The following is a 64,051-nucleotide window of genomic DNA, read 5'->3' as shown; positions in this document are numbered from 1 at the left end:
ACCCGTACTCCCAGAGCCCTGTAGTCACTCTTGATCCGCTCAGTGTCACACCTTGCAGTATCATTTGTGCCCACATGGATGAGTAGCATGGGGTAGTAGTCAGAGGGCTGGATAATCCTCAACAATGCCTCCGTAACGTCTCGGATACGGGCTCCCGGCAGGCAGCATACCTCCCGAGATGAAATGTCAGGGCGACAGATGGGCGCCTCTGTCCCCCTCAGCAGAGAGTCTCCGACCACCACTACCCTACATTTCCTATTCGCAGTGGTGGCAGCAGACCTCCCAGCCTTAGGGGTACGAGGCTTCTCCTCCTTTACTGTAGGGGGTGATGCCTTCTTTCCTGTATCAAGAAGAGCATAACGGTTACCTATTACCACAGCGGGAGGGTTCAGAGCAGGGGTGGAGCACTGCCTGCTGCCAGAAGTAACCAGCTGCCAGTGTCCACCCTGAGCCATCTCCTCCTCCACCAGTGGTGTATCAGCAGTCCTGTGTACTGGGACAGCTACCTCAGCTGTCTCCACATGGACACTGTCCAGGAATTGCTCGTGGATTCGGATGCTTCTCAACCTAGCCACCTCCTCCTGTAGCTCTCCCACTTGCTGCCTGAGAGATTCCACCAGCAGGCACCTTTCACATTGGATGGTCCCCCCAGCCTGGATATCAGTAAGTGGAAATTGCAAGTTACAGTCTCTGCAAAACCACACCAGGATCTGGGTAGAAGCATCCATGCTTAGGCGCTCTGTCTGGCTACAGGCGTAGGTGGAGGAGACAGAAGCAGTGCTGGCACAGGTGTTGCGGGTCTTCCTAACCATCGTAAGCCTCCCTCTGTCAAACTCCCGTCTGCAGCCCCCTGTCTGCCGAAAGGGTTGTTTAAGCAAGAAGTTTTAGGTTTTAAGGGGAATAAAGGGAAAACAGATAGAACCGGCAAGGGACCCGCGCCCCTTCCCACTCCCCTTGCGAAACTCCCTTGCGAAACTCCCTGTTAGCAGCCCCTGTTCGCAAAAGCTCCCTGGTCGCTTGTGCGCTGCTTTATAAAGCCCTGGCCTGTATGAATGCCCTGCCCACTGATTAAGGCTCAGCCAATTACCAGAGTAGGGTTACCATACGTCCGGATTTTCCCGGACATGTCCGGCTTTTTGGGCTCCAAATCCCCGTCCGGGGGGAAATCCCAAAAAGCCGGACATGTCCGGGAAAATTGGGACATGCAGGGCCGGCGGTGCCGAGCCGGGGCCGGGGGCCGGCGGTGCCGAGCCGGGGACCGGGCCGGCGGTGCGGTGCCGGGCCGGCGGCCGGGCCGGCGGTGCCGAGCTGGGGGCCGGGCCGGGGACCAGGCCGGCGGTGCCGAGCTGGGGGCCGGGCCGGGGACCGGGCCGGCGACCGGGCCGGCGGTGCGGTGCCGAGCCGGGGGCCGGGCCGGCGGTGCTGAGCTGGGGGCCGGGGGCCGGGCCGGGGACCGGCAGTGCTGGGCGGGCCGGGGGTGCTCAGCCGGGGGCCCGGGGGCTGGCAGTGCTGGGCGGGCCGGGGGTGCTCGGCCGGGGGCTGGCCCGGGGCCGGCACCCCAGAGCCCAAGCCGACCCAGGCTGGAGACGCCGGGGGGGCCAGACTGGGCCGCGCCTCCTCCCCCCACACCCCTCTTACCTGCTTCAGGCTTCCCGCGAATCAAATGTTCGCGGGAAGCAGGGGAGGGGGCGGAGTTGGGGCGGGGACTTTGGGGAAGGGGCGGAGTTGGGGCGTGGGCGTGGGCGGGGCTGGGGGCGGGGCCCCGTGGAGTGTCCTCCTTTTGGAGGCTCAAAATATGGTAACCCTAGTTCTGGCCCACTCAAGGTAGCATTTGCTCAAAGGTCAGGCCGGTTGCTTGGTAGGGGGTTAATTGTAACCGTGCTTTGTGAGCATGCTGGGGGTGTACGGAGTGGGGTTTGGGAGTGTTGGGGCGCTGGGGGGACATGTGCCCCATTACAGGTATACACGGCACCTGGACTCCACCCTCGCTTCACAATGCTCAGAAGGCAGGTTGCTTATCCGGTGCCCAGTGGAGCTTGCTCCCCGTCATGCCCCAGAGAACCTGGCTATAAAAGCCAGCAAATTTCCAGGCCTGGTGTGATTTAGGCTGCAGCTAGAGACAGGTTTATGATGCATGCTGCTGCTGCTGCCGCCAGGGCTGAGCTGATGCTCTCAAAGGGCTTCGCCGGAGTCATAAATGGAGAGAAGCCAGGAGGGAACCCTGCCCCCACAGGATCCCAAACGGCTGTATTGGTTTAACTTGGCTGCATTTCCTGCCAGCAAAAGGGGCCAGGCTGGCACCCCTCGGCACTTCAGCCACAGACGAGTTAAGACCCGAGCATGCAGCAGGTTAGGACCAGAATTAGGGACAGAGCTCCTGGCTCCCAGGCCCCTGCTCCAACCACTAGGTAATACTTCTCTAGGGAGTATCTGGGAGGGAACTACATAGAGTAAATCCCCAAATGGCAGAGGCACAGAGAACAGTCCCAGGCTCCTTCCATCCTTGCGGGACAAAAGGCAGCGCATGCAGTGGGCGAAGCAGGGGACTAGGAGTTCCTGGGTTCAGTTTCCATTTCTGCCGCTGACTTTGGGTGTGACTCCAGGCGGGTCGCTCGATCCCTGTGTCCCTCCTTTAACTCCTCTGGAGAAGGGGAGAAAAACCCGAGGGAAGGGCGGGTTTCGTTCTCTGTAACAACTCATGAGCGCTTTCCCTCTGCAGATCTCCACGCAGGGCAGCACCGTTATTTCCAGGGAGCAAATGAGGGAAACGAGATGGTGGGGAAGGGACTTGAGTTTTTCAAGGCCCGAGAGCCTGGGATGGAAGGGCTACGGGAGGCTGATGATGGTGATTGACAGTGAAGTGTGGGGTGAAATATACAGACTGCCAGCATGTCCACCTCGGGCACGCGACTAAAATTAAGGCAGCAGAGGATCATCTTTAGCAGCCATTGGCCTCCTTGTCAGCTGATTACGGCAGGTCTAGGCAGCAGGCGGATGCTGAACGGCCAGGAGATTTTATCCACGGGGCGAAGGGGTTGGTTCGTCGTCGAAAGACATCGTCGCAGATATACATGGCTTCCTTTACCAAAGATATCTAAAGAGTTCATTTGGCCTGTGTAACAGGGCAGCTTGCCCCGTTAAGGGCTGCAGGCCTGTGGCCAGCTGGCCCTGTTCACTAATAAGACCTAGCTGAGGAGAGACAGGTGCTTAGTTCACTCTAAGGAGGGGCAGGGAGGTGGGGTCTGCAGAGAGATGTTGTAGCAAAGGACAGTTGCTTGCAGGAGCCGCTGGAGAGAGGCCCTAGGCGCTGTAGCTGGGTAGAAAGCCCCAGCTGGGGCAGTTTTGTTTTCCTGGGGTGAGTTTGTGGTTGTTGGGATAATAAATGGAGCCCAGAGGGAAGGGACTAAGGATGGGGGCATCAGACCTTGTCCTCAGCGTTGCTTATGCTTTACGCAGTTACCCCTGGGTGCAGGAGCGCGTGTGAAATTGCTGCAGGACAGGCCAGCACGCGGTAATTGAAAGCTGACTCCTATCAATCCCTCCCCCTCCCCACAGCCCTCATCAGGCAGGTGCCCTGGCAGGCAGAGACTCGGGTTGGGCCCAGGTGTATTCCAGGGAGGGGAGGAGTGCCTTGTTGGGGAGCCCGGCCCCGGGGAGCCCCACTCTGAGGATCAGGCGCCAGCTAATGTCCCCTGCAGTGTGAGTGTCCCAGGAGCAGCGCGGCCTCCCGGCCGTCGGGGCCCAGCCTGTCATCACTGTGGATGGTCTCCAGCCACGCAGTAACCTCAGGTGTGATGTGATCTTTAGCCCAATGGCTGGGACTCTCCGGCTGTCACTGTCTGTAGCAGCTGACGTGTCTTAGGCCTTTGCCTCATCCCCTAGCCAGGCCACGCTGCTTCCCCCGGATTGAATCTTCGCCGCCTTGTTCTCAGCTTGGCCCCATGAAAGCAAACCCAGCACGCTCCGTGGGTGGGATGACAGAGGGACATGAGCTGTGTGTCCTGTGACACCCTTTCCCCCAGCCTCCCCCGCTATCTCCGATCCACCTCCACATACACGGCAGGCGCAGGATGGGCAGCCGCTGGGGAGCAAACCCCCAGCACCATCCCCCCAGGCTGTCGAGCAGAGGGGTGACTGGATCTGTTAAATGGCTGGAGAGCATTTGGATTGGTTTGCCTTGCAAAATTGCCCGGCGAGCATCATTTCCCAGCCCTCCCCGCTTCCCGGGGCTCTGGGTCCTGCTGCGGCAGAGGAACAAGTGGAGACGTTTGTGCAAGACCCTGCTTTTGTTTTGCTTTTCCTGTCTCTGTTACTAGGGAGCCGAGAGCAGTCCTGGGCCAAACAGGGGGCAGGTAGGTGCTAGACAAACCCCACACACCCAGCCCTGACCTCCAGCTCCCCTGCTATCCCAGCCAGCAGACCCCCAAACACAGCTCTGCCACTGCCCCTCAATCCTGACCTGCAGCCCCCAGACTTGGCAACGCCTTGGGGCCAAAAAGCAGCAGAGTTTGAATTTGCGCAAACTTGGACAAATGTGCATGAAATACTCCCTGGCATGGGGGTGGGGACACTTCCAGCCTCTCCCTAAATGCAAATGAATGAATTCTGTGCCCAGCCGTGACGCTTCACATGGGTACCCGGGGTTGGGAGGCACCTTGCTACAACCTGCCCTTTGCATGTGGGAGCCTTGTCTCTGCCCACCGGGGGTCAGCTCCTCACCTCCACTGGCACCCCAGGCCCTACCCTGTAGGCCTCTGCAGGTCCTGCTGTCACTGAAGGGTTAGCAATTGGCACACGCCAAGAGGACACTGGGAGGTTGGAGTGTGCTGATCGCTCACTGAGTGTTCCCAGGTTCGCTGCACCCAAAGCAGCTGTACACCACACCCCCCACAGCTCCCCAGTCCCACCTCCGATCGCTGCCCTGCTTTGCACACACTGGGTGTGTCCAGAGGGACACACGCAGCAGTTTATTTGATGCAGATCGTGTAGCACGTACAGGACGCTCCCTGTTATCCGAATAGCAGGCGGGACACGGATTTTATTTGGATAATCTAGCGGGCAGGAGCCACTCAGCAGCCGGGTGACCTCTCTTGCAGCTAGGGCTTGTCTTTCTCCTCCTCCTCTCAGTCCTGGCTGGGGGTCTCTGCGCTGCTCCGCTCGCTCCCTCCCATGACAGCAGGGCAACAGAGGAGCTCTATTGTCTGAACTGCTGTGTTAGCCAGCCTGTCTTGTCGCCCAGCATGGGAGACGTGCTGTGGGGGGCGTGTATTGGAAACCAACGGTTACATACAACGTAAAATCAGAGCGCGCATTCTAGAACCTAGACTCGATACTTTCATGTCGTACAGAGCAATGCTCACCCCAAAATCCTTCCAACCTTTTACAGCCTGTGATCCTTGTTTCATGAGACAAGTCATGCTGGCAGCTTGCCTCCTAAGTAAAGAAGTCCCCAGTGTCTCTTTTGCAGCCCAGGCTATCTCAAAACAGTCCTTTGATCTTTATTCGTAACCCAGACCCCCTGGTGCTAATTGCTCCTCCTGGTAGGTTTCAGAGTAGTTGCCGTGTTAGCCAGTATCAGCAAAAACAACGAGGAGTCCTTGGGGCACCTTAGAGACTAACACATTTATTTGGGCATAAGCTTTCGTGGGCTAGAACCCACTTCATCGGCTGCATGGAGTGGAAAATAGAGGAGCAGGTATAAATACATGAAAGGATGGGGGTTGCTTTGCCAAGTGTGAGGTCAGTCTAACGAGATAAATCAATTAACAGCAGGATACCAAGGGAGGGAAAATAACTTTTGAAGTGGTAAGAGAGTGGCCCATTACAGACAGTTGACAAGAAGGTGTGAGTAACAGTAGGGAGAAATTAGTATTGGGGAAATTAAGTTTAGGTTTTGTAATGACCCAACCACTCCCAGTCTTTATTCAGGCCTAATCTGATGGTGTCCAGTTTGCAAATTAATTCCAGTTCTGCAGCTTCACGTTGGAGTCTGTTTTTGAAGTTTTTTTGTTGAAGAATTGCCACTTTTAGGTCTGTTATTGAGTGACTAGAGAGATTGAAGTGTTCTATTGGTTTTTGAATGTTATGAATTCCTGATGTCAGAGTTGTGTCCATTTATTCTTTTGCATAGAGACTGTCCAGTTTGGCCAATGTACATGGCAGAGGGGCATTGCTGGCACATGATGGCATAGATCACATTGGTAGATGTGCAGGTGAACGAGCCCCAGATGGTGTGGCTGATGTGGTTAGATCCCTATGATGGTGTCCCGCGAATAGATATGTGGACAGAGTTGGCACCGGGGTTTGCAGCAGGGTTTGGTTCCTGGGTTAGTGTTTTTGTTGTGTGGTGTGTGGTTGCTGGTGAGTATTTGGTTCAGGTTGGGGGGGCTGTCTATAGGCGAGGACTGGTAGATTTTGCAGTCTCTTGTCAATTTTGTAATCTAGATTAGTTGCATACTGAGCCACAAGCTAGACTCCTGTTGTGAAGGGACTGTACACAATACAGACAAGGACCAGACGGGGAGATACGTGTCTGTAACCCCTTCCCGAAAGGAACCTGTCTGAGATATGTCTCCTCCTGATTACCTGCCACAGCTCCCGAGGCTTTAAGAACATAATTTTAAGTATAGAGACATAATTCCTTAAATATTATCCATGCATACATTTCAAAATGATTGTGATGACCAGCGGGCTACTGGCTGTTGCTGGAGACTGTCTTCTGGAGTACTAACGTGAATAGAACTGACCCAGGAGAGCCTTGTAAAACCCCCTGCACCTGCTGTGCCAGTTGGCATCAAGAGGTCACTGGGTCACAGCAGCCCCACAGCACTTACTAATGTGCTCCCACATTTCCCCACATCAGCTCTGTGCCTCCCCATCAGTCTTGTGCGCCTCTAGCTGCCCAATCTTCCCCAGCTCCCCCTCACTGCTGAGCCCCTCCCCCAGCCCCACATTTGCCCCTCTGCTCCTTATGCAGAGGTTCTTCATCCCCCCCCCTCAAGCTTCCCCTGCCCCAAGCGCCGCCCCCGCAGCTCCCATTGGCCGGGAACCACAGCCAATGGGAGCTGCAGGGGCGGTGCCTGCAGACAGGGCAACATGCAGAGCCACTTGGTTGTGCCTCCGCATAGGAGTCGGAGGAGGGCATGCCACCGCTTCTGGGAGCTGCTTGAGGTAAGTGCCGCCTGGAGCCTGCACCCCTGACCCACTCCCCGGCCCCAACCCCCTGCTCCAGCCCTGATCCTCCTCCTGCCCTCAAAACCCCTCAGTGCCAGCACGGAGCAACTTCCTAAACCCCAAACCCGTCATTCCCAGCCCCACCCCAGAGTCCTCACCCCCCCCCCCCGCACCCCAACCCCCTGCCCCAGCCCAGAGCCCCCTCCCACACCCTGAACCTCTCATTTCTGGCCCCATCCTGGAACTTGCACCCCCAGCTGGAGCCCTCACCCCCTCCCACACCCCAGCCCCCTGCCCCAGCCTGGTGAAAATGAGCGAGTGAGTGAGGGTGGGGAGAGCAAGCAACAGAGGGAGGGGGGATGGAGTGAGCAGGGGCGGGGCCTTGGAGGGGGTGGGGCAGGAGGTGGGGCAAGGTTGTTCGGTTTTGTGCGAGTAGAAAGTTGGCAACCCTAGGGTGGGAGGGAGATGGGGAGAAGCGGAGGCAGGAACCCATCCCCGTTCACAGGAGAGCATAGGGGGAGCCTTCCCCAAGGGGTGGGGCAGTAGGGAAGGCAGCCAATCGGAGGCTGATTTCCCTTTAGACTGATGGGCTGTGCCCCAGATCTGTAAGAGGCTCTGAAACTGTGGGAGTGTTGGCAGGTCTGATGGCAACCGCACCCCGTGTTATTGCAGCCCTGGGTGTCCCCCCCAGCTCTGCCAGTGCCCCCAGCCCCCCTGGCTAGTCCATCCCTGGGCCTCTCCTGTGTAAATATGGCCGGTGCCATGGCATTGTACCAGCTGATGAGGTGGTTACCGTTAATTGGTGCATATGCAGGGACTGTGCCTCAGCTCTGTGCTTCTCCTTAATGCCCACCCACAGACCCTTCGAGATCATTATCCTGATGACCATCTTTGCCAACTGCGTGGCGTTGGCCGTCTACCTGCCCATGCCGAACGATGATACCAACGCTTCCAACTCCAGCCTGGTAAGAGACAGCCTCGTCCTCGTGTTGTACAAACCCGCCCGGCGCCGCCTCGCTCACGGCAAAGCCCCCGAGGCAAACCTTTTTCTTTCACTTGTGTTCCAAACTAACCTTTTAAAAATAGCCTGGGCATCAAGTCGAGGCAGCATGAAGGGGCTGAGCCCCTCGCCCACGAATGTTAGCGCCTGCCTGGCACTGAAATTTCACCCTCCAAGCCACCAGCACGTGAGCTGCATGATCTCCAGTTATGTAGTCGTGAAATTTGCACCTGAGCCTCTGAGTCCATAAGCAGGAAGGGAAGCTGGGACCCACAACACCAAGATACAGGCCTCTGCTCCCTGTTGCGTTGGGATGGGAGTGGCTGGCCCCACAAGTAAGAAGCTGTTTAGGGGGCTGAAATAATTAGGGGGCTGGGGCACATGACTTACGAGGAGAGGCTGAGGGAACTGGGCTTATTTAGTCTGCAGAAGAGAAGAGTGAGGGGGGATTTGATAGCAGCCTTCAACTACCTGAAGAGGGGTTCCAAAGAGGATGGAGCTCGGCTGTTCTTGGTGGTGGCAGATGACAAAACAAGGAACAATGGTCTCACGTTGCAGTGGGGGAGGTCTAGGTTGGATATTAGGAAACACTGTTTCACTAGGAGGGTGGTGAAGCACTGGAACGGGTTACCTAGGGAGGTGGTGGAATCTCCATCCTTGGAGATTTTTAAGGCCAGGCTTGACAAAGCCCTGGCTGGGATGATTTAGTTGGGGTTGGTCCTGCTTTGAGCAGCGGGTTGGACTAGATGACCTCCTGAGATCTCTTCCAACCCAAATCTTCTATGATTCTATGTTAATAAAACATCTCTGTTGACTGTTAACAGCACTAAACCACTCCGTTATCCCCTTTGACCCGAGCAGCTACTCAAATTCTGGGGCCCTGCGGGTTGTCCAGTTGAGAACAGAAATTGACGATGGAATCTGAGATTATCTTCAATCGATGCAGTCTTGTGTGTTTGTCCCTTCCTTGTAAAGTCCTGCGTCCCTGAACACAGGAGGCACCAAAGTGGCCTCACTCATAGCACCCATTCAGCCAGCGCCCCACAAGCCCTCTCTAGGCTTTTTCCAGGGGGTTGGGGTGCAGGGGGTGGTGAGGGCTCTGGGGTGGGGCTGGGAATGAGGGGTTTGGGGTTTGCCGGCTCTTTGCTCAGCATCCCTCTCTTTCTTGTCTCTCATTCTGCTCCTCTCTGTCTCTTCCCCCGCCCCCCGACAAACAGCTCCCAGTACAACCCTCTGCCCCCGTGGTGCTAATTTATGGGAGGGGGGGGCTACCCCTTAGGTGGGGGCTTGTGAGTAATTCATTTTAAATGAAGGCTGGTGGTGAAGCTTGTAACCAGTCTGTGTGGGCCAGAGGCTCATGTCAAGTTCCTGATCACGACTCCTATTCTAGCAACCATCTTGTAAGGCTTTCATCTGAACCATTTCCCATATTCGCTTTAGCTCTAGAGCCTTTTCTAGGGGAAAACCCTGCTTGACGGTCTTTTAGATCAGTGGTTCCGCAACTTTTTCCATCCTGCCCCCCCTTACCCATACTGGAACCTGTCCACATCCCGCCCCTGAGAACTGGAGCTGAGGCCGGGGCCGGAGCTGGGGCTGCAGCCGGGAGCAGAGCCATGGCTGGGGCCCGACCTTCAGCTGGGGCTGGGATTGGAGCCAAAGTGGAGCTGGGGGCAGAGCGGGGCGGGGTGGCATTCCCCCCCCCTGCGCTCTGCCCCCCCAAAATGTTCCTCTGTGCCCCCCTCAGTTTGGCCACTTAAGAACTGCATAGTTGTCCCTCTGTTTCACACCGTGAGCGCTTAGAATTTCATAGTGACGGCGGGCTCCTAATTCAGCTCATCTTGCTTCAGAAAGCCCAGGCCCCTACTTTCAGAGCAAAATGAAAATCTCCATTAGCTGTAAGCAGAGTAGGGGCTTGGGCACACAGTTGAGCAGTTGTGATTGCATCCAGTAGAGGGCAGTGGTCTCTCTCTCTCTCACACACACACACACACACACTTGCTGCACCTGCTGTGTGGATACAAAAGAGCGAAATCCCCGGAGATCTCAATCCAGCCGCTAGAGTCCCATGAACCTTGAAACAAGAAAAGAAATCCACACGCTCCTCTGCCTGCTCAGACCTCCCCGGAGATGATAGAGTGTCAGAGCCAGGGGCATGTGCAGGGGCTGCTATTGTTGCTTTTAAAGTGAATAAATAACTGGTAGCTGACAGTCCTGCAGCCTACCTCGGGGATCTGAGCGGGCAGCTAAGTTATGGCTGGGGGTCCCGTGTAGGTCCCAGAGTTAAGGCCCCGCTGACAGGGTTACAGAGGCCAGCCCTGACGGAGAAAAGCGGCAAGGTTTATGACTGGGAGCTAAGGAGTCCATAAAGGGAAAGGCTCCTTATCGGAAGTGGCACCTCCACTCGCTCAGCTCCCAGGGAGAGTTATTGCTGCTTTGCAGCCTGTCTCAGGAGCCCTGGGATTCATCAAGCAAGGCCCCGTCACTTGTTTATGGGAGGAGAGGAGCAGTGGATGAGGGGGCCAGAGCTCTGGGGAAAGCTGAGTGTACAAGCCAGGAACTGGTCCTCAGCTCTTTCCTATGTGTTCCCCTGTACGCATTCCTCGCCGAGATACCCCGTGATCTGCGTAGGGAGCCGTTCGAACAGGCAGCCTTCCAGCCGGGGTCTCCTAGCATCGAGAGGCTGTCTGGGTTGGAAATACTCCCCCTGGGTTCCTGCCTCCTGGGCACCGTTGGAAAAACGTCCGCCACGTGCTCTGGACCTAATGCCTGGTGCGTCCGTTCCTGCACTGGGAGCAGGGGATCAAAACCCGCTGTGTTCTCAGGCGCCACCCCGGCCCGCAGTGGAACTTAGAGCAATCTCAGGGCTCTGTGGACTTGCATTCTGCTTCTAGTGCCTCCCTATGGGCCCAGGGAAGCAGAGAATAGCTGTAGTGCAGTGCTTGCGGGTCACTCCCCGACATGCTCCACATCCCCCCCATGCCGGGCCCTGGGGAGCTGGGAGCAGAGCCTGTATAGTGAGCCAGCTCTGCCCTGGCTGGCGAGGGAGTCCCCGTTCCCATCACTCACGGCCCCTTGGCAATGCCAGACCAGGAGCTGCAGTCCGTGCCCCGGAGAGCTGACAGTTTAAGCTGTTAGGTTTGTTCACAGGCATCCTGGCAAAAGAGAGTGTTGCGGAGGGACATGAAGGAGAAGAGGGAGCTTTGCGGGTGTTTACAGGGAGCTCCGCCCCAGTGGGAGAGGAAAGCACAAAGGGGCTTGTTAGAAAACGTAACAGGAGGGCGATGGAGGCTGCCGTCATGTAGGGTGACCAGATGTCCCGATTTTATAGGGACAGTCCTGATTTTTGGGGTCTTTTCTTATATATGTAAGCGGGGGAATGGTCCCGCTATTGTGGGGAACTTTCCTGGCTTCTGCACTACCCCGGTGAAGTGGGCTAGCGAAAGGATCTGAGTCCTCGCTCCCACTTCCTTTACCCAGAGGCCTCCCTGCCCTTGAGGACTCCCCTTCCACTCTCCTGTCTGGCAGAGTCCTCGTAAACCCCGACAAGGCTGGGCCCAGGATTCCTGGGGGGCTCGATCCCCAACCCTGCTGTGGTCACCCAGGCCAGGGTGTCCCCACTCCGGGGTACTCTCTCTGCTCTGGGCACCTCCCTGACCCACTGATCATTTCATACAATTTAAAGCAAATACAAGTTGTTTAATTAACAATTAATTTTAAAAAAGAATAAGGAAAAATGGGAAAGGTTAAAGGAAACACATCACCCTGCTCTGTGGCAGGGAACATCACAAACAGTGTCTCTGGAACGTCAGGGCAGGTCACAGTCTGTTCCTTGTAGGTCCCAGGTCTCCTTCTCAGGCCCGGGCTGTGCTGCAGGGATGCTGCGGGTCAGACATTTGCTCTGGCAGTGGCCACACGCTCTCAGGCTCTAGGTGGCAGGACCCTTTTTCCCAGCGTTGCCCCCGCCCTGACAGGGTTACGATCCCCCTTCAGGGGAGGGATAGCTCAGTGGTTTGAGCATTGGCCTGCTAAAGACAGAGTTGTGAGTTCAATCCTTGAGGGGGCCATTTAGGGATCTGGGGCAAAAATCTGTTTGGGGATTGGTTCTGCTTTGAGCAGGGGGTTGGACTAGATGACCTCCTGAGGTCCCTTCCAACCCTCATATTCTATGACCCAGAACCCATTGCAAGTCTGGCCTGCAGAGCCTCTTGGCTGAGGTGTCTCCCTGCACTGGGCCTGCTGCCCAGGGTCCTGCTCACCGCACCCAGCTCCATGCTGCTCTGCCTTCAGCTCCCTGGGTGGCCTCTCTGGCTCTGGTTGCTACAGGTCTGCTCTGCAGGCTGCTTCTGTGACTCTGCTCCCAGCTCTGACCTGCTTTCTGGCCCCTCTGGCTTTTGGGCTGCAGCTCTGCTTCCAGCAGCTCAGCTTGGGCCCCTGCTTTCTCCTTCGCTCGGCCCCACTCTGTCTGACTCAGGCAATTCCAGTTCACACGGAGGACGGGACCCCTCCTGGCCTCCTGACTCTCTGATTAGCCTGCCCGCCCTGTCAATCAGGCTGATCTGGAGCATTGGCCTCTCCCCATTGTTCCTGGGGACTGTCAGTCTCAGGCTCCTGATTTGCCATCGACCCTTCCCCTTTTAGTGCTGGGAGCTAGCCAACCAAAACACCCCCACTGAGTGTTAGTGGGGCAACAGTCCCCTTACATATAGGCTCCTATTACCCCCCACCCCTGTCCCGATTTTTCACATTTGCTGTCTGGTCACCCTACCGTCATGGTCCAGTCGGAGGCAGGAGTCGCCGTCTGGAATCTTGGGAGTGGGTGAGAGGGAGGGTGGGGAGAGGCCCTGGGGCCGTTGCCAATGAAGACAGTTAGCTTACCTACGATGCAGTAGAGACGAGGGAGGCAAAGAGAGGGGCAAGATGGCCCAAATGACGAGCTAGGACAGGGGTGGGCAAACTTTTTGGCCCGAGGGTCACATCGGGGTTGCGAAACTTTATGGAGGGCCGGGTAGGGAAGGCTGTGCCTCCCCAAACAGCCTGGCCCCTGCCCCATCCGCCCCCTCCCACTTCCTGCCCCCTGACTGCCGTCCTCAGAACCCCCGACCCATCCAAGCCCCCCTGCTCCTTGTCCCCTAACTGCCCCCTTCCAGGACCCCCCGTCCTAACCACCCCCCCGGTACCCCACCCCCTATCCAATCCCCCTGCTCCCTGTCCCCTGACTGCCCCGACTGCTATCCAACTTCCCCCTCCCCCCAGCCCCCTTACCACACCGCTCAGAGCGGCAGGAGCTTGCAGCTATGCCACCGCGCTGCCCAGCTGGAGCAGCGGGCCAGAGCGCTGGCGGCGCAGCACGCTGAGGCTGCGGGAGAGGGGGGACAGCGGGGGAGGGGCCGGAGGCTAGCCTCCCGGGCCAGGAGCTTGGGGCCGGGCAGGACGGTCCCGCAGGCCGATGTGGCCTATGGGCTGTAGTTTGCCCACCTCTGGGCTAGGAGGTGATCTCTGCAGCAGCACTCTGCATGGACGTGAGCAGGGCTGGAGGGCATAGCTGGGAAACGCAGTGGCCCATCTTCTCAACCACTCTGTCCGCTGTGGGCCACTGGCCCCCTACAGCTGGGCTGAGGGGCCCTCTCTTTATCCTGATTCTGTAAAGTCCCTGCAGGTCTCCCCTCCAGGGCCTGCCTTAGCTTTGCATGTGAGACCCCTCCCAGCTCTGGGTGCTGAGGCTCCAGGAAAAGATGCCAGGGCCTGGTTCTCCTCTCGCTCCCCATTCACACCGGCGTAATCCGATTGGTGTCACACCTGATTGACAGTGGGCTGAGTAAGGAGCACAGGACCATGCTGTCCACAGACGCTCCTATCCTATCCCAGCTCTGCCACTGCGCTGCTGGATGCCCTTGGGCAACCTGGGGGTTGCAATGCCATTCACTGACATGGCCTGCCGCCCCCCTGTGCTGACAGATGGCGTTGTGACCTGGCACACAGGGCGTCTGTTGCTGTGCCGTGGAACACAGGGGAGTCCACCAAGAACTTGACCCCTGGCAGCACTGGCTCATACACTGTGTGGGTCAGAAAGTGGGGAGACTTCCCGGCCGAGGGAGACCCAGGGTCGCTGCAGGAGGAGGGGGTGGGATGAGCGGGGACCGGAATTTACACCCCTCCCCAATATCTGAACTGCCGTCACTGCTAGAGGGGCATTTTGAGCTGAGGTGCCTGGCACAGACTGGCAGGTTGGTGTGACTCACACACCCAGGGGGCGTGTTGGCCTGGCAGGAGGGATGCTTACATGTGTACTTGACACATAGGACGAATGGGTATCAGAGGTGTGAGGGTCTATCCTATCTATGCATGTCTGGATCCTGCAGGTCAGCACTCTGGCTGCCAGATTTAACTGGGCCATGGCCCATGTATGAGCAATTCCCTGCATACATCCTACCCTGGAAACCCCAATGCCTGCAGTGTCACCTACCTCCCTGCCTTGTCCCCTGTGTGTTGCCAGCGTGAATACTGTGGCAGAGGGGATAGTAATCCACTGGCAGTAGGAGGGGTGGCCTACTGGACAGCTATGAGACAAACATGTGCCACATGGCTAGCCAGTGTTGGTCTATAAGACAGTACTTCCTTGCTACATGGAGTGTATGGGCTGTGGTACAGACCCAAAGAGACTTGTAAAAAGCAGAGCCGGGGAGGGGACTCTGCTCTGCTTAAAAAGACTATAGAGACAAGGCGGGTGAGGGAATATCTTTTATTGGACCAACATCTGTTGGCGAGAGAGACAAGCTTTGGCGCTACACAGAGCTCTTCTTCGGGTCTGGGAAAGGTGCTCTGTACTAAATACAAGGTGGAACAGATGGTTTAGCATAAGTAGTTAACACATTCACCCACCTAGTCTTGCACATATTCTAAGGGACCATTCAAGGTGAAGTGGCCCGTTACCACCTCTGCAGTCATGGGACAAACAAAGGGGGTTAGTGGGTAACAGATTGTTGTAATAAGCCATAAATCCAGTGTCATAGAATCAAAGACTTTAAGGTCAGAAGGGACCATTATGATCATCTAGTCTGACCTCCTGCACAACGCAGGCCACAGAATCTCACCCACCCACTCCTGTATCAAACCTGTGTCTGAGCCACTGAAGTCCTCAAATCATGGTTTAAAGACTTCAAGATGCAGACAATCTTCCAGCAAGTGACCCATGCCCCACGCTGCAGAGGAAGGCAAAAAAAACCCAGGGCCTCTTATTAAGATGGTGATTTTTGGTGTCTAGCAACGTTATGAATTTAAGCTCCCAGGCCTGGTCTACACTGGGGGGGGGGACTAACAAATTTCCACAAGTACTCCTGTTATTTTTGCGGATACAGACTAACACGGCTGCTACTCTGAAAACTGGGGGGGGGGGTGTCGATGTAAGATATGCAACTTCAGCTACAGGAATACCGTAGCTGAAGTCGACATATCTTATTCCAACTTACCCCCCGTCCTCACGGTGCGGGATCGACGGCCGCGGCTCCCCCGTCGACTCCACTACCGCCGCTCACTCCGGTGGAGTTCCGGAATCGACGGGGAGCGCGTTTGGGGATCGATATATCACGTCTTAACGATCGCTACCCGCTGATACGGCGGGTAGTCTGGACATACCCCCAGGCTCGTCTTTTGAAAGCGTCGTGCAGGTTTCCTTTGAGGTCAACAACTGAGAGGCCAGATACGGAGTGGTCGTTTGGTGAAAAGTGTTCGCCCGCAGGTGATTGGGTGTTTTTGTTTTTTATCATTTTACTGTGCAAGTTCATTCGAGAGTGTAGTGATTGTTTGGTTTCACCCACATAGTTGTTGTTGGGCACTTAGTGCACTGGGTGAGGTACACCACTTGTTGTGATAGGCATGTGTAGGACCCATGGATCTTGAAAGGTGTGTTGTGTGGGGTGTTGGTCATCGCAGCAGTGGAGCTATGTCTGCAGGTTTTACATCTGTTGTTCTGGCAGTTCTGGTGCCACTTTGAGTCGGTGTGTCCTGGTCTGTGGGGAGCTTGCTTCTGAGGATGAGTTTGGAGAGGATGGGGGGTCGTTTGAAGGCCAGAAGAGAGAGTTCAGGAAAGCTCTTTCAGGATGTGGTCCCCATCGAGTATAGGTTGTAACTGTTCGATGATGTCCAATGATATGGGTTCCAGTGTGGGGTCGTTCCTTGATGTGATCTGTTTCTCTGGTGGAGTGCCCTTGTTTGGTGAAGGCAGTTTTAAGTTTGTAGCCCAGACTTCATAGATTTCCACCACACCTTAATCCATTCTATAAGACCATGTTTTCAGTATATATACTTTGGTCCTGCTTTGAGCAGGGGGTTGGACTAGATGACCTCCTGAGGTCCCTTCCAACCCTGATATTCGATGATTCTATGATTCTAACTCCTTACATAATATCAGTACATACATCTCACAATGATATCAATAACCAATGTGACACCGGCTTTCAGTGGAGACCTCTCATGACATTCTTGGGTGAATGAGAAGGTGCATACTGACCTCAGGGTACACCTGTACCCCTCTGTACCTCCTTGTTGGTTGGCATTAACAGGTTCTCGGGTCACAATATGGAATGGGGCTGCTAGCTATAAAGTGATACCTGGCATGTTCGCTGTGTGTGTGGGGGTGAAAAGGGAGCTACGTGGGCTTTGGCCTGATTTCTTGCACTGCACCTAGAGGTGGGAGATTTCAATCCTGGGTCCCATCCTCTATTAGGGTGAATTCGCTCTTTCAGTTCTGGCATTTTCTAATCTACCAGTCAAATGAATACTTAGGAAGATATGTGTGGGCCAAACCTGGCATGCACCCCTATTGATGGCAGCAGGAGATGGGCATCTGTCTTAGAGTCTGGCCCCGAAGAGCATTCAGGGTGTAATTCCAGGTGGGGTCAGGATTTCAGCGGCCCCCAGAGCAAACTGAAAGTGGGGAATCTCCCTGCCCTGTTATTGTGGGGTGTGAATGTAAAAACATCAATATAAATACCCCCCCCCCCATATCTGGCTGGTTCTAAAGTATTTAAATCCTGACCTGGAAGAGGCCCCAGCAACAGGCAGTGATTAGCGTCAGCTGGGGTGATGGACAGGCGGCCGGCACTGCTGTGCCCGGTGCAAAACGCAGCAACTATTCTGGGCCCTGATGGCCGCAGGCAGCTGCGCTGAGTCAGCTGAAGCGCCAGACAGCAAAGCCTCTGGACGAAGGCAGGAGAGGAGGGGGGCAGCATCCTCTCTGCCCAAATGGAGTTTAGAGTTCTCTCCCCTTCCCCTGGTTTGCCAAACCTCAGTTTCCTGCCACGAGTGGCAAGAGGGGCTCACAACACAAAGGGAGCTGGAATTAGGGTGACCAGACAGCAAGTGTGAAAAATCAGGACAGGGGGTGGGGGGTAATAGGTGCCTATATAAGAGAAAGCCACAAATATTGGGACTGTCCCTATAAAATCAGGACACCTGGTCACCCTAGCTCAAACCCATCAAGTACAGCCATGGGCAAAACCAGGGCTCAGTTTGGGTTTCGATGGGAGCGAGGGGCCCCACTGATGGGAAACTGGCTGAAGTGGGGGAAAGGGGCTCTGCTGGGGGGCCTGGCCAGAGTGGAGGTGAGGGGCCCAGATGGGAGAATTGGCCTCAGTGGGGCTGGGGGCAGCTGGGGGGACTGGCCGCAGTGGGGGTGAGGGACCCAGCTGGGGGGACTGGCCAGAGTGGGGGTGTGGGGCTCAGATGTCATATTCAACTGTACTTAATAAAGAGGGACAAGATCACGGTGGAATGGATCAGAGGGGGCCGGGCTCAGGAGGAAGACAGAGGCTACTTCTGGGGGGATTCTGCACCGAAATTTTAAAAATTCTGTGCCAAAATTTTAAAAATTCTGCATATTTTATTTGTCAAAATGACACAATATAATCACTTTAGTTTCAGTTATTTTGGTAATTTTTTTCAAAATACCTGTCAACAAGTATGTCAACAAAATACAGACAACAGCAAAAAAGATTCTCCCAGGAGTAGAGAATTAAAGAAACCCCTATGATGACCCAGTTCCAGTTGAGGGGTGCTGGAAGGAGTTGTGTGGGGCCCCCCCAGAGCCCAGACACCTGCACTCCCATCCCCCCAGAGCCAAGCCACACTGCACCCCCTGGCCCAGACACCAGCACCGCCTCCCCGCAGAGCCCAGCCGCAGGGCACTCCCTGCCCAGAGACCAACACCCCCTCCCCCCAGAGCCCAGTCGCGGGGCAGCCCCCGGCACAGACACCAGCACCCCCAGAGCCTTTACTCCCCCCAGCTTCTTTACTTTCCCACCGGGGGACATGGTGTGGTGCAGCCCTGTCCTTCCTCAGCCTTTGCCAGAGCTGGCTGCGTCTCCAAGGCCCTCTCCGTCCCTGGGAGAATGAGGATCAAAGTGCTCCACTCTGCAGTGTCCAGCGGCCCCTAGTGGCAGTTAGAAATTCTGCAGTGGCAACAGGGAATTCTGCAAAATTTTGCATTGTGTGGCAGCGCAGAATTCCCCCAAGGAGTAAGAGGCTGTGCGTGAGCAGGAGCAGCAGGTGTGGAGGTGACCTGGGAGTTGGCTGTGGAAGGAATGCTAGCTGGGTACAGAGTTATTGGGAGGCTATGGATGCAAATCACATGCAGATCAGCAAGCCACTTAGTGAGAGAGTGGGGGGCTTCTCTCAAAGAGTATTAAACTGGTTTGCTCCGTTTTCCCTCTTAACAACAGGGTATACGTGAATTAGAGATTCTCACCCAATAGCAGTATTGCCAACCTCAAGAGATCAAGAATCATAGAAGATCAGGGTTGGAGGAGACCTCAGGAGGTCATCTAGTCCAACCCCCTGCTCAAAGCAGGACCATGACTCACATCCTCTAAAATCATGTGATTGGCCACACAATCAGTGACATTTTTTAAAAAAATAATAATCAAACTCTGTTTTTCAATCTGTCTTTTGCCTTTCGATCTCTCCTCTGCTTGTGTGTGTGTGTGTGTGTGTGAGAGAGAGAGAGAGAGAGAGAGAGAGAGAGATAATGTCCGGTTGACAAGTCAACCTTTAATGAACACGTGCCTCTCTCTGGCTGCTTGAATGGAAGCTGCAAGTAGACAGACATACTTCAGGAGAATTCAAAAGGAGAAGATGCAGAAGATGTTGTATTTGGGCTAGTCCTCAGTACCAAGAGATTCATTTCAATATAATAATCGTGCTTCTGGTAATGGTATCTCCTTATGAGGATGGAGCCCCTCAAAAGTATCCATTCCAAAATGGAGAGCTACCGTAGAGGGAAGCATCCATGCTGGTTGGAAAAAGGGGAGGATGTATGGGAAGTTCTTGTACACAGGTATAACCCTAAGTACTCAGTGGAGAGCTCTGTCGTGTGACAAAGTTACAATATGATAGAAAAACCTAATTCACACACATTTAGAAATAGACTGAACAAGGCCTATAACATGGAGCCGGCAAATGAGCAATGAACAGCTGAGAAACACAAAGCATTCTCTCTGTGCAGCACGTTTTCCAACGATTTTTGAATAATGAGGTGAGCTGTAAAGATCTTGACATGTAAGAAGATCTTTACAACAACAAGCCCCTTTCAGAGCTTTCCTTAGCTCAGTGCAGTAGTTACAGTCATAATCCCTGAATATGATTTTTTTTAAAAAATAATCAATTCAGTCACATTCAAAGCATTTCGACCGTCTTCTGTTGTTGTATAATTTTGATAACTACATACATATGTACACGATCCAGTAATTACAATGAATAATTTGGTTTTTAATTAATAATTGTCCAAATAACTAAAAATAAATCATTTTTTATTTTAAATAGTCTTCTCTTTCGCAGCCTCCTCATCCCCCCATCAGTTCAGACCCCCCATCAGTCCCCAACCCCTCAATCCAGCCCCCGGAGCCTCACCTCTGCTCCTCCTAGGTTTCCTCACCCCCCTTTCCCAGGCCTGGGGGTTGTAGTGGGGTCCCCTCTCATCTCCCCTTTCCCAGGCTGGGGGGTTAGGGATGGCTCCCTCTGTCCCTTTCCAGGCCAGGTGCTGGAGGGGAAAAGAGCAGAGGTCCTGCCCTGTCCATGTTTTTCACAGGATGGGAGAAGGGAACGGAGCCAGTGCTGGCTCAGCCAGCTTCCAGCAGGACCAAACTTCGCAAGGGGGCTGTAGCTTCTTGCGTCAATGCCAGAAAGGCTCCAGACCCCCCTGAAATCCGGTCACCCACTATAAAATCAGAAGCTGCACTTTGCTGCATGACTGTTGTGGGGGGTCCCAGGGCTGCTGGGTCGTTCCCCCTCACTAGGCATCGCTGGTCTGTTACCCACCTCACTCCTGGTTCCCTCCTGCCCTTTGTCTCTCATAGGAGAAGATAGAGTACGTCTTCCTGATCATCTTTACCATTGAAGCCACACTCAAGATCATCGCCTATGGGTTTCTACTTCACACGGATGCCTACCTCCGAAACGACTGGAACGTGCTGGACTTCGCCATTGTCTCTTTGGGGTAAAGGAGAGCTGGTTTGGTGGGGTGGGCAGAAGGTTTCTTAGAAAATGTCCTGTTTGTTCTTGGGGCGGGTTGTGAGACCACGGTAGGGAGAGCGTGACCAGGCCCGACACCTGGAGTTGGAGCCAAAGCCCACTGAAGCCGGTGGGAGCGTTTCTAGTGACTCCCCTTGGAGGAGGCTCACTTGCCTTTTCCCACACGGCGCCCCTCTGCCTGAGACGACTCCCCTGAGCTCGCCTGCACGCCCTCTCCACTTTTAAGTCCTCCTTCGAGACCTACAGGTTCTGCACACGGGCTGGCTTGAAATCAGAGCTGGGAGAATAACCGATCTTTCGATTCACTGGCCATGCCGAAAAACAGAAAAAAAGCCGCACTGAACCGGTCTGAGATGAGGTTATGGTTTAGCTGTGCTGGCAGGGGCTCTGGTGTGAACTTCCCTGGTCCGGCCTGTACAGGGTGAGATTGACTTTCCTTGCTTGGATTTTTTTTTTTTTACTGTCTCCTTCCCCCCTTTCCCTCCCCCTCCACGTTCCTTCTCTCGCCCCCCTCTTCCCCTTTCCCCTCTCTTCCTTGTCCCACTCCCTTCCTCACCCGCTCTGGCAGGCTGGTCACGGTGGTTGTGGAGCAGATCAACGTGATGCAGGGCATACTGCCATCGGGGAAGGGCGGCTTTAACATGAAAGCCCTGCGAGCCTTCCGCGTGCTGAGACCCCTGCGCCTGGTGTCAGGAGTGCCAAGTGGGTGAAAGCTGCCCGGACGGCAGGCGGCTCGCTGGCGGGAGGCTAGGGTCACAGCAGCTGCAGTAGGCTTCCCCTTCGCAGGGGTCTGTGGCCAGCCCCCAGCTGGGCCTCAGCGGAATTCCAACCGATCAGGAAAGTCTAGATCAGGGGTGGCCAACCTGAGTCTGAGAAGGAGCCAGTATTGACCAATGTACATTGCCAAAGAGCCACAGTAATACGTCAGCAGCCCCCAATCAGCTCCCTCCCCCCCCCCGCTCCCAGAGCCTCCCACCCTCTTGACAGCCCTGCCGATCAGCATCTCCCCCTACCTCCCCGCACCTCCCAATCAGCTGTTTCGTGGCGTGCAGGAGGCTCTGGGGGCAGGGCCGGCTCCAGGGTTTTGGCCGCCCCAAGCAGCCAAACAAACAAACAAAAAAGCCGCGATCGCGATCTGTGGCAGCAATTTGGCGGGAGGTCCTTCGCTCCGAGCCGGAGTGAGGGACCATCCGCCGAATTGCCGCCAAATAGCTGGACGTGCCGGCCCTCTCCGGAGTGGCTGCCCCAAGCACCTGCTTGACAAGCTGGTGCCTGGAGCCGGCCCTGTCTGGGTGGGAGGGGGAAGAGCGAGGGCACACTGGAAAGTTGGCGCCTGTAGCTCCAGCCCCGGAGTCGGTGCCTATACAAGGAGCCACATGTTAACTTCTGAAGAGCCGCATGTGGCTCCGGAGCCACAGGTTGGCCACCCCTGATCTAGATAGTCCCAGTGCTAGTGCCCCTCGCGGAGACAACATAACCCACCAAGACCCAGCATGCGCCAATCCCACCATAGCCTGTTGTGAAAGGAGCTGGTGGGGGTCACCCCAGTGTCTAGGAACCAGATGCCCCCATCCTGAGACCATCTCCCAAGGAGATGGACTGCGGGGACTCAGCCTTCCCCAATCCCTCTGGGGCAGTGTGAGGGGGCCTGGAGCTGCTGCTGCCTGTAATGGGATTGAGAGATTTCAGTCACCAGGGCTTTCCTTCTCACACACACCCCTCCTGGGACATGTAGGGACACATGCTGGGGAGGAAGGATGGCCTAGTGGTTGACACCCGTGAGAGCTGGGCCCAGGTCCCTCCCTCTCTTCCCTGCCATGTGCTGCGGTGGCGAAGCAGTTCAATGTGTCTGTGAGACGCCGTGCTGCCAGTTAGGAGGGGAGGGGGTGTGACATGTTACCCTTCTCTCTCTCTCTCTCTCGGCTGCAGGCCTGCAGGTGGTCCTGAACTCCATCATCAAGGCCATGGTGCCCCTGCTCCACATCGCCCTGCTGGTCCTCTTCATGATCATCATCTACGCCATCGTCGGGCAGGAGCTGTTCAAGGGAAAGTTGCACAAGACCTGCTACTACATCGGGACAGGTCTGGAACGTGGGCGACCCTCCCACCAGCCGGGGGGCCATGCCATAACCCTCCCAGCCACACCATATAGCCATATAACCATATGACGTGGCTGGGAGGTGTATGCCATATCTGGGGGCGTTATATGACTACATGGCATGGCTGGGAGGTGTATGGCATGGTTGGGGGCATTATAAGGCTATATGGCATGACTGAGATGTGTATGGCATATCTGGGGGCGTTATATGGCTGTATGGCATGGCTGGGAAGTGTATGGCATGGTTGGGGACATTATAAGGCTATATGGCATGATGGAGAGGTATATGGCATATCTGGGGGTGTTATATGGCTGTATGGCATGGCTGGGAGATGTATGGCATATCTGGGGGCATTATATGGCTATATGGTGTGGCTGGGAGGGTTATGGCATGGCTGGGGGCGTTATATGGTTATATGGTGTGGCTGGGAGGGTTATGGCATGGCTGGGGGCATTATATGGCTATATGGTATGGCTGGGAGGGTTATGGCATGGCTGGGGGCATTATATGGCTATATGGCATGGCTGGGAGGTGTATGGCATGGCTGGGGGCGTTAAATGGCTATATGGCATGGCTGGGAGGGTTATGGCATGGCTGGGGGCATTATATGGCTATATGGCATGGCTGGGAGGGTTATGGCATGGCTGGGGGCCTTATATGGCTATATGGTGTGGCTAGGAGGTATATTGCACTGCACCAGAGCCCTCCTCTGGGTGGGGCCTGGGGCTAAGGCACAAGCAGCAGCAGGAGTGTAGTTGTCCTCCTCTGCTCAGCCTGACTTCTGTGCTTCGGTTTCACCCTCAGATATCATTGCCAAAGGGGAAATGGAGAAGCCATCCCCGTGCACCAGCACCGGCCACGGGTATCACTGCACCCTCAACGGCACTGAGTGCAGGAGGGGGTGGGCGGGGCCCAACAACGGAACGGTATCACCCATTTTGATAATTTTGGCTTCGCCATGCTGACCGTGTACCAGTGCATGACCATGGAGGGATGGACGGAAGTCCTCTACTGGGTAGGTGCAGGCCTGAGCCCGCTGGCTGCGAGGGAGGAGACGCCGGCACGCTCTTTGAGCAAGAACATGGTACTAAGCGGGTTGGGCTGGCCAGGCTTCCCAAAGGGTGGGAATCTTTCCGGGGCAGCGAGCCCCGCAGACTCTGCAGCTACTGGATGATGCATCCACTGAGCAATGAGCTCCCAGGGAGAAGGTGGCATCCGCCAGTGCAGCAGAGTGTTTGAACCCTGCCCAGCCAAGAGAGTCCCTGTCCAAGTACCACTGAGACTCACAAACGAACCTCACCCTTGCCTTAAAAGACAGGAGCCTGGTGGGAGCGAGTCCTCGGACGGCTCCTCAGCTCTGGAGCTCAGGTATAAGCGACCATAAACTTGCCCTCCAAGCCACGAAGAATGGTAGGGGAGGAAGGATGGTGTGACGGCTCAGGGACAGGCTGGGAATTGCAGAGCTGAGTTCCAGTCCCGCCTCTGCCTCTGGAAAGCGCTTGGTGTGTTACCCTTCTGGGCATCCTTTGTTCCCAGGAGTGTGGGCTGAGGGCAGCTTGAGACACAGGTTGCTGGGCCAGTGTCTGATATTGTATCTGGTGGCTTTTAATAATAACACCACCTAGCTCTTATACAGTGCTTTTCACCATTAGATCTTAAAGCATTTCACTGTCATTAACCCCCCCTGCCCCACCCCCCACCCCCCCGGGAGGCAGGCAGGACAGTGCTATTATCCCCATTGCACAGATGGGGAGCTGAGGCCCAGAGGCTAAGTGACTTGCTCAAGGTCACACGAGGAGTCTGTGGCAGAGTAGGGAGTTGGGTCTTCAAAGCCTTAAACTAGTGCCCTAACCACTGGGTTCCTGGGAGGGAGGCTGGTCAATGAGTATGGACAAGTCTGAAACCTGGGAGACCCAGGTTCTATTCCCTGCTCTGCCACAGACTCCCATTGTGACCGTGGGCAAGTCTCTTAGTCGTTCTGTGTTTCAGTTCCCCATGCGTAAAGACTGTGAGGTGCTCAGCTACTCCAGTAATGGGCTTACCTGAGCCAGGTGGATTTGGTTCTCTCCCTGGATCTTCATCTGCCTCTGTCCTGCTCAGGTGAACGACGCCATCGGGAACGAGTGGCCCTGGATCTATTTCATCAGCCTCATTCTGCTGGGCTCTTTCTTCGTTCTCAACCTGGTGCTGGGCGTGCTCAGCGGGTAAGGCATGTGGGCTGCATGGTGCCGCTCTCCTTTCTCTCTGTCCCAGCAGGGGTCTGCCCCGAGGGAGGGGCCGGGCCCTTATTGAATTTGGGGATATGAACAGAAAGTCTGAAGGGGGTTTTTAACCTTTTTCTTCCCTTTTCTTCTTCCCTTCTTCCTTGGTACCTTGGCTACCAAGGCTATCAAGCCTTGTCTTCCCTTTTCTCTTGGAGAGCTCTTTGGATGACTCAGGAATGTGGAGCAGGGGCGCTCTCAGCCCTTAATTGAAGGGACAGGATGGTGGAATTCTTAACACAGAGAGCTTTTCTCCCCAGCCTTAACAAAACCAGACAATGAACACATTGTAATTATTCAGTTGTATTGTGGTAGCACCTAGCAGCCCCCATCCTGGCCCAGGACCCCATGGTGCTAGGTGCTGTGCAAACACAGAACAAAAAGACAGTCCCTGCCCCAACAGCAGTTTTAAATAGTCCCTGTAAAATTCCCTTCCCTTCTCAGTTAACCAGGTGTCACTTCCTTGGTCCCTGCAGTGTCACAATCTTACTAGTCCTCGAGTCTTCCAGCGTAGCCAAGACATGAATTAAAGCAAACGGGTAAAATACCACTGAAAACAAACCCACCCGTCCTTTCCAGGCCTGCTTTATCCCTCAGAAGGGAGCAAAAAAAGGCCAAGCCCGATGTTTTTCCCCCTTGACAGATGGGAAAGTGGGCACAGCTGGCAATCTCTCTGCACCCTCCAGCTGTGTGAGCTTCCCCTTTAGCTCTGACACTCTGTTATGATTCCTCAAGGCTTTCCAGTATCGGATACTCCTGTGTGCCTCAAAGCAGCAGTGGGGACAGCCATTAGTGCTCCTAATGTTAACCTGCCCTCTTTACAATCTAGCTGTAGTAGTTGGTTCTGTGGTGTCCTGTGGCAAGGAGTTCCACAGGATGATAAAAAATGAGGAATAAGGAAGCATTTCCTGTTATTAGGTCTGTATTCCTCTCCCTCCCCCCCGCAATTTTGTATTATATAACAAAGGTAAAAGGCAGGACTGATCCATTCTCAGTCTTCAGTTGAGTTAAAGGAGTAATTCCACCAGCTGGCAGCAGTAGTAGGCTCTTATCCTCTCTGGGAACTAGCCACTAGAATAGGACGTGGCACACACTTGATGAGTGTGTGCCATGAGCAAGGTCTGGATTGAAGCTGCCCGCAGAGCCCCCTCTCCATTGGCCTCATGCCAACCGTCTGGGTTTGTTCCAGGGAGTTCACCAAGGAGCGTGAGAAGGCCAAGTCATGGGGCACGTTCCAGAAGCTGCGGGAGAAGCAGCAGCTGGAGGAGGATCTGAAGGGCTACATGGACTGGATCACCCATGCCGAAGTCATGGACAGCCACCGGGCCAGGGGAGAAGGTACCATCCTCACCTGGGCAAAGCCAGGCAGGACACGCCCAGGCCTGGCTTCCCTCTCGCTTCTGGAGAATGGTTAAATCCTCCACCGGGGAGGGGGGGGGGGTGTCTGTGGGATGAGCGGGGTGGGAGGCTGGGGGAAGGTGTGCACTTGCTCCTAGTTTACTCATTGAGGGAGGCTGCCCCTCCCTTGACATTATCCAGGTTCAAGGATTAGAAGCTGCTTCAGACCCGCCAGAGATGAAGAGTTTTTGGAGAGGAAAGACAGTCTTATGGCATAGGACAGGCCAAGGTCTTGGGAAGCCTGTAGGCTGTTCCTGGCTCTGCCACTGACTTACTGGGTGACCTCAGGCAAGTCACTTCACCAATCCGTGCCTCCGTTTCCCCATGTGTAGTGGGATGTACTAACACTTGCCCATTTTGGGCTGAAATTAGTCACATATGCTAAGGGCTTTTGAGAACCTGAAGTGGAAGTTGCTATAGAAGAGAGTTATTGGCCCCCTTCCCCATTACCTCCCTGGGATGCTGTTATGTGCTTGGATATAATCCCTTGGCTCTTTGTTTAGTCTGTGGGGCATTTTACACAGCTGTGGAGCTATATGTAATGATCACAATTCTGAACGCCATCGCTGGTCCCCTGCTCTCTATTGCCACCGGTTACACTCCCGTGGTGTCTAGTATCGCTCCATTTCTTCGCACATTACGATGCCAAAAAAACCCTCCTTCCCAAACTTGTTCTCTTGAGCGCGGACATGTCTCTTGAGGAGGTTTGTGTCTCTTAGGGAGTTATTAGATGGGAACCCTTCCTTTGCAGATGTGCTTCTCAGGGTATACCTACACTGCAATCACTTTCATCTAGCCAGCTCGGTCACCAGAGTGGGTGAAGCCGCAATAGCCCCGTGAGTGATTATGCGCCGATTTCACCGCTCCAGTATCGGAGCTAGTGAGATTAAAGTTTGCTCGGGTGCATCTGCACAAGCTGCGATCACACCTCCGATTGCAGTGTGGACATACCCTTAGAGTTCCCCTTCCCTCCCCGGTGGGAATCCATTGCCGACGTCCCCATGTGTCTCTTGAGGGGGTCCCCAGCTCACTGAAGATCTCTCTCTTTCATAGGGATGCTGCCATCAGAGGAAGGGGGTTCAGAGACCGAGAGCCTTTATGAAATTGAGGGCATGAACAAATGGATTCTCTTCTTGTGAGTATACACACACACACACACACAGAGTCTCTCTCTCTCCTGCCTGATCCTGACTCTCCTGCTCTTGGAATCAATCCTGTTGTAAGAGCCCCTATCGGAAGAGCTGGTAGTTTTGTTGGGGGGGGGGGGGATACACCATGTTCAGTGCAGCCCACACAAAGGTGGATTTGGCTATGTCCGGCTCTGGAAAAAGGCTAGTTCAGGTGGTATCCCACCTCTTCTTTTGGGGGGCCATGCGTCAAGCTCCTCTCCACTATCCCTCCTCCTACCCAGCACACCCCAGGGCTCTGGGAACTGCGTGAGTGGTGTCAGGAAATCCAAGGTCATTCCAACTGATGAACAGGTGAGGCCAGCGCACTCTTTAAGGGGCAGTGTCCTCTCCAGAGCATGCACAGGACCGGCCGCCATGCGGAAGGGAAGGCATCTCATGGATCCTGCGCTGGGCGAGCAGCCCGGACACCTGGGTTCTATTCCTTGGGCAAGTGCCTTAGTTTCACCATCTGTAAAATGGGGATAAATGAAGCACACTTCCCCAGGGCTTTGAAACAAGTTGTTCATTAACACACCAGCGTCTCCTTTGTTACCCTGGTGCATCCCCATTTGGCGTCGTGGTGATTGAGTGGGGACTTTGACCCCGTGCTGGTAATAGTTTGGGATGGAGGAAAGGTGGTAGAGAGGGGCAAAGCGGTATCCCTGCCTGCAGAACCCCTCTCCTATGCATTTGCGTGGGTCCATAGGAGCTGGTGGGCAGGGCGCTTTGCAATGACTCTGCCCTCTGGGGCTGGGTGCTGGGGGGGCAGGGAGCCCTGAAGTCCCCCCTCTTGGCCCATCTCTCTAGCCGGCAGTGGAGGTGATGGAACCGCCTGTTCCGCAGGAAGTGCCGCGAGGTGGTGAAGTCCAAGTTTTTCTATTGGCTGGTGATCCTGCTCATCTCGCTGAACACCCTGTCAATCGCCTCCGAGCATCACTGGCAGCCCGAGTGGCTGACCCATGTGCAAGGTGAGCAGGGCGGCCCGGGGCTGGGGAGCCGCTGCCGGTTCAGTGCATCCATGGGCGGGCGTGCGCACACGCCTGCCCACACGTGAACACCCACATAGACACCCACACACACCAACGCACATACGTGCATGCGCCTGCGCACCACACACACACGCAAAAGTGCATGCACACCCCCGTGCCTGTGTGCACATGTAGTTTCCTCCCGGTCTTGTGTTTCCCCTCCTGCGCACAGACCCACCTCTTGCTGGGGTGGGGAAGGGAGCGTTCTGCTGCCTCTGCTCAGGGCTAGGAGCTGGGCAGGTAAGTGTGAGTCAGGCTCCTCTTCCTCCCTGCTGCACTGCCCCAGGATCGTAGGCTGGGGGGGAGGGAGGCAGCAGGGGGTGTAGTGAGAGGGCGGAGGAGGATGTGGTCTCATGAGCAGCTGCTAGTGGCCATCGGGGGATCTGCCGCCTCAGTCCAGAGCGCTGACTGGCTGGGTTCGCTGCTTGCAGACAGCGCCAACCGGGTGCTGCTGGCGCTCTTTGCGGCCGAGATGCTGCTGAAGATGTACGCGCTGGGCCTGCGCCAGTACTTCATGTCCCTCTTCAACCGCTTCGACTGCTTCGTGGTGTGCGTCGGCATCCTGGAGATTATCCTGGTGGAGATCAACGTCATGTCACCCCTGGGCATCTCCGTCCTGCGGTGCATTCGCCTGCTGAGGATCTTCAAGATAACCAGGTGGGGGCACCTCTCCCCAGGGCCTGGGGTCAGGCAGTACAGGCAGGGGGGCTTGCACTGGGAGGCTGGGCAGTCCTTACCCCTTCTGAGGCCTCAGGCATGACTACAACTATGAGCTGCCAGAGGCTGAGGAAGGGGAACTGGTGAGTTCTCTGGCCTCTGTGTGGCCAGGGTCAGGATACCTAGTGTCTGTTTACAACTCTGGGAGGGGAGTGGGGTCTAGTGGTTAGAGCAAGGGCTTAGGAGTCAGGACTCCTGGGTTCTATCCCAGCCACAGGAGGGGGGTGGGGTCTAGTGGTTAGAGCAGGGAGGCTGGGAGTCAGGACTCCTGGGTTCTGTTCCCAGCTCTGGGAGGGGAGTGGGGTCTAGTGGGTCAAAGCAGGGGGCGGGGAGCCAGGACTCCTGGGTTCTCTCCCTGGTCTGGGAGGGGAGGGGGGTCTAGTGGATCAGAGCAGGGGAGGTGGAGGGCTGGGACACAGAACTCTGGGGCTCTAATCTGATACTGACTCACCGCTATCAGCCCCCAGCTGATCAGGCTGTCCTGTGAGTGGTGGGGCAAACCACACTCTGAGGGTATGTCTACACTTACCCGGTAGTTCTGCGGCGAGCGATCGAACTTCTGGGTTCGACTTATCGCGTCTTGTCTGGACGCGATAAGTCGAACCAGGAAGTGCTCGCCGTCGACTGCGGTACTCCAGCTAGACGAGAGGAGTACCGCGGAGTCGACGGGGGAGCCTGCCTGCCGCGTGTGGACCGAGGTAAGTTCGAACTAAGGTACTTCGAACTTCAGCTACGTTATTCACGTAGCTGAAGTTGCGTACCTTAGTTCGAATTAGGGGGTTAGTGTAGACCTGGCCTAAGTAGTTACCTGCGGCCCTGCTGGAAGGAGGGCGTGGAGAGTGCAGGGTCTGAGCCCTCCTGCCACGAGACAAACCAGCAGCTCAGCCTGTCCTTTGGGACCCAGCGAGGCTCCTCCCAGCTACCCGGAGCAGGAGCAGGAACCTGCTCTGCCAGAGGGGTCCCGGAGACACAACAGAGCTGGGAGCTGAGAATGCCACAGGATTCATGAACCTCACTTCCCTAGGTTGGGATATTTGGTGGCAATAATGAAAATGGGGGGAAGCTGGGCATGGGGTTTACCTGGCTCCTCAGATCTATCTAGGTAGGTACTTATCTGCCCTCATCACCATAACATCAGAGCAACGGATTCCTCCTCACGCCCCCTGTGCGGCAGGGCAGCATCCTTATTCCTGTTTCATGCATGGGGAACGGAGGCACGGAGGGGCTAAGTGCCAGGCCCATGGTTGCACAAGACATCTGTGGCGAAGCCAGGAACTGAGTACTAGGATGTGTTTCCTAATGGAGAGCACACTTGAATGGGAATCAGGAGACGTGGCTTCTACTCCCAGCTCTGCCACTGGCCTGCTGGGGGACCTGGGGCAAGTCATAACCCTTCCCAGTGCCTCAGTTTCCCCACTTGTGAGATGGGGACAAGGAATCTGGCCTCCTTTGCAAAGCACTTTGAGATCTACTGATGAAAAACTGCACAGAAGAGCTAGGCAATATTCTTATCATCTCCTGTCTAACACCTGGTCCCAGGACCACACGGGAGACATTTGGCCAAGCGGAGATGAGATGATGGAGTGTCCCCCTCGAACTGAGCAGGGCATTCCCCTCATCACCCTGCCCCCCATTTCTGCTTGTGCGCCCCAGCGGCGCCCCTCGACGTAAGCAGCCTGTGTGCCTCTCCTCACGCTAGGTACTGGACCTCTCTGAGCAACCTGGTGGCATCCCTGCTAAACTCGGTCCGCTCCATCGCCTCCCTGCTCCTCCTCCTCTTCCTCTTCATCATCATCTTCTCCCTGCTGGGGATGCAGCTCTTCGGCGGGAAGTTCGACATTGAAGACATGGAGGTGCAGCGCAGCACCTTCGATAACTTCCCCCAGGCGCTCATCAGTGTCTTCCAGGTACGGGGCATGGGGTGCAGTGGGCATCAATCCCGCTGGTCTAACGCATAGAGGAGGGGCTGAAGTCAGGATACCTGGGTTCTTTTTTGGGCTCTGGGGGACAGTGTGACTTAGTGGTTAGAGCAGGGAACAAGAAGTCAGGACTCCTGGGTTCTGTTCTTTCTGGTCCAGTGGAATGGTTCTACCTGACCTGTTCTTTCACTCACCCCGTCTCCCAGATCCTGACCGGAGAAGACTGGAATTCAATCATGTACAATGGGATCATGGCTTATAAAGGGTCCTCCTTCCCCGGCGTGCTGGTATGCATTTACTTCATCATCCTCTTTGTCTGCGGGAACTGTATCCTCTTTCTAGTCAGTTGGGGAGTAACAGCTGGGCGTTTTCTTGTCTTATCCAGCACAGTCACATCTAGGTTCAAGTACACATCGGGGAAGGGCTATGGGGCTGGGTATGGTATGTTCAGACATCATAGTACCAGGAGTGAGGGAAATGGTGAAACAGGAGTGGGGGTTAAAAGGGATGAAAAAATCAGTTGGGTAGCTCTCTTGGTCTCATGGCTTTGGATCCCACTGCTAACACCAACAGAGATTCACTGGTGACAGCCAAGCGGCAGCTGTCATGGGTACACAGAGGGCTCGTTGCTGAACCTGGGGTTCTCCCCAGCTGCCTGCGTACATTGCTTAGTGTCACCACACAGGCTCTCGCTAAGCCTGGGCCATGGAAGGGACTCATTCCTTACATGCTCATATGCTCCTTACATTCCTTACATGCTCCCTAAGCTCCTTAGCCCCACCCCCTCTCAGATATCCTGCTCAATGTCTTCCTGGCCATCGCTGTGGACAATCTGGCCGAGGCCGAGAGCCTGACGTTGGCCCAGAAAGCCAAAGCCGAGGAGAAGAAGCGGAGGAAAATGTCCAGGTCGGTGCTGCTCTCTGCTGCTTAAAAGTGGGAACCCCCAAGGGCCCAGGGCTTGCAAATCAGTGTGAGCTGCTGGTCTTGGGCATCATCTCAGCAGCATTCATTGCGTCTCTGCCATGGCCTCACTCCTCACCTCTCCTTTTCAGTTCCCCTGTCCAGAAGTTACCCAGAGAAATCTGAGGAGGAAAAGCTCCTGCTGGCCAAGAAGCTGGAGCAGAAAGCCAAGGCTGAAGGAATCCCCACCACAGCCAAGGTCAGTGCCGCGACCCCTCTGAGCTCGTCTGAACAAATGTCTAGGGGAACTTTCCCTGGCAGTTGAGGAGTACGGTACCGAGCAGTAATGTCTTCCCATTATTTGTTCTGTCGTGCATGAAAGGTGGATGGCCATGGGGGGAGGGAGGGAGATTTCCCCAGGGCCCACCGAATGACTGGGGACAAAATCCTGAGCTTCAGCAGACGCATCTCCAGAGACTTGTAGCAAGACATCCATTCTGTATGCCCTGTAGGCCCATTCCTCTGATGAGCGAGCCTGCTTTCCCTGCCCCTCCCAAAATGCGTGGCTGGGGGACGGGGAGTGGGACTCAGTGGGTACAGGCCCAGGATCAAAGGTCCTGTATCAAAGGACTGTCTCGGTGGAGTTTCCACTCAAGATCTTTCTACACACACGTGTTCACAGACACACACACATGTAGGGCCCGTCAGAGGCCCTTGTCCAACTGGCCAGTGATCCTGGCTCCCCTGCCTCGTGTTGTTTATTATTAATTATTTCTATTATGGTAGCGCCTAGGAGCAGTGGCAGATTAGTCACTGGGCCCGGGGCCCCAGCCAACTGGGGGGCCCCCGGAAAAAATCTGCCGGTGGCAGCGAAAGCCTGGAGCTGCGGCCGCCGGGCGGGTGAGGCTGGAAAGCCCCCACGCACTGACCCTGTTCCATAGCAGAAGTGTTGGGCAGGGGAAGCCCCCTCCACAGCAGCCAGACCCTGGTCCCACAGAGAAGCACGGGGGTGGCGGGGGAAGCCTCAGCATCCAGACCCTGGGACTGAAGGAGCTCTCACACCCTGCTGTGGCCCCAGGGCCGTGGCACGGGACAGAGCTTCTTGGTCTTGGGGCGCAGTGGGGGGGGCAGAAAGGAGCAAAAGGGGTTGTGGGGCTGCAGTGGGGGGGCAGAATGAGGAGGACCCTGGGTGGAACAGGGGTGGGCCCCAGGGGAAGGGGCAGAAAGGGGTGGGGCTTTGGGTGGGGCCACAGGCAGAAGGGGTGGGGAGGGGCCCCCCACTTGCTCTGGCCCAAGGCCCCAGGGAACCTTAATCCACCTCTGCCTAGGAGCCTCCATCGTGGGTCAGAGCCCCATTGTGCCAGGCACTGTACAAACACAGAACAAACAGATGGCTCCTGCCCCAATGGGAGATCGGGGGAGCTCTCCCTGCCTCTCGCCTGCAGCATTGTCCCGCTGGCCTGGGGAAGGCTGGCACGCAGAGCCCTGGCAGTGCCACGGGTGGTGTTTCCGGGATGCTCAGCTAGTCGCCTCTCTCTCTCCTTCTCAGTTAAAAGTGGACGAGTTTGAATCAAACGTGAATGAGATCAAAGACCCCTACCCTTCTGCTGACTTCCCAGGTAAGGCTCTGGCTTGATCCTTGCCTCCAGCCGGAGAGATTGAGGGAGCGATGGAAAGGGTTGGGGTGGCTTGCAGAGAGAAATCCCATTGGAGGGCTCTGGTCCCAAGAGTGCAGCTCAGCTAGTGGCTTATTACGATGCAGAAAGCCACATGGTTTGTTTCCAGCAGACGCCGAGCTGGAATAAACTCTGTGCAGTTCTCTGCAGCACTTGGTCTGTGTATGAGGGTAGGGGCGTGATCAGGGAGTTCTACCTCTCTCTGGGGAGGATACCAGACTCTGCACATGCCTCTTCCATTGCTTGTGGGGTGTTACTTGCCTCACTGACGGGTGAGTCCTGCTGGCCACTAGGGGGCGCACTAGGAGACATAAGATGGGGGACCCCCCACACACACTGAGAACAATGGGAGCTGGGAGCTGGGTTTGGCCAGGAGGATTTGAAGTCAAGACGTCGGGGGATACCCCAGGGTTTTGTCCTATGGGTCTCTAATGGCAAGCAGCATCTTGCTCCACAGCGGGAGTGTGAGTACCCCCAGGGGCTGTGGGGTGCGAGGGGAGCCACAGCCCTTCATCTAACTGTGGTGGCCACAGTCTCTCTGCCCAGCATAAAAGGAAACATGGCCAGATGTCAGGTTCCTGATCCCTGCATGGAGGGTCAGAGCTGTTCTGCTGACTCATCCTGCAGTTGGACCACGGGGGTCTCATCATCCCCAACTCCGGATGGTTAAGGAAACAATCCCTCATTGGCTGCCCAGGATGGAGAGGGGCCAAGTGATCCTTTTCTACCTCTAAGTTTCAGCTTCTGCTAAGTTGTTTTTTGGCTGCTGCTAAGTGAATGACCCCAACATGCGAGCTCAAAGTGACTGACTATGTTTCCCTCCCTCTGGCTGCTCCACAGGTGACGATGAGGAAGATGAGCCCGAAATCCCCAAGCCCTCGGCCACGCCCCCTGGCAGAGCTGCAGCTCAAGGAGAAAGCAGTACCCATGCCCGAAGCCAGTGCCTTCTTCATCTTCAGCCCAACCAACAAGTAGGTGCTGCTTCTCCTCCCATCTGTCAGAAACCCAGCAGTGATCAGCGAGGATAGAACCTGGAACCTCCCGACTGAGCTATAAAGTAACACCTTTAACTATAATGGGCTGTTACAGCCTCTGGAGCCAGCTGTGCCCACAAGCTGTCCCAGGGTAGAAGCATGCCGGGCACACAGAATGAGGGGTGCCACCCCCGAGACTCACGCAGGGATCTCCCCAGCTGCACCACTCCCCAAGCTCTAACCTGGGCTGTCACTCAGCCCCTTGGAGCTGACAATGCTTTGACTGCCTGCCTCCCCTCTCTCCTTTCCCCAGGATCCGAGTGCTGTGCCACCGAATCGTCAACGCCACCTGGTTCACCAACTTCATCCTGCTCTTCATCCTGCTCAGCAGCGTCTCCCTGGCGGCTGAGGATCCCATCCGGCCTGTGTCCTTCAGGAACAAGGTTCCCAGGATGGGCTGTTGGGGAAAGCAGTTTGAGCCACCAGAAACGTGCAGCTTCAGGGGAGCTGCTTGCCAGGCTATTGCCTTGTGCCCAAGGAGAGTTTAGTGCAGGGGATGAGGAATCAGGAGTCCTTGGTTCTTTTCCTGGCTCTGGAAGGAAAACCTGTTCCAGGGCTGCAGCAGGGGATTCTGGGTTCTCATTCCTGGCCTGGTACTAACTTTACTTTGTGGCCCTGGGCAAGTCACTTCCTCTCTGTGCCTCACCATCCCAGTCTGTAGCAGAGGGATAATAAAGCTGCCCTGTGAGGTTACATTCGTTCCCCGCTGGGATCTGCTCGGCCCCTGTGGTGCAGGGAGCGGTAGGGATGCCCGCAGAGCAGTCCATTGCCCTGTGAAGCACTCGGAGACCCCACAAGTGTGGATGGAGTTATTCATCAGAACTCCACAGCTGGAGGTGGGCCATTGGGCAGGGTGCAGAGGTGGCACCGAGCATTCGTGCTCTCAGGCGCTCGGCTGGCTGGTTCTTGCTCACGTGCTCAGGGTCCAACCGATCACCATATTTGGGGTCAGGAAGGAGTTTCCCCCCAGGTCACACCGGCTGGCATCTTGGGGCTGGCTGGTTTTGCCTTCCTCTGGGGCACAGATCACTTGCAAGGACCCGCTGGGTATGTCTCAATAAAACAAATCCCTGCCATTGCAGGGGCCTGAGCCATTGGTGGGCCCCTCGATCACTGGACTGCTGGCTCAGGTTTCTGTGGAAACCTCAGCAGCGTGGGGCACACAGCTGAGGTAAAATGGGACTGCTCTAAAAAACTGGAATCAGGACTCCTGGCTTCTGCCCCTAGCACTGCCACTAACTGCCTGTGTGATCACTGGCAAGTCACTTAACATCACTCTGTGCCTCAGTTTCCCCACCTTTAAATTGTCTTGGATTGTAATACTGTGGATGTACAGAGCCTTTCATCTGAGGACCCCAAAGCACTGTCACTAACCTCGTTTTACACATAGGGAAACTGAGGCCTGGAGAGGGGAAATTACTTGCCCAAGGTCACCCAGCTAGATGCTTACAGAGCTGGGAAAAGAACCCAGGAATCCTGACACCTTAGGCCATGGTCCTTTCCCAGAACCAGGAATTGAACCCAGGAGTCCTGACCCTAAATCGCCAGCATTAACCACTAGAACACTGACTGGCGAGGCCACATCTGGAGTACTTTGTCCAGTTTTGGGCCCCCCACTACAGAAGGGATGTGGACAAATTGGAGAGAGTCCAGCGGAGGGCAATGAAAATGATCAGGGGGCTGGGGCACATGACTTACGAGGAGAGGCTGAGGGAACTGGGCTTATTTAGTCTGCAGAAGAGAAGAGTGAGAGGGGATTTGATAGCAGCCTTCAACTACCTGAACAAGGGTTCCAAAGAGGATGAAGCTCGGCTGTTCTCAGTGGTGGCAGATGACAGAACAAGGAGTAATGGTCTCAAGTTGCAGTGGGAGAGGTCTAGGTTGGATATTAGGAAAACCTATTTCACTAGGAGGGTGGTGAAGCACTGGAATGGGTTCCCTAGGGAGGTGGTGGAATCTCCATCCTTAGTGGTTTTTAAGTTCCGGCTTGACACAGCCCTGTCTGGGATGATTTAGTTGGGGTTGTTCCTGCTCTGAGCAGGGGGTAGGACTTGATGACCTCCTGAGGTCCCTTCCAACCCTAATCTTCTATGATTCTATGAACACTCTCCCCTCCCAAAGATGGGAACAGTAGCTAGGAATCCTGGCTCCCGGGCTCTAACCCTTGGACTGCTGTGCTCTGCCAAGGATAATCCTTTCCTGACTGCTGTGGGGGCTGGGAGGCTTAATTCATTAGTGTCGTAAAGATGCTGGTGCGAAAGGAGCAGTCACAGTGCAAAGCATGTATGTATTATTGTTGTATTTATTATTAGCACCAGGTGTGCAGTTTCCATTCAGCGGGGCAGTGTGCCGTCTGTCTGCCAAAGCTCCCGGTTGTAGGACGTTCAAATAACATCTGGTCTCCCGAGTTACCAAAACCTCTGCCTGATTTTTATCTTCAGATTCTGGGATATTTTGACATCGGCTTCACCCCCGTGTTCACAGTTGAAATAGTCCTGAAGGTGAGTCACACCCCATCTTTCTGGAGACGGTGCATAATGGGGTGATGCCGTGAGGGGAGCCGCTGATCGGGGCAGAGCAGAGGCAGGCGTCAGAAGTGGCTGCAGTGAATGGGGAATCTTTGATTGAGGCTGCTGCACACAGACAGACACTGGGGGGGTCGCTGGCCAGCCTGTGTCACTTACTGTCACCACTAGGACGGCCACCTCCGTACAGCTGGTCAGCACATTTTCCTCAAACGTTTTTCGTTAGTTTCTCCAAAACTGAAATTTGTCATGAAATTGTGTTGATTCTGACAAAAATTCCTGCCAAAAAAAAGAGGTTTGGAAATATTCAAAATGTTGTTTAGAATTTGATGTCCTTTCTTTTTTCATGTTTACATTATTTCATACCATGGCAGGAGTAACAGCACATAATAGGTTTCCATCAATACGAACTAGCAACTGCCATTAATGTACGCCCATAATATGCCCTATTACTGTGACATGTCATAATATAATAGAAATTAGTGCTGTCAATTAATCGCAGTTAACTCATGCGATTAAATAAAAAAATCACGATTAGTCGCAGTTTTAATCGCACTGTTAATCAATAGAATGCCACTTGAAATTTGTTAAATATTTGTGGATGTTTTTCTACATTTTCAAATATATTGATTTCAATTACAACACAGAATACAAAGTGTACAGTGCTCACTTTATATTATTTTTGATTACAGATATTTGCACTGTAAAAATGATAAATAAAAGAAATAGTATTTTTGAGTTCACCTCATACAAGTACTGGAGTGCAATCTCTTTATTGTGAAAATGCAACTTACAAATGTAGATTTTTTTGGTTCCATAATTGCATTCAAAAACAAAACAATGCAAAACTTTAGAGCAGGGGTGGCCAACCTGTGGCTCCGGAGCCACATGCAGCTCTTCAGAAGTTAATATGCAGCTCCTTGTATAGGCACCGACTCCGGGGCTGGAGCTACAGGCGCCAACTTTCCAATGTGTTGGGGGGTGCTCACTGCTCAACCCCTGGCTCTGCCACAGGCCCTGCCCCCACTCCACCCCTTCCCGCGCCCTTCCTTGAGCCTGCTGTGCCCTCGTTCCTCCCCAGAGCCTCCTGTATGCCACGAAACAGCTGATTGGGAGGTGCGGGGAGGGAGGGGGAGGCGCTGATCGGCGGGGCTGCTGGTGGGCGGGAGGTGGGGGGGGAGCTGATGGGGGGCTGCTGACATATTACTGTGGCTCTTTGGCAATGTACATTGGTAAATTCTGGCTCCTTCTCAGGCTCAGGTTGGCCACCCTTGCTTTAGAGCAGTGGTTCTCAAACCTTTTTTACTGGTGACCCCTTTCACATAGGAAGTTTCTGAGTGCGACCCCCATTATAAATTAAGAACACTTTTTTATATATTTAACACCATTATAAATGCTGGAGGCAAAGCGGGGTTTGGGATGGAGGTTGACAGCTCACAACCCCCCATGTAATAACCTTGTGACCCCCTGAGGGGTCCCAAACCCCAGTTTGAGAACCCCTGCTTTAGAGCCTACAAGTCCACTCAATCCTACTTCTTGTTCAGCCAATCACTCAGACAAAAAAGGTTTCAAAGTAACAGCCGTGTTAGTCTGTATCCGCAAAAAGAACAGGAGTACTTGTGGCACCTTAGAGACTAACAAATTTATTTCAGCACAAGCTTTCGTGGGCTACAGCTCACTTCTTCGGATGCATAGAATGGAACACACAGACAGAAGATATTTATACATACAGAGAACATGAAAAGGTGGAAGTATGCATACCAACTGTAAGAGGCCAATCGATTGAGATGAGCTATCAGCAGCAGAAGAAAAAAAATCTTTGAAGTGATAATCGAGATGACCCACAGAAGGTGTGAGGAGAACTTAACATGGGGGGAAAAAATTCAATTAGTGTAATGACCCAACCATTCCCAGTCTCTAAAGTTTGTTTACATTGACGGGAGATACTGCTGCCTGCTTCTTATTTACAATGTCACCAGAAAGTGAGAACAGGCGTTCACATGGCACTTTTGTAGCTGGCATTACAAAGTATTTATGTGCCAGATATGCTAAATATTCGTATGCCCCTTCATGCTTCAGCCACCATTCCAGAGGACAGGCTTCCATGCTGATGACGCTCGTTAAAAAAATAACAGGAGTACTTGTGGCACCTTAGAGACTAACAAATTTATTAGAGCATAAGCTTTCGTGGGCTACAACCCACTTCTTCGGATGCATATAGAGTGAAACATATATTGAGGAGATATATATACACACATACAGAGAGCATGAACAGGTGGGAGTTGTCTTACCAACTCTGAGAGGCCAATTAAGTAAGAGAAAAAAAACTTTTGAAGTGATAATCAAGATAGCTCAGTACAGACAGTTTGATAAGAAGCAAGTGTGAAAATACTTACAAGGGGAGATAGATTCAATGTTTGTAATGGCTCAGCCATTCCCAATCTTTATTTAATCCTGAGTTGATTGTGTCTAGTTTGCATATCAATTCCAGCTCAATTCTCTCCTCAGACCCTACGCTACCAGCATTCCTAGCTATCTTCGAGACACCACTGACTTCCTGAGGAAACTACAATCCATCGGTGATCTTCCAGAAAACACCATCCTGGCCACTATGGACGTAGAAGCCCTCTACACCAATATTCCACACAAAGATGGACTACAAGCTATCAGGAACAGTATCCCCGATAATGTCACAGCTAACCTGGTGGCTGAACTCTGTGACTTTGTCCTCACCCACAACTATTTCACATTTGGGGACAATATATACCTTCAAGTCAGCGGCACTGCTATGGGTACCCGCATGGCCCCACAGTATGCCAACATTTTTATGGCTGACTTAGAACAACGCTTCCTTAGCTCTCGTCCCCTAACGCCCCTACTCTACTTGCGCTACATTGATGACATCTTCATCATCTGGACCCATGGAAAAGAAGCCCTTGAGGAATTCCACCATGATTTCAATAATTTCCATCCCACCATCAACCTCAGCCTAGATCAATCCACACAAGCGGTCCATTTCCTGGACACTACTGTGCTAATAAGCGATGGTCACATAAATACCACCCTATACCGGAAACCTACTGACTGCTACACTTACCTACATGCCTCCAGCTTCCATCCAGGACACACCACACGATCCATTGTCTACAGCCAAGCTCTAAGATATAACCGCATTTGCTCCAATCCCTCAGATAGAGACAAGCACCTACAAGATCTCTATCAAGCATTCTTAAAACTACAATACCCACCTGCTGAAGTGAAAAAACAGATTGACAGAGCCAGACGAGTACCCAGAAGTCACCTCCTACAAGACAGGCCCAACAAAGAAAATAACAGAACACCACTAGCTGTCACCTTCAGCCCCCAACTAAAACCTCTCCAGCGCATCATCAGAGATCTACAACCTATCCTGAAAGATGATCCTTTACTCTCACAGATCTTGGGAGACAGACCTGTCCTCGCTTACAGACAACCCCCCAACCTAAAGCAAATACTCACCAGCAACCACACATCACTGAACAAAAACACTGACCCAGGAACCTATCCTTGTAACAAAGCCCGATGCCAACTCTGTCCACATATCTATTCAAGTGACATCATCATAGGGCCTAATCACATCAGCCATACCATCAGGGGCTCGTTCACCTGCACATCTACCAATGTGATATATGCCATCATGTGCCAGCAATGCCCCTCTGCCATGTACATTGGCCAAACCGGACAGTCTCTACGCAAAAGAATTAATGGACACAAATCTGACATCAGGAATCATAATACTCAAAAACCAGTGGGAGAACACTTTAACCTGTCTGGCCATTCTATGACAGACCTGCGGGTGGCTATCTTAAAACAGAAAAACTTCAAAAACAGACTCCAAGGAGAGACTGCTGAGCTGGAATTGATATGCAAACTAGACACAATCAACTCAGGATTAAATAAAGATTGGGAATGGCTGAGCCATTACAAACATTGAATCTATCTCCCCTTGTAAGTATTTTCACACTTGCTTCTTATCAAACTGTCTGTACTGAGCTATCTTGATTATCACTTCAAAAGTTTTTTTTCTCTTACTTAATTGGCCTCTCAGAGTTGGTAAGACAACTCCCACCTGTTCATGCTCTCTGTATGTGTGTATATATATCTCCTCAATATATGTTTCACTCTATATGCATCCGAAGAAGTGGGTTGTAGCCCACGAAAGCTTATGCTCTAATAAATTTGTTAGTCTCTAAGGTGCCACAAGTACTCCTGTTCTTTTTGCGGATACAGACTAACACGGCTGCTACTCTGAAACCTGTTAAAAAAATAATGCGTTAATAAAATTTGTGACTGAACTCCTTGGGGGAGAACTGTATGTCTCTGGCTCTGTTTTACCCGCATTCTGCCATATATCATGTTATAGCAGTCTCAGATGATGACCTAGCACATGTTGTTCATTTTAAGAACACTTTTGCTGCAGATTTGACAAAACGCAAAGAAGGTACCATGTGAGATTTCTAAAGATAGCTACAGCACTCAACCCAAGGTTTAAGAATCTGAAGTGCCTTCCAAAATCTGAGAGGGACAAGGTGTGGCACATGCTTTCGGAAGTCTTAAAAGTGCAATATTCTGATGCAGAAACTACAGAACCCGAACCACCAAAAAAGAAAATCAACCTTCTGCTAGTGGCATCTGACTCAGATTATGAAAATGAACATGCATCGGTCCACTCTGCTTTGGATTGTTATCAATCAGAACCCGTCATCAGCATGGACGCATGTCCTCTGGAATGGTGGATGAAGCATGAAGGGACATATGAATCTTTAGCGCATCTGGCATGTAAATAACTAGTGACGCCGGCTACAACAGTGCCATGAGAACACCTGTTCTCACTTTCAGGTGATATTGTAAATAAGAAGCGGGCAGCATTATCTCCTGCAAATGTAAACAAACTTGTTTGTCTGAGCGATTGGCTGAACAAGAAATAGGACTGAGTGGACTTGTAGGCTCTAAAGTTTTACATTGTTTTATTTTTGAATGCAGTTATTTTTTGTACATAATTCTACATTTTTAAGTTCAACTTTCATGATAAAGAGATTGCACTACAGTACTTGTACTGGGTGAATTGAAAAATACTATTTCATTTGTTTTTTACAGTGCAAGTATTTGTAATCAAAAATAAATATAAAGTGAGCAGTGTACACTTTGTATTCTGTGTTGTAATTGAAATCAATATATTTGAAAATGTAGAAAACATCCAAAAATATTTAAAGAAATGGTATTCTATTGTTTAACAGCAAGATTAATCAATATTAATTTTTTAAATTGCGATTAATGTTTTTAATCGCTTGACAGCCCTAGTAGAAATATTATTTTAATATAGTTTATTTTAAAACTTATTAAGGGCAGCTGCCACTTAGCATGGATTGAAACAGCTTCGCTTTTCTTTAAAATGTCTCCTGTTTGTGTTGTAATGAAATAGTTTGACACTGGAGTTACAATGCAAACAGCAGACGTTTTGACCTAGAAGAGAAGAGAAGATGTTTCAATCAGTGCTAAGTAGCAGCTGCCCTTAACTGTTTTAAAAATGCACAGATTAATCCATTCCAAGGCCAGAAGGGACCATTAGGATCATCTGGTTTGACCTACTATGTGACACAGACCATAGAACCTAGAGAATGCCTTTAGAAAAACATCCCCTCTTGATTTAAAAATTGTCAGTGGTGGAGTCTCCACCACGTCCCTGGGTAAATTGCTCCAATGATTAATTACCTTCACTGTAAACAATTTACACCTTCTTTCCAGTCTGAATTTGTCTAGTTTCAACTTCCAGCCATGGGACTATATTATGCCTTTCTCTGCTAGACTGAAGCACCCGTTATTAAATATTTAAAATAAAATCAATAGAATAATTAAACGATTATGTCATTTTACGACACCAGTAGTAGTAGTGTATGCCACAGGCATGTCATTAAATAATAGAAAAATAAAAATATTAAACAAACAAAAAAAGAAATAAAATAAAATAAAATAAAACAAAACAAAATTTCAGTGTTCCAGAACCAACATTTTTCAAAACTTCCATTTCATGCGATATTTTGAAAATATTTTTTTTGTTCCAATCGGGACCAAAACCAAATGATGATGTGTCGAAATTTCCCCCGAAACAGAAATGCTGAGTTTTGACCAGCTCTGCTCCTGAGTCCCGCCCTAGACTGAGCAGTCAGAGAAGGCCCTGCGGGCCGTGCTCTACTGTGGCCGGTTGGGCGCCCAGGGAAGCATTTGTTTAGTGGCTGTCAGCCCAGTTCCTAGGCCACAGGTGTCTGCGTGAGAAAAGCACCATCACAATTGGCAGCTGGGCCAAGAACGGGCTGTGGAGAATGAACTCCCTGGAGAGACTCCTGTGGGGTGGGGCTGAGGCTCGCTGGCTCGGTGGTACATGATAAGCTTCCTTTACTGTGCCTATTCTGTGGATCTAGAGAGGACTTAAGTGTCCAGGGCTCCAATCTGGCTTCTTTCATGAGCAGCAGTCACTAACAAGAAAGAGGATCAGAGGTGATCTGCCCCGTTCCCATTAACTCCCCTCTGCTCCCCTTCAGATGACCGCATAGGGTGCATTCCTTCACAAGGGGTCCTTCTGCCGGAACTACTTCAACATCCTGGATCTGCTGGTGGTTGCTGTCTCCCTCATCTCCATGGGAATTGAGTAAGCACCCGTTGTAGCAACAGGTCTGCCTGTTCAGCAGAGGATAGGGCCATCTGCTGTGCTGTCATCTACGTTGGCAATAGAGACGTAGGATGGGTTAGGCCATTGGTCTGTCTAGCCTAGTATCTCACCTCCAGCAATGACCAGTAACTGATGCTGCAGATGGTAGGGATGCACCTGGGCAGATGCAGGGCTGTAGATGGAGGGTGGGGAGTAATTCCCTCCTGATCCCTGTGACAATCAGCCTGTGCCCAGAAGCATGTGAGTTGGTTGATTCCCCTTGCATTAGCATTCATACACTATGCAGTGCCACAAAGTCATCCAGCCACGCTGTTGGGAGTAAGGAAATAAACAACCCCTGAGAATGGGGAGGAGAGGCTATGCCATGAATTGGATACGCAAGGATTTTGTGGGCAGGCACCCACTTCAATCTGGAATTGCCTTCCTCCTCCCCCAAGTTCCTTCAGGATTCCTGGGTTCTGTTCCTCACGGTGGGTGGGAATGTGGCCTAGGGGCTAGGGCTCAGGACAGGGATGTCAGCGATCCTGGGGGCTAGGCCCAACTCTGCTACTGATGTACTGTGCAGCCTCCTGCCCCTTACAGGAATGGTGGGAAGCGCCTGGAAGTGCTGCCCTTGGGGAGCTCTGTCAAACTGGATTGCAATCCCCTCCTAGAACACATGACAGCCTGGCCCCGCCAGAGCATGCTCCCGGCCTGTCCTCCTGCCCCTGCCGCTCCGCACCCCCCGGCCTGCCCCCTGCAGCACACCGCCAGCCTGCCCCCAAGCGCGCCCCCTCCCGCTCCGCACCCCCCAGCCTGCCCCCTGCAGCACACCGCCAGTCGGCCCCCCCAGCACGCCCCTTCCCGCTCTGTACCTCCCGGCCTGCCCCCCAAGCATGCCCCCCAGACTGCCCCCTCCTGCCCCTGCCCCTTCACACACCCCAGCCTGTCCCCTGCAGCACACCGCCAGCCTGCCCCCCAGCATGCCCCCTCCTGCCCCTGCTGCTCTGCAACCCCCGGCCTGCCCTCCAAGCATGTCCCCCAGCCTGCCCCCTCCAGCATGCCCCGTCCTCCCCTGTCTGTCCCCCCAGTCTGTCCCCTCCTGTCCCTGGCAGGTACAGCTCCCCTGCCCATGTTGGAGGGGCACAGGTGTTGGCTCTCCCCCGATGCATCGCTGCAGGCCGGTTTGGCTCCTGACGGCGTGTGAGGAGCTGATTTGTCTGGCCAGACCCCAAGCTGGCTGAGTCACCCCGTCTCCCCCCGCCCTCCCCAGGTCCAGCGCCATCTCCGTGGTGAAAATCCTGAGGGTGCTGAGAGTCCTGTGGCCACTGCAGGCCATTAACAGAGCCAGGGCCGGCTCTGGCTTTTTTGCCGCCCCAGGCAAAAAAGCCTCCGGCCGCCCCCCCCCCCTGCGGGGGGGGGGGAGGGCGGCCGGAGCCCCGGGGGGAGGGCGCCGGGGGGGAGGGCGGCCGGAGCCCTGGGAGGAGGGCAGCGAGCCCCGGCGGGGGCTCGGCTCTCCCCCCGGCGGCCAGAGCGCAGGGGGCAGGGCGGCGAGCTCCGGCTGGGGCTCGGCTCTCCCCCCGGCGGCCAGGGGGCAGGGCGGCGAGAGGGCGGCGAGCCCCGGCTGGGGCTCGGCTCTCCCCCCGGCGGCCAGAGCGCAGGGGGCAGGGCGGCGAGAGGGCGGCGAGCCCCGGCTGGGGCTCGGCTCTCCCCCCGGCGGCCAGAGCGCAGGGCGGCGAGAGGGCGGCGAGCCCCGGCTGGGGCTCGGCTCTCCCCCCGGCGGCCAGAGCGCAGGGGGCAGGGCGGCGAGAAGGCGGCAAGCCCCGGCTGGGGCTTGGCTCTCCCCCCGGCGGCCGGAGCGCCGCGCCGCCCCCCTCCAGGTGCCGCCCCAAGCACAAGCTTGGTGGGCTGGTGCCTGGAGCCGGCCCTGAACAGAGCGAAGGGGCTGAAGGTGAGAGCAAGGCGGGGACAAGGGCTCTCCATAGGGGGTGGACACGGCCCCCCTCAGATCTGCCACAGGAATCCAGGGCCTGCCAGATCATGGGCCATCTGAGCAGGATCCCAGGACTGCACGTCCCAGGGCTCAGGCCACCTGATTTCACTCTCACCCGGGTGTTTTGTTAGGTGTCTGTGGGCAGCTGGGAGGCAACCCATTGGTTTTGTACTAGGTCCCCTGGCTGCATCTGGAACAGCCGTTTCCCCTGCACACCAGTGTGGTGCCGGGTCCCCCGTCCGTGTCTGGGACGGCCGCGTCCCCTGCACACCGGTGTGGTGCTGTGTCCCCCGTCCGTGTCTGGGATGGCCCCTTCCCCTGCACACGGGCACGGCCGATACCCACAGCAGGTCGTGGTGCTGCAGGCCTGGCCCATCTCTGCATTGGCCTCTCTCTCTCTCTAGCACGTAGTCCAGTGCGTGTTCGTGGCCGTCAAGACCATCGGCAACATTGTGATTGTCACCACCCTGCTGCAGTTCATGTTCACCTGCATCGGGGTGCAGCTCTTCAAGGTGAGAGCCCCTCCCGGCCAGAACCCAGCGCTGGTATCCCCCAACCCTCCCTGTCCTGGGGAGAGCTGGGGTGGAGCTGAGCTCAGGGAAGCGCCAGGAAGTGGCTCCCCTTCGTTTCTTTTAAGAGAGGGGATTCTCCCATGTCAGAAATTCAGAGGGAGGCCGAGGACCATCCCCGGCCATCCCCTTGGGGGTACCAGCACGCTGCAGGCAGAACAGGGCAGTGTATGCATAATCTGTGCCCAAGCAAGGCAGCCCCATGGCCCAGTGGGAGTCAGCCAATTTGGGGGTCTCTTCCCAGCTTTGGTGCTGACCAGCCAGGTAGCCTTGGGCCAGTCCCTTCCCCACCTGTGACTTGGTTTCCCCCGCCCGCTCCAGCTCCCCACCGTGTTGCAGGATCACAGGTGTTTCCTCCTGACCACCCGTGGCACTGCAGGCAGGTCTGCGCTTGCGCTGTTGTGCGAATGGATGAGGTTGACGTGACTCTTTGGCTAGAAGTGCTACGGGTTGCTGCAGCAGTGGTCTGGCCTTCGGGCCCTGCAGGGCTCCTAGGGGTTGTTGGTGCTGCTGACTGCGCAGGGAGAGTTGAGGGCTGGCACATCTGGCTGGGCTCTAACCACCTCTAAGGAAAGGCCCAGCTGGGGTAGGGCCCAGACGCTCACGGCCGGCACTAACCAGCCCCCTTTCAGGCTGGAATGGGCCATGGAGATGCTGCCCCCTGGGTCGGGGCCAAGCTGTGGGGTCATGTCAGGATGTACTGCAGTTGCCAGCAGCCGCCCTTGTCCTTGCTCCCCAGGTCTATCAGTCAGGCCCCCTGCGGTTCACAGTACAATCCCTGATTCTTCTGCTCTCTGCTTAAACCTAGGGGAAGTTTAGCAGCTGTACGGATCCGGCCAAGATGACAGAAGAGGAATGCAGGTAGGCGCCCCCTGTCGTCACTGCATGTACATCGCAGCCAGAGCGCAGGGACTGGGGGTGTCATTGCCTGAGGGGGGACTGGTGGGGAAGGCGAGGAACCAGTCCTGGTCTCTTGTGCTCACAGCCTGTTCCCGGGAGCCTGCTGAGCAGAGGAGCCCAGGCGTGGGTCTCTATGCAGAGCAAAGCCTGCAGCACAGGGCAGTTTGCTCTAGGGGGCAGAGAGCCGAGGGGAGTGTTGAATGGCCAGGACCAAGGAGGAGTTGGGCTCGTAAGCCAGAGGAAGGCCAGGCCAACGGTTAAGGCACTAGCAGTGTGGCCAGGTGTCCGGGTTTTGACCGGAACGCCTGGTCGAAAAGGGACCCTGGTGGCTCCGGTCAGCACCACTGATGAGGCCATTAAAAGTCCGGTCAGCGGCACAGCGGGGATAAGTCAGCTGCGGCTTCTGGAAGCAGGAGCATGTCCCCCCTTTGGCTCCTATGCATAGGGGCAGCCAGGGGGCTCCGTACGCTGTCCCCGCTCCAAGTGCCAGCTCTGCAGCTCCCATTGGCCAGAAACTACAGCCAATGGGAGCTGCAGGGGGGGTGCCTGCGGACAGGGCAGCGCGCAGAGCCACCTGGCGGCGCCTCCGCGTAGGAGCCAGAGGGAGGACAAGCCACTGCTTCCGGGAGCTGCTTGAGGTAACTGCCGCCCAGAACCTGCACCCCTTACCCCCTCCCACGCCCCAACCCCCTGCCCCAGCCCTGATCCCCCTCACGCCCTTGGCTCGGAGCACCCTCCTGCACCCCAAACCCCTCATCCCCAGCCCCACCCCAGAGTCTGCACCTCCACCCCCCAACCCCCTTTCCCAGCCCGGAGCCCCCTCGCGCACCCTGAACCCCTCATTTCTGGCCCCACTCCAGAACACACACCCCCACGCCAGAGCCCGTACCCCCTCCCACCTCCCGGTCCCCTGCCTCAGCCCGGAACCCCCTCCCATACTCCGAACCCCTCAGCTCCATCCCCCAGCCCGGAGCCCCTCCTACACCTCAAACCCCTCATTTTTGGCCCCACCCCAGAACCCGCATCCCCAGCCGGAGCCCTCACTCCCTCACGCATCCCAACCCCCTGCCCCAGCCCGGTGGAAATGAGGGAGTGAGTAAGGGTGGGGAGAGCGAGTGACAGAGGGAGTGAGTGGGAAGCGGGGCCTGGGAGGCAGGGCAGGGCTGTTCAGTTTTGTGTGAGTAGAAAGTTGGCAACCCTAAGCCTGGGACTGTCTTGTGTTTTATGGAACGACCTGGAAAAGCTCTTTCAGGCCTTCTTCACTCATCATCAAAAGCAGGAGCAGAAGATGGCAGCCCCCAGGCATGGGTGGTGGGTATAAGAGGCCAGAGGGGGCTAAGCCTCCCCAAACAGACGGCCTGCCGCCTTTGGAGCGCACCGCTGCCAAAAGGGTGGGCACCCCGGCTGTGGTCCTGCCCGCACTCCACTTGAGCTCCCGCTCCCACTCATCCTCTTCCTGTCCCCAGTCTGCTTGCAGGGGAGCCTTGCGGGAGGGGGTGAAGAGACACACGCATGCACGAGGGGTGAGCGGCCGGAAGCCGGTGGGCAGGCAGGGGAACCCCAGGGGAGGGGCCAAAGAGGGGCAGGCGGGGATGAGTGGGGCAGGAGCTGGAGCAGGGGCAGGGCCATGGTCTGGGCACACGCAGCCTCCCCAAATGGAGGAGTCACGTGCCGCCCATATCCCCAGGTGTTATGTCACCTTTGCAGGTCCCCTTTCAGACACCCTAGTGGGTGGAGTACGTGTCTGGGTGTATAGGGGGCTGCCCTGGGGCATGAGTCTCCCTGGCTGTGGAAGGGCAGAGCTCATCCCGGACGGCAGGATTTGCCATGCATGTGGTGGGATTTGCCAAGCTGCTCCAGCCAGTAGATCCAGGCTGCCACCTGATCCCAGGTACTCCGGGGAGAGGCACCAAGGGTGGATCTTGGTGAGGCTGCTGGGCAGGTTGTAGACGGGTTGTAGCCCTGGCATCCACAGGTGATCCTTCCTCAGCACACCCTGATTGCACGACTGCCGATTCCTGTTATTGTCAGAACTCGCATACTCGGCCATGGTGCTTGTCGCGACCAGCACTGGCCTCTGGCTTCCTGCAGCTGTGAGTTCCCCAGGTTGATTTGGTGAGACAGTAACGTGCTCTGAGCAGGATGGAGTCTTCAGCAGGCGGGCACATGTGTGTCATGGGCAAGGGGACTGGAGAGTTTCTGGGCCCAGTCCCCCGCTCGCTCACCCCTCGTCTGTAAATGCGCCGCTGCCTCCCATTCCAGAGGCAACTTCATTGTGTACATGGACAGCGGCCCCAAGCAGCAAGAGCTGTACCCGCGCAAGTGGGTGCACAACGACTTCCACTTCGACAACGTCCTCTCAGCCATGATGTCGCTCTTCACCGTCTCCACCTTCGAGGGCTGGCCGCAGTGAGTCCGCCGGGGGGAGCACGCAGCATGGGGGCCGGGCACTGGGTCAGGCTGCACGGGGGGAGATCCCAGCACCCCACTGGTGCTGCTGCCTGGCTGGGGAATGCCATGTGAGGGGACTTCTCCCGAAGATGGAGAGAGGGGTCAGACCCCCCCACCCCCGATCAGGGGCACAGAGGTGCCAGTGCAGTCAAAGGGGAAGCAGCTGTCTGGGATGTCCTGACCTCTCTGCCTTAGCTCAGCTGGACTGAGCCACCCCATCATGCAGCCTGGTAAACTGCATGCTCTCTACTCGCCACCCCCCCAGGCTGCTGTACAAGGCCATTGACACCCACACCGAGGACATGGGCCCCATCTACAACTACCGGGTGGAGATTGCCATCTTCTTCATCATCTACATCATCCTCATTGCCTTCTTCCTGATGAACATCTTCGTCGGCTTTGTCATCGTCACCTTCCAGGAGCAGGGCGAGAGCGAATACAAGAACTGCGAGCTGGACAAGAACCAGGTACTCCCCGTGGAATCCCCCCCATGGAACCTCCCCCACCCTGCAGAGACCTCCCTCCGACCCCCCAGTCTCCTCCCACCCCAGCCCCCATGACATGGGTAACTCCCGGTTCCAGGGATGCCCAGGCTCTGGGTGCGAGGAGCCAGTTGTACCAGAGCTAGGTGCCAGGGTCTGGACGTGGCTAAGCGTGCGGGATGAGTGCCAGACGGACGAGAGCCGGGGTGCCCTAGCTGGGTGTGAACTAGGCAAGACCAAGGTGCAGGGGACCCCAGGCAGGAGAGGCCGGGAGCCCAGGCATGAGGGTGAGTCCAAGCTGCAGAGTTGAAAGACGAGACCCCCTGTTCTTCTGTGCCTCTCTCTGTCTGCTCTCTGACACCTTCACCGACACATCCAGGCTTGGCCACCACACTGGGAGCCCAGGATGGTTCCCATAAGCCAGGCTGCATAGACCACTAACTTAGGGTTACCATATTTCCACAATCAAAAAAGAGGACACTGGGAGGGGGGGGGGAAGTCCCGCTCTAGCCCCGCCCTGCCCCCATCCACTCCAACCCACTTCCCACCCCCTGACTGCCCCCCTCAGAACTCCCAACCCCCCCCCCCGCTCCTTGTCCCCTGACTGCCCCCTCCTGAGAACCCCCCACCCTAACTGCCCCTCTAGGACCCTACCTGTCCCCTGACTGCCCCGACCCTTATCCACATCCCCACCCCATATTCACACCCCCGCCCCCAGACAGACCCCCGGGACTCCCATGCCCTATCCAACTGCTCCCCGCCCCCTGACAGGACCCCCAGAACTCCCGACCCATCCAACCCCCTCTGCTCCCTGCCTGCCTCGACCCCTCTCCACACCCCTGCCCCCCTGACAGCCCCCCCAGAACCCCCAACCCATCTAACCCCCCCCTGCTCCCTGTCCCTGACTGTTCTAACCCCTCTCCACACCCCTGCCCCCCTGACAGCCCCCCCAGAACCCCCAACCCATCTAACCCCCCCTGCTCCCTGTCCCTGACTGTTCTAACCCCTCTCCACACCCCTGCCCCCCTGACAGCCCCCCCAGAACCCCCGACCCGTCCAACCCTCCCCCCCGCTCCCTGTCCCCTGACTGTCCCCCTTCTCCAACTCCCCGGCCCCCTTACCGTGCCACTCGGCTTAGAGCAGGTGTCTGGCTCCGCCCCGCCCGAGCGGCGTGCTGAGGCTGTGGAGGAGGGGGGAAGCGGGGGAGGGGCTCTGGCCACCGCTGCCAGCCCCGCCGCCGCGTTCCCTCACAGGCGCACAGCCCCACCCCCCAGCACTGCCGGGCGGCATGGTAAGGCTGCAGGGGATGGGGGGAGCTGGGAAGGAGCTTTGACTTCTGAGGCCCCAATGCGAGCGGCTCTCGGCCGCCCTGTCAGCCGCTTTTCGCTCTTTAAATAGCCGACCGGGGGAAATCCCGGACATTTGTAGATTATTAGAAATCCCCCCCGGACGGCTATTTAAAGAGCAAAAAGCCGGACATGTCCGGGGAAACCTGGACGTATGGTAACCCTACACTAACTAGTTGTGATGGAGCGAGACTCACCACCATGGCGCCTCCTGCTGGCCGTTCTGGAATTAGCTCAAATCCTTCCACAGGGCGGCCTCCTCCGGTGGTGTCTCGCTCGCCGTTACTCCCGCTTTGCTGTCTCCACCACCCTGTGACCCGCGTTGCTCCCCGGCGTCCTCTTCTCTCCGCTGTCTCCCACCCCTTTCGGGGGGACTGGCAGTCTATAGTCCAGCCACTCGCCTCAGTGGCCTGCTGCAGTCACCAGTCTAGTCCCTTGCTCCAGGGGCAAACTGCAGTCTGTGTGGGCCACTTCCCTCAGGGCAAGTGGGGGGCAGCCCTAGCATGTTGTCTGCCCTTCCTCCGGGGCCTCAGTCTGGCAACGGTCAGCCAGAAGCTCCTTCTGCTCTGCTACCCTGCCCAGCACTGCTCTAGCCACGGTGCTCCTAGTCACCCAATCCTTCTCCCTAGCAGGCCAGGGAGAGACTGCCTTTTGCTCTGTTGAGCAGCCCTTTATATATGGCTTCTGCTGGCCCTGATTGGCCGCTGCAACAAGCCACCTCCTGATTGGCTCGCCTCTCTAATGGGAGGGTTCTGCGCAGGCTCCCTCTGGCCTGCTTTAATCCTTCCTCCCTGTGTGGGGCAGCTGCCCCACCACACTAGCGTATTGGCTATGTGGGAGCAGCACAGTATCGACCCTTTGAGCTGCAGTGGGGGGCTGCCCCAAGTCAGTAGGGTGACCAGACGTTCCGATAAAATCGGGACTTTCCCGATATTTAACTCTCTGTCCTGTGTCCCGACCGATGTATGATGGACATGAATCCTGCATGACAGTCGTGGCGGGAACTAGCACCACTGGGAATGCTGGAGGTCCCTCATGCGGTGTGGCTCGGGCCCAGCTGCGAGGCCAGTGTGCAACGGTGGGAGCATTTTCTGCACCTTCTTAAAGGGAGCAGCAGGTCCCACTCCCGAGGGGGCTCCTCACCCCATTTGTCCCAATATTGTAGGGCTGCCAGGCTTCCGGTTGGTGCAGAGCTGGTAGGCTCCCTACCCAGATGGCTAGTGGTAAAATCTCCCTCTGGGTCCTAGGTGCAGGGACGGCCGGGGGCTCTGCGCACTGCCCCGCCATGAGCACCGGCTCCGCAGCTCCCATTGGCTGGGGACCGCGGCCAATGGGAGATGCTGTGGCGGCACCTGTGGGCGAGGCAGTGCACAGAGCCACCTAACCGCCCCTCTGCCTAGAAGCCAGAGGGAGATGTTGCCACTTCTGGGGAGCTGCCTGATGTAAGCGCCGCCCGGAGCCCGCACCTCTGCCCCAGCCCTGAGCCCCCTCCCGCACCCAAATTCTCTCCCGGAGTCAGCACCCCGAACCTCCTTCCTGCGCCCCAACCCCCTGCACCAGTCCTGTGACCCCCTCTTGCGGCGGGGGCCAGAGCAAGGCCGTGCGTCCCCGACCTGCGGCTTGCAGAGGGGGCCGGAACCGGGGCCGTGCGTCCCTGACCTGCGGCTTGCAGAGGGGGCCGGAACCGGGGCCATGTGTCCCCGACCCGCGGCTTGCAGAGGGGGCTGGAGCTGGGGCCATGCACCCCCCTCGCAGCTTCCTAGGGTTGTGCACTCCTGTCATAACTATAAAGGGAAGGGTGACAGCTCTCCTGTGTACAGTGCTATGGAATCCCTCCTAGCCAGAGACTCCAAATCCTTTTACCTGTAAAGGGTTAAGAAGCTCGGGTAACCTGGCTGACACCTGACCCCAGGGACCAATAAGGGGACAGGATACTTTCAAATCTTGGGGGGGGAAAGGCTTTTGTGTGTGTCCTTTGTTTAAGGGGTGGTTCGCTCTTGGGACTGAGAGGGACCAGACATCAATCCAGGTTCTCCCCATCTTTCTAAACAAGTCTCTCTTATTTCAAAATTGTAAGTAAAAGCCAGGCAAGGCGTCTTAGATTTACTTTGTTTTCTCAACTTGTAAATGTACCTTTTACTAAAGTGCTTATCTTGTTTGCTATACTTTGAACCTAAGACAGAGGGGATTCCTCTGAGCTCTTTAAGTTTGATTACCCTGTAAAGTTATTTTCCATACTGATTTTGCAAAGATGATTTTTACCTTTTGCTTTAATTAAAAGCCTTCTTTTTAAAAACCTGATTGATTTCTCCTTGTTTTAAGATCCAAAGGGGGTTTGGATCTGTATTCACCAGGAGTTGGTGAAAGGAAGGAGGGGGGAAGAGTCAATTTCTCCTTGTTTTAAGATCCAAAGGGGGTTTGGATCTGTATTCACCAGGAGTTGGTGAAAGGAAGGAGGGGGGAAGGGTCAATCTCTCCTTGTTTAAGATCCAAGCAGTTTGGATCTGTATTCACCAGGGAATTGGTGAAAGGTTTCTCAAGGCTTCCCAGGGAGGGAATCCATCGAGAATGGTGGCAGCGGGACCAGAGCTAAGCTGGTAAATAAGCTTAGCAGTTTTCATGCAGGCCCCTACATTTGTACCCTAAAGTTCAAAGTAGGGATACAGCCTTGACCCCATGCCTCCGGTGTGCCCCCCCCATGTGTCCTGATATTTTACTCTTGAGATCTGGTCACCCTACAGGTCAGTGACTGGCAGGTGGCCTGCCAACAAGGGGTGGCGGTGGGCTGGGGAGCCTCCTCGGGAGTGGGACCTGCTGCTCCCTTTAAGAAGGTGCAGAAAATGCTCCCACCGTTGCACACTGGCCTCGCAGCTGGGCCCCAGCCACACCCCATGAGGGACATCCGGCATTCCCAGTGGTGCTAGTCCCCGCCACGACTGTCATGCAGGATTCTTGCTGCCCCCGTGACCTCTCCCCCGCCCAAGGAAAGCTAGAATATGGCCCTATATGGCCCATTCCTGCCTGGGAGTGCAAGGGGCTCCGGCTTCCCACCCAGACTAATAACTGGTTAGAACTGGGTCCAGGGAGGACAAAGTCCAGGAATGAGCCGAGGGTCAGAAGCCAAATGCCAGAGCTGAAGGCGTGGTAAGCCACGGGCAGAGCTAGGGATCGAAGCCAGAAATTTGAAGCTGGAAGGGAGCAGGGACTGGAACAAGGGCAAGTGCTGCTGCAGGCAAGGTACCCGGTAAGCAGCCGCTGATCTGCGGTGTGGGCCGGGCTTAGAACCGTCAGGGGCTGTGACCTCTCTGTCAGTTCCAAGGTAGTGCAGATAGGCTCACTGGATTGCTTTGCAGCGAAGTTAGTCAGGGACTAGGCCAGCGGCTGGTCCTAGCTGGTCTGATACCTGACAGCACCCCGCTTCTTTTAGGGTTGCCTCCCTGGAGCCCTTGGGCTGGATTTCTTGGGGAGCCTGCAGGAGGTCCAGGGCATGGACGTGTTCCAGGGATTCCCACAAATGCTCTTCTGGGCCGCATCCCTCCCCATCACTCAGCTATTGGAGTCGTCCCCGGACTCAGCGGGAGTCCCGAATCCGCTGGCCCATGTGTTCCTCTTGGCCCAGCCCAGTTATTGGCAGAGGGGGAGGAGTAGCATGGGGTGGGAAGGGATTCTCGGTGAAAGGTTTCAGGAAGGAGATGTGGAACAAGGGGTGGACCTTGAGGGATTCTGGCAGCTGCAATCAAAAGGTTACCGGGTCAAGTTTTTCTGTGATCACAAATGGCCCTATGGACTTGTGGTCCAGCTTCACAGATGGATGGGTGGATTCCAGATCCTGAGCTCCTGAGGTTGTTATGAGTCTCATGCCCAATATGCAAGAACAGAGGGAGTTAACCCAGGCGACCTGGGCCAGAAGGGGCCGAGAGCAGAATGCCCAAGCGATTGCTGGTAACCGTGCACCAGGGCAGGCTGGAGTCAGAGAGGGGCAGAAATGTTTCATCACAACAATTCTCCTGTGGAAAATGCTGATGCTGTTGAAAACGTGTCCCTTCTGATGAAATATCATTTGGAACCCCCTCCCGCAATGAAGCGTTTTGCTAGCGTCAGCCATTCAGCCATTTTCTGAATGGAATGTTTGGGGGGGGTTTGGTTTGATTTTTCATTTCGAACCAAACCACAGATTTAAGCTGACGAAGGTCGAAGGCGGCGGGAAACATTCCCGTTTTCTCAGAGCAAAACATTTAGATCGGCTCCAAACACAACTTTTGTTTCATGGGAACTTTCTAATTTTTATGTTTTCAGAACAGGGGAAAAAATGTTCAAAATCACAGGATTTCCTGCGCAGTGAGAAATGGGGTCTGGCCTGGCTCTGCAGGGGAGAGGGGCAGGGAGCGGAGCTGGAGGTTTTATAGCTGGGAGTGTTTCATAATTGCCCACGGTGCCACCTCTGCTCCACGGGTGTCAACGCTTGACCTTTTTCCTCCTGTTGCCCCAGCGCCAGTGTGTCCAGTACGCGCTGAAAGCCCGCCCTCTGAGACGCTACATCCCCAAGAACCCCTATCAGTACCAGATCTGGTATGTGGTGACCTCCTACTACTTCGAGTACCTCATGTTCTTCCTGATCATGCTGAACACCATCTGCCTGGGCATGCAGGTGAGGAGGGAGCAAAGCTAACGACCTCGCTGTTGGGTGGCAACCTTTGATCACTGTCCATGGGGCCTGGGGGTGGGGTGTCCGAGACCACCCTGCTCTTGGTAGCAGACTAGCAAGCCATCAAAGTGAGACTCAGGCTGGGCCACTGGTCGGGTGCCCCTGGATATCTGGGTTTGGATCTTGGCTTGGAATACTTCAGGCAGTTCAGCAGTTCAGCTCCAGGGAGGCCCCTCCTATGGAAAAGCCGTGGGTGCTATAGGTGAGGAGGGAGGGACGGTGGCACAGCTGTGTGTGAGTGCAGAGATGCCCTGGGCTGCGGATCAGGAGTCAGGAACATCTACAGAGCTGTGGGGCAGGACCCAGGGCTGGAACAGGGAGGGGGCTAGGGGGCAGGACTATTGGCAGAGCTGTGTGTGGAATGGGGGAAAGCATCACAACTTCTGCTCACATTCCAACCCCGCCAGAGCTCTAGGTTTGTATGTTGGTCTCAGGCTCTCACATCTGGCCCAGAATCTGAGAGCCCAGCCCCATACCTGCTCCCCATAGCCCAGTGGACTAACCTGTGCCTCTTCCTGGCTCCCCAGCACTACAACCAGTCAGCTGAGATGAACCACCTCTCGGACAACTTGAACGTGGCCTTCACCATCCTCTTCACCCTGGAGATGTTCCTCAAGCTCATGGCCTTCAAAGCCAAGGTGAGTGTGGGGTGAAAGTCTGGGGGGCATGAGTCTGGAGAGGGGTGCTGGGGGGGTGCATAACGTGACCAGGATGTGGGCAGCCGTGCCCAGTGGTTGGAGCAGGAGTCAGAGCCCAGTGTCAGAACCGAGTTACCTGAGCTGAGACAAGGCAGGAGCTGTCCCAGCCATGGACAAATGCTTTGAGTAGCCACTGGACTGCTGCTACTGCCGCTGCTGGACTTAAGAGCTTGTCTGCTGGCTCTCCCCACCCCTCAAGCGCGGTATCCATAGGCAGCCTGCTGCAAGCCAGCTGTGCTCGTTGGGTTGCCTGGAGACTGGCTCCGCTGCAGACCCCGATTCCTGACTGGCAGGTGCGAGTCCGGAGGGGGGCCCAGGGGGTGTGAATCTGGAGGAGGGCAGGGGCTCACCCCAAGCGGTGGGCATGGCATTTTCTCCCCATGCGGCGTCCCGGGAACACAATCCCCTCGGAGCCTGGGGCCCCGGAGAGACCTGCTCACGCCCAGTCACTCATGTGGACAGTGCCACTGAAGTCACCTGGGCAAGGGCTGCAGGCTGACCTGGCAGCTCCTGAGGGGAAGAGCAGGGCCAATCCAGGCCACAAGGGGGAGCCCTTCCTCCAGCTACCTGTTCGCCCAACACCCCCACCCCCACTCCGCTGCTCTCACTGTCCTGGGTGTCTCTCCAATGGGGGTGGGAGGCTAGTGGTCCTCCCTGGAGCTCTCCGGACCCCCCATCAAACCAGGCTTGCGAGTTAGCGGCCCTGGGAGAGCCCCTGAACCTCCCCCCACCACAGCCACTGAGCCATGTGAGAGGCGAGGCAGAGCCCCCCGCCCCGCCCCGCAGGCCTGTCCCCAATGCCACTGAGAGACGGCCATCACCTCCGTGGTCCCCGTCGATGTGCCCGGAGGGGAATCCCTCCCCTGCCCGACCTCACGAGCGATTCAGTCACGTGAGCCGCTGCTCCATGGGCTGCCTTGGCATCCAATGGTCGCTTTTCCCTGAACCCCACCAATGCCAGCCCTCGGGGGTAGAGAACCCCAAATGTGGATGGTCCTCTGGGAACCAAGCCCCCTCCAGGTCATCCCTCTGAGCGTAAGGGATAATCACAGGTTGTCTTGCTGCCACTTGGTTCAAACAGATCCATGCCCACCGGGCACTTACCTAGTACAAGAACAGCCTCCTCCAGCCTCCCCCTGCCTTCAATTTTCCTTCCCTCCTATTTCTCCTCTTTCCTTTCCCTCTCCTTTTGCCTTCTGTTTAGTAAGAGTCTGGCTGAGCTGGGCAAAACTGCATATTTTGCAACACTGCTGTGATCCTGTGATTAAAGAGGCAGCAAAAAGCAATATTCTAAGCAGCCCAGTGCTGGTACAAGTTTGCCAGGTCTCAGAGTGGCTGATGGGACCGTGTGCTGTGCCTTTAGTTTGCCAGCAGTAAGGCTGCAAATGAAAGTCAACACCAGAAACTGAAGCTGCTTTTTCAATCTTCCCCTTTTTGTGTGTTTTTGGCTTGTTCTGTCTTTTCGGAAACAGCAGCCGTCTGCAACAACAGATCCAGCCCATCTCAACTAACTCCTTCTCTTTACCAAAACCAACCAAACAAAAAACCCAAAATAACAAAGAGAAAAACAAAGGACAGTTATTACCATCTTTAATACCATCAAAGAGACCTCCAGACAGGGCTTTTCCCTTCTAAAAACTCTCTATAGCAAAAGAATATTGTTAAAACAAAAGCCTCACTCAATACCCTACATTTCAAATGTGTGAACTGTTTCCTTCTTGTTTTGTGTCTTTAATAAAAGGTTACAAAGATTTTTAAGGGGGTGTTTGCTGTGAGACTAAGCAGACCAATGTCTGTGTGTTCCAAAATCCCAAGCCTTTCACTGTTTAGTGCTGTACAGTGGCAGGAGTCATGTTAACACCTTTCAATCTCTAGGCCAATATATTCCATTAAACCGAATACAAAAACCTTCCAGGCTATGGCTGCCTCTCTGCCCCCACCTCATACTAGCCCTTGGGAGAGCTGCATTGCCCAGCTGCCCCACACCCTCCCCTCCTAGTGCCGGCCCCATAGCCACCCTCCTCTCCATCAACCCCACGGTCTGAACCTTGGGGTCAGCTACAACTCTACCCTTCCCCCTCCCCCAACCCCACATCCAGGCTGCTGCCCAATCTTGCCAGTCATAGAATCATAGACTATCAGGGTTGGAAGGGACCTCAGGAGGTCATCTAGTCCAACCCCCTGCTCAAAGCAGGACCAATCCCCAACTAAATCATCCCAGCCAGGGCTTTGTCAAACCTGACCTTAAAAACCTCTAAGGAAGGAAATTCCACCACTTCCCTAGGTAACCCATTGCAGTGCTTCACCACCCTCCTAGTGAAAAAGTTTTTCCTAATATCCAACCTAAACCTCCCCCACTGCAACTTGAGACCATTACTCCTTGTTCTGTCATCTGCTACCACTGAGAACAGTCTAGATCCACCCTCTTCGGAACCCCCTTTCAGGTAGTTGAAAGCAGCTATCAAATCCCCCCTCATTCTTCTCTTCTGCAGACTAAACAATCCCAGTTCCCTCAGCCTCTCCTCATAAGTCATGTGCTCCAGCCCCCTAATCATTTTTGTTGCCCTCTGCTGGACTCTTTCCAATTTGTCCACATCCTTCTTGTAGTGTGGGGCCCCAAACTGGACACAGTACTCCAGATGAGGCCTCACCAATGTCAAATAGAAGGGAACGATCACGTCCCTCGAACTGCTGGCAGTGCCCCTACTTATACAGCCCAAAATGCTGTTAACCTTCTTGGCAACAAGGGCACACTGTTGACTCATATCCAGCTTCTCGTCCACTGTAACCCCTAGGTTCTTTTCTGCAGAACTGCTGCCTAGCCATTCGGTCCCTAGTCTGTAGCAGTGCATGGGATTCTTCCGTCCTAAGTGCAGGACTCTGCACTTGTCCTTGTTGAACCTCATCAGATTTCTTTTGGCCCAATCCTCTAATTTGTCTAGGTCCCTCTGTATCCTATCCCTACCCTCCAAAGTATCTACCACTCCTCCCAGTTTAGTGTCATCTGCAAACTTGCTGAGGATGCAGTCCATGCTATCCTCCAGATCATTAATGAAGATATTGAACAAAACCGGCCCCAGGACCGACCCTTGGGGCACTCCGCTTCATACCGGCTGCCAACTAGACATGGAGCCATTGATCACTACCCGTTGAGCCCGACGATCTAGCCAGCATTCTATCCACCTTATAGTCCATTCATCCAGCCCATACTTCTTTAACTTGCCGGCAAGAATACTGTGGGAGACCATATCAAAAGCTTTACTAAAGTCAAGGAATAACACATCCACTGCTTTCCCCTCATCCACAGAGCCAGTTATCTCGTCATAGAAGGCAATTAGGTTAGTCAGGCATGACTTGCCCTTGGTGAATCCATGCTGATTGTTCCTCATCACTTTCCTCTCCTCTAAGTGCTTCAGAATTGATTCCTTGAGGACCTGCTCCATGATTTTTCCAGGGACTGAGGTGAGGCTGACTGGCCTGTAGTTCCCCAGATCCTCCTTCTTCCCTTTTTTAAAGATGGGCACTACATTAGCCTTTTTCCAGTGATCTGGGACCTCCCCCGATCGCCATGAATTTTCAAAGGTAATGGCCAATGGCTCTGCAATCACCTCCGCCAACTCCTTTAGCAGGGCTGGCTCCAGGCACCAGTGCAGGAAGCAGGTGCTTGGGACGGCCAATGGAAAGGGGCGGCACGTCCGGGTCTTTGGCGGCAATTCGGGGGCGGGTCCCTCAGTCCCTCTCAAAGTGAAGGACCCGCTGCCGAATTGCCGCCGAAGAATGAAGCGGCGCGGCAGAGCTGCCGCCGAAGTGCCGCCGATCGCGGCTTTATCTTTTTTTTTTTTTTTTTTCCCCACTTCGCCGCTTGGGGCGGCAAAAAACCTGGAGCCGGCCCTGTCCTTTAGCACCCTCGGATGCAGCGCATCTGGCCCCATGGACTTGTGCTCGTCCAGCTTTTCTAAATAGTCCCAAACCACTTCTTTCTCCACAGAGGGCTGGTCACCTCCTCCCCATGCTGTGCTGCCCAGTGCAGTAGTCTGGGAGCTGACCTTGTTCGTGAAGACAGAGGCAAAAAAAGCACTGAGTACATTAGCTTGTTGCTAACATACCTGAAGAAACCCTTCTTGTTACTCTTAACATCTCTTGCTAGCTGCAACTCCAAGTGTGATTTGGCCTTCCTGATTTCACTCCTACATGCCTGAGCAATATTTTTATACTCCTCCCTGGTCATTTGTCCAATCTTCCACTTCTTGTAAGCTTCTTTTTTGTGTTTAAGATCAGCAAGGATTTCACTGTTATTTACTATTCTTTCTACACATCTGGATGGTTTCTTCCTGCAACCTCAGTAAGGATTCTTTAAAATACAGCCAGCTCTCCTGGACTCCTTTCCCCCTCACGTTATTCTCCCAGGGGATCCTACCCATCAGTTCCCTGAGGGAGGCAAAGTCTGCTTTTCTGAAGTCTAGGGTCCGTATTCTGCTGCTCTCCTTTCTTCCTTGTGTCAGGATTCTGAACTCGACCATCTCATGGTTACTGCCTCCCAGGTTCCCATCCACTTTTGCTTCCCTACTAATTCTTCCCGGTTTGTGAACAGCAGGTCAAGAAGAGCTCTGCCCCTAGTTGGTCCCTCCAGCACTTGCACCAGAAAATTCTCCCCTACACTTTCCAAAAACGTCCTGGATTGTCTGTGCACCGCTGTATTGCTCTCCCAGCAGATATCAGGGTGATTGAAGTCTCCCATGAGAACCAGGGCCTGCGATCCAGTAACTTCTGTTAGTTGCCGGAAGAAAGCCTCGTCCACCTCATCCCCCTGGTCTGGTGGTCTATAGCAGACTCCCACCACGACATCACCCTTGTTGCTCACACTTCTAAACTTAATCCAGAGACTCTCAGGTTTTTCTGCAGTTTCATACCGGAATTCTGAGCAGTCATACTGCTCTCTTACTTACAATGCAACTCCCCCACCTTTTCTGCCCTGCCTGTCCTTCCTGAACAGTCCTTCCTGGAATAGGGTTACCATTCGTCCAGATTCCCCCGGACATGTCCGGCTTTTTGAGCTAAAAATAGCGTCCGGGGGGAATCTGTAAATGTCCGGACTTCCCCCCCCCCCATGCAGAGCGTGCGCGGCTAACAGGGCAGCCAGCCGGATGGTGCCACTTACATGGGGCTCCGACAGCCAGAGAGAGCCCCTCCTCCCCCTGCAGCTGAGATCACTCCCTCTCTCCCTGCATTCGCAGATCGCCTCCGGCAGTCTGGAGCTCCTCCCCCGCTCCTCCCTCGCTCCTCCTCCCCTGCTCCCCAGAGTGCCTGGACGAACGGCTCAGGCCGTTCCTGAGCAAGCTCACAGAGACTTTAGGCAAAGGCCATCAACAAGGGGGCCAGGGGGTCGGAGAAGGGGCAGGGGGGTTCTGGAGGGGGCAGTCAAGAGACGGGGGGGGCTTTCTGGGGATGGGGGTGTGGATAAGGTTTTGGGCAGTCAGGGTACAGGTAGGGGGTAGGGTGCTGGGGGGCATTTGGGGGGGTCTTAGGAGGGGGCAGTTAGGGGACAAGGAACAGAGAGGCTTAGGTAGGGGGTGGGGTTCTGGAGGGCAGTTAGGAGCAGGGGTCCCAGGAGGGGGCAGTCAGGGGACAAGGAGCGGGGGGGGGTGTTTGGGAGTTTTGGGCGGGGGCTGTCAGGTGGCAGGGGTGGGGAGAGGGATCGGAGCAGTCGGGGGACAGGGAGCAGAGGGGTTTAGATGGGTCGGGAGTTCTGGGGGGGGCTGTCAGGGGGTGGGGAGTGGTTGGATGGGACGTGGGAGTCCCAGGGGTCTGTCTGGGGGTGGGGGTGTGGATAAGGGTTGGGGCAGTCAGGGGACAAGAGGCAGGGAGGCTTAGGTAGGCGGTGGAGTCCTGGGGGGCAGTTAGGGGCAGGGGTCCCAGGAGGGGGCAGTCAGGGGACAAGGAGCGGGGGGAGGGTTGGGAGTTCTGAGGGGGGGGAAGTGGGAAGGCCAGGGGCGGGGCTAGGGCAGGATGGGGCGGGGCTAGGGCAGGACAGGGGCGGGGCTAGGGCGGGGCTCCTCCTGTCCTCTTTTTTGCTTGCTGAAATATGGTAACCCTACCTTCCTTTACCTTGTCTCTACAATCCCCCTCATCCTCTCCAGCCCACCTGCTCCAGGCCTTGATCACCCATCCCATTAATTCTGCCCTCCCCCCACATCTCCTCTCATTCCCCTTCAGAGCCCGCTGTAAAATCATCTCACCCGTCAGACCAGCCCATTCTGATCCCTCCCCTGGCTCCCTCGCAGGTCCTACGCTAGAGCTAGCAAATTCCCCAAAAATGCATCTCTCAGGGCCACCCAAACCAGGTGCGAATTCAGCAAATCCTTTCAGCCACACACAAAAAGGGAATGTTTTGTTTTAAAAGTCAAACCAGTCTGTTTGGACCATTCCACAGCAAAATGTTGTCACTTTTCATTTTGAAAGTGAGGCAACTTTAAAAAAAGTGGGGGGAGGGTTGAAAAACACCCACAAACAACCTGAAACGAAAAACCAAAACAATTTTGTTTCAGGCCAAACCGAACCAATATTTATTTTTTTTGTATTTCTCCAACTGGCCCCCAAACTGAAAAGTCACTGATTCACTCAGCTCCATTCAGCACCCGAGTGCAGCTCCTTGTTGAGTCTTTGCAAACTTCTTCCCCACCTAGCTCTCCGGGCTCATTCCCCCGCCACTCTCCCAGCCATTCCCTTTGTGTCCTTCCCTGGCTCTCCCTTGCCAACCCCCTGCCATGCTGCTCCTCAGGCTAACATTATTCTCCCTTTCTC

General features: G+C 55.0%; 1 pseudogene; it reads left to right on the top strand.

Moving 5' to 3' along the window:
- Positions 1 to 8,018: 8,018 nt before the first annotated feature.
- LOC135884612 (voltage-dependent L-type calcium channel subunit alpha-1S-like) lies at positions 8,019 to 57,205 on the top strand (annotated as a pseudogene).
- The last annotated feature ends 6,846 nt before the right edge of the window (positions 57,206 to 64,051 follow it).

Source organism: Emys orbicularis, chromosome 10 (genome assembly GCF_028017835.1).
Source record: "Emys orbicularis isolate rEmyOrb1 chromosome 10, rEmyOrb1.hap1, whole genome shotgun sequence".
NCBI lineage: Eukaryota > Metazoa > Chordata > Testudines > Emydidae > Emys > Emys orbicularis.
The sequence above is the reverse complement of the archived record's forward strand: the minus strand, read 5'-3'. Positions and strand labels throughout refer to the sequence as shown.